Below are 56,832 nucleotides of genomic sequence, written 5' to 3' on the forward strand. Positions count from 1 at the left end.
TCATCAGCATTATTTATTATTATTTTTCGACTGACGCTCAGCATTTTATTAAAGCAAATCCTTTCTCTTTAAACAAAGTTTTGTTTGTACTGAGCTTTTATCTATGTATCTTATTTAAACGAATATTACTCATCAACAGCAAAGCATTGCTTGTTTTTTTATTCATCTAAACGGAAACAAAAATAGCTGTACTATTTGCGGCTTCTAGTTAAATGTTGCACTCAACCGCATTTGTTTGCATTTGTTTTTATTTTTAAAGGTTTAAATGGTTTTTATTTGTATTAAATGCACAACAGAGATCTGAGTCGAATTATAATTGCATGGAATGTGTTGTACATATAAATAATACATTGACTCTTTCTAATATCAATCCATTTGAATAATTTATAGTGAAATTCACAGCTTCTAAAAAGTTTTAATTTAATTAGTATTTATATCCGAGTTTTTTCTTCAGTTCCATTGAAAAGGATTTAAATGTTCGGTGGGGGAGTCTTGGAAACAGCATGCTGCTGACGGCTGACAGCCCGGTCCATGCGCTCGGGTGGGAGTGTAATAAATTTTCATGAGTTTCTAGTAGAAACAATAGATGGTATTTACTTTGTGATTTATTTGGTTAAGTGGTTGCCAGAACTGCCACCAGAGCAGCTCCGAAGCTATGTGTTATTTCTTGTTATTGTTTTGTTTCTGCATTTTTATTTGCTCTCCACTGCTAACCATATTCGTAGTTAAAAGTGGAGGAGGAGTGGGAGTAGCTCTGGCGGCTGCCATTATTATTCCTGCTGCACGCCTCGACGAGTCCTTGGAGCTAGCGAAGGGGCAAACATGTCAACATTTGCCGCAACACAGGGCATAAGCCTTGAACTTTCTTATCTTGCTCCGTACTCTATGTCTATGCTTGAGTGTATGTGAATAACAGTTTTTATTCATTTATACATAAAAATGTCTGTGGCTCGGTACACGGTCGGTACGGTCGACAAAATCGACTTTATTTGAAATTCATAAGTATCTATCATAGTTTATTATTCTATTATATTTAATGTAAATACATTTATATAATTTTCAATGTTGAAGAATATAAAGACGTATATATTTCATATAATATATATATACATATATTGTCTGGTTTTCCCTCAGCAAAATTGTAAACAAGATTTTCGAAAAATGTGTATGTATATTTATATAAGTATATACCTATTAAAATAACGTTACTTTCAACTTATTCAATATTTAGATGGAAATGATATGTGTTTTTGTTACTCACTGTCAGTGGATCCATCTCTTATCTATTCCTTGAATCTATAAAGGTTTAACGAAGTCCAAAGACGTGAAACAAAATATTACATATATTATTTTACAAGCCGTTTTATCAATTACTCAAAATATATTCGATACATATTTTAATCAAATTAAGATATAAACTTTGATTTTTGTATATATTTACGAAGTATGCTCACTTTCATTCCATAAGCTTTTCTTTTTTTAATTTCTCTGTCAGCAATGACCATTTGAGACTTGGAGCCCTGCACCTCACTTGTAATCTTGTTGGCAGCAAACGAAATAATCTTGGTAAATAAACATCATTTTCGATGAAGTGATAATATGAAAGCAAAGGACTCTCTTTAGCGAGCGCTTTCCGACCTCAGCATTGTAATCCGTGGCAACACTTTATGAGCATGCTTGTCTGCACTGAACGACACAGCGCGAGGCTTTGCTTGCTTAGGGTTCGCGTCCATTTTGCTGGGGGTCACGAACCCCTTTCTCCGCTTTGCGGAAACCCAATGAAATAATCAGAACAAGGATTAGACTGACCTCCATTTGCATAAAGTAATTCTGCGTTGCTCAGCAACATTTATAATAATATAATTCCCGCTGTCCACGCAGGCAATAAAAGGTGCAAACTAATTTAAATAAAGAAGAGCTGATACAGTGCTATATTTGTTAGGCACGAGATATTTTAATACAATATTTTAATTGATATACTTAATATATCTATATCATCTAATTTAGTTCCATTACTGCATGACTAAAATATAGAAATTTCCCTTTAGCTGAACTATCGATTTAAGTAACTCGTGGCAACTATTCAACTGCTTCCAGCTCGATTTCATAAGTCAATCGGTTAAATGTTCGGTATCGATATTTTTGAAAAGCCAGTGAAGTGCAAACAAATTACGAGGTATACACGCCGCAAGTTAATTTGTTGTAAACTCAGTTAGTTAGCGTGGCAAGGTCTCAATGTATTTGCAAACTTTTGCCAGCTACTCTGGGGAGAGCCCAAAGCTCCAGTAAAACATACAATTTGATGCTGCAAGTATAGCCGTTTCTGTTCTCATTAAATTACATTTGTTCGGCTCCTAAACAATGTTTGCGTTTTAATTAACGGACAAAAGTCCTCGGGGAAATGTTGTGTAAATGCTATCATGCTACATGTTTGTCGTTTGTTGGGAGCAAAAACGATTTCGTATTTGTTTCATTATGCCTTGTGAATACAATATATTCAGTCTGCTATTATGAACGTTTTTTGCCACTAGATTGAACGAGCTTGGAGGATGCTAGGACGATTATTTTTAAGCGCATTTCAAAGCAAGCATTCCCTTTGCATTACATGGCAAAGTTTTCTTGGCAGTGGAATGGCAGCACCGAGTCTTCTGCTGCAATGCAGACGCTCCCACACACACACACACACACACACACACACACACACACACACACACACACACACACACACACACACACACACACACACACACACACATACACACACACACACACACACACACACACACACACACACACACACACACACACACACACACACACACACACACACACACACACACACACACACACACACATACACACAATCAAGCACACCCCCTCTCAATCGTACACAGGCTTGTCTGGGGGCCATTGGCATATAAGTAGGAGCCGTTCGTGTCCATATGCGTGTCGGGAGGCCTCTTATAGTCTACATCTGCGTTATTGGCATCGTTTAACGAGCATTAAACGGTTTGCAAATATTTACGACTGTTACAATGCAGAACCTCTTTGGCATGCTGGAGTGGAGGCCACAAGAGCGCTGTCGGTGGTGCGAAGTGAATGGGTGGCTGCTCCGTGCTTGAGTGCATATCTTCTGGTTATTTGAGCAAATAATGGAGAGTGCGAGCTCCCATTTTAATTGCGCCATTGCACACCCGCACGCACGCCTCACACGCACTAAGGAACAATAGGCGAAAGTGGAAAGTGCATTTAATATTTCTCATTATGAATGGTGAGTAAGGAACTAGAATCCAATAAGCTTGGCATAACCATAAGCCGGGCTGAGCTCAGCTCGGCTGGGCTTAACTCCCAGCTGCATTCACAGCAAGTTAGAGCGGCATCAGAAGCCGTTCACATAATTTTAGGTAGTTGCAAATGGGCTTTTGTGCCAGCGTTCGTTGAAGTTATCTAATTGAATTCACGCACAGGAGTCGCTTCTGAGCATGCCTCGGGCGGGCCCTTCGCGGCAGTAAAGTGCAAAATTCAATTTAACTGCATATCTGTGAGCGGGTGCCCGCCCCACCTCACGGGGCGTACGTCCAAGTGATGAATGCACGGCATTAATCTGGCAGATACGAAATGACTTTCAGCTGTCTGTCCACCCAGACTGCAATGGCTGGGCGGGCTCGTCGGTACTCGTCAGCCAGTTAAAGCGACATGTGGCTCGGTTGACTTCAATGTTTGGCGAGGCTGTGCGTAGCTCGGCCCTTAAAGAGCTGCATAAATTGTCGCCGAGTGACTGGATTTTAGCAGCCAGAAATGTAAATCTCACGCGTATCTGTTGCATATGAAGAGCAGATTAGGTCTGGATTAAGTATTCTGATTGTGCTTTCTTTTGATTTCAGCTTCTACTTTGTTGTTTTTTGTTTTAGCTTATTTTTTGTTGTTGTTGTTGTTGTTTCTTTGGCAGACCGGCCCCAAATGATATTGGGCCGGAACTCTGTCGTCGCCAGCACCAGAAGCAGCAACAACTCCTAATGCAAATCCCAATTGCCAGCCAAGGCAGTCAAGCGATTGGTGTCAGCATCGTCCTGGCTACGCTTCGCCTTCTAAGTAAACAAAAACAAACCGCAAAGATTCGCATACAAATAGATTTGGCTGGCATTTTTGTTCCGTTTAGCTATTCGAGGGCGAGATTGGAGGGCTGGGCATGGTAGGCGTTGGAACAATAACAGGCGCTAGTGTATAATTAGATCGACTTTGTAATGGCGGCCAACATGGCGCTAAAAATGTCTGCCACAGCACTTTATCGCATCAGTCGGCCCCTTGGCCCGTTCCCGGGCTATGGTCCGGCAACAACCGCAGGACATAAGACGCCCCCATTTAACTTACTTGTTGTTTTGTTGTTTTTGCTGCCATCGTTTGGAGCGCTTTTGGTACTCGTGCGAATATAAATGCCAAAAGCAAGCTCAAGAAATTAATGTGGGCTGCGGCACGTTGTTGTTTTTGCTCGTGCAACTCGGTGCGTAGCATTGAGGCAGCTACGAAAGCTCCAGGACTACGACCAGGGCAGGCAAACATTTAAAGAAGCAGAGAGAGAGAGAGAGAGAGAGAGAGAGAGAGAGAGAGACAGAGACAGTGAGCGGCAGCAGCGCCTTAAAGCAACTCGAATAATTGAGGCAGCTTCGGTTGCCTCTAGCCAGATCCTGATGCATGGAACACAGGCAGCTGGCAGCTGGCAGCCTGCAGCCTGCAGACGACAGACGACAGATGGAGGACGCTAGATGGAGCTGGCAGTCGGCAGATGGTTGAATCAAAGCACAACTACAACTTGATCAAATTTTCACATTTAAATGCGCGCATTTTAATGCATTTAGCATTGGGAATGGATGGTGGAAGCTGGATCCTGTTGCAGTGCTAGCAACACCTTCAACGCCACCGCCAAAGCCACCATCACTACCACCACCACCAGTACCAGTACCAGTACCACCATCGCCATCATCAGCATCAGAGCCAGCGTCGGAACTGCATGCAGCTCATTTCCCGAGCGCACACGCTGTGCAAATATTGCACATCTGTTCTACGCCTTCACTCAGCAGCAGACTAACTGCACTGGCATTTGGGTGCATTAGCCAAGAGAAAGAGCGAGGAAGACCAGCGTGACAGAGAGAGAGGAGAGAGAGCGAGTAGGTACTGAGAGCGGAAGCGGATGCGAGTCCCACTCACGATAAGTGCCTTTTGTACATAAGAGCAGCCAGTCGCTGCGCCAGCATGGTGGAAAAGGAGACTGCACGGGCATCAGGAGTCAAATGTGAAATTAATTTCCAGCAATTGTTCGACACTGCGAACAGAAATCACAAAGAGCCGGGCAGGAGCCGCAGCAGCTGCGGGCAGGATGGAAACACTTGGCGGCGCAGCATGGCAAACAGCTTGCTCTGCAAAATGGTTCCTGGTAATTTGTCTCCACTCCGCCACTCTGATGTGGGCATCGTAGACGGCATGGGCGTGGCCCGGCGTGAAGTTTATTGCTATAGAAATAATGAACTGAAGGCTAAATAATTTATGAAGGCAATTGCCAAATGAAATTCGGTTCGATTCATGTAGATGTGATCCATGCACCAGGTTCTTTTTTATTTCATGCCCCCATTCATTCCCATACAGCGGGATTACCTATAAATTATTAAATTAAAAGTGGTTTTTCTTTTGCATTTTTTCGCTGTTAAATGTGCCTGGATATTTGGCTTTTTTGTTTCGCCTGAATGTAACATGAAATGCAACACAATGCAAAGCTCCCTTTTGGATGCGTTTCTTGCCACAACCTTATCGGAGGAGGACAAAGGACTCAACGTTGTCGCACAGACACTGCGACAGGCGACAGGCGACATCTACACACACACACATACATACACACACAGTTGCAGCGCAGTTAAGGAGACTGCAAAAAGCGGCTACCACTGAAGTGAAGTGAATTGCCACTTCTTGCCGCTGTGGCCCGGATGACGCTGGTAGTGCCCAACCCGAGCCGCCTGCACTTGGCCGGCTGCAAGTACTACAAACGACTGCAAATGAGAAGTTAGGTGGCGCGATAATACGCCGCAGTTGCGTAACAGTTGCCAGGAGCATTCACAGAGCTGCAGCTGGATAAGCACGACAGTCGACGTGTCGGAGTGTGCGTGGGCGAGGGCGAGGGCGGGGCAAGGGCGAGGGCGAGGGCTGGAGCCAGGAGGAGGGCTTTGTATCTGGTTTTTGTTGGCGTGCTGCATGTGCGGTTCGTGACTGCTGCATTTCTCACGCTGAGCCCTCGTATATCAGTTGTGCCATCTTTTTTTTTCATGCCCATTAACGCCTCACTAAGACTCGGCTGAAAAGGAAGCGCTAAAAGAGTTTTATGTGTTTAAGGAAATGCAGCGCCACATGCTTGGCGATGACAACTGCGCGACAAGGACAGCGAGGACGACAACGGCCCACGCCTGCGGCCGTAAGCGCTGCGGTAATCAGACGACTGGCGAACTTGGCCAAGTGGCGACAACGGCGACCGTCTGTTTTGTGCTTTTTATTTTTATGAGGCCCCAGCGCACCACAGCGCCCTGCTGCAGACTGACAAGCAGCACTGAATGCACATTTTGTGCCTTCGAGAAATATGGTTGCCCGCATTTTGAAAGCGTCTGCTTTGCTGCAACATTTTGTGTCGCCTTTGTATGTTGCAAACGCCCCATATCCCATATACCATACACCATACTCCACACAGCCCGCTCCCTCGCTTGCAAAACGCTTGACATCACGTCAAGAACCTAAAGCCTGTCACGGCCGCCTTTGATTCTTTTTAATACAATTCCGTTCAGTCTGCTACTCGCAAGTGTTGCTGCCGGCATATGGTAAGCTGCTTCTATGCCAAGAGCTTACAATTTGCACCTGCCTGAAATGCGTTGAAATGAATACTCCGCCATATATGTGTGTGTACACATATAATGCAGTCTAAGACTGTATGTGTTTTTTTTCCAAATCAATAATAGCCTGATGACAGCGCGTAATGCCTTAATCTTAAATTCATTTTCAGATTTCTGCACTTGACGCTTCTACGTGCTGTGTGATTGACAGCTGCAACGTCAATGCCAACACGCAGCATCTCAAACACATTATTTACAACCAGACTATCTCTGCTGGATGTGCCTTTATGAAGCCGCAACGTTGACAGCTGCAGCAAATGGGCTGCGGCTGCACCCACCACACTGCAGACTGATGGAGTAGGTGTTGCTGTTGGTGTTGCTGTTGGTGTTGCTGTTGGTGTTGCTGTTGGTGTTGGTGTTGGTGGTACACAGCGTCGCGGCGCTGGCTGCAATCATGCCAGTCACTTGCCATCAGCCATCAACCATCAGCCATCATCATTTGCAGGATTGCTGTTGCCTTTTTGATGAGCCTCAGCTGCAGTTGGCCCTATCGAAGTGGCAATCGGGTGCAACAGGAATCATCATAGAATAGCATTCACTTTCAGACCTTTGACTATGTGAAACTCATTTTCGCTGCAGATGCTTGTAAATAAGCCAATGCAAAGGCGAATGCAAATCCAAATTAATCTGTTGGGCCTGAAAAAGTCAGCTTTAAGGACTCGGCTGTGCGTTTACTGATTTGTGACTGTGTCGACTGTGCGTTTTCACAGCGCACACTGCTAATTTCCGACTCTGAGATACGCTGCCGGTGTCAGGCGGAGCTCAGCCAGGTGAGCGCAGTCGCCAGCCTTCAGGTGCCAGCGATGACACCTCGCCTCGGGTCGCTTAGTCGTCGCAGGTGCTCCGAATGCGATTTCTGCATAAGCAAGCGAATATTTTTAGCCGCTCTGAGCTGTGGCAACAATGCGCCTTTGCCCCTCGCCTCCCCCATTCCGTAGCATTCCTTGTTTGCGCGCTGTGCTCATCGGTGTGAAAACTTTAGTATGTAAATTACTATTTTTGTTCAGGCGAGTGGGCTGCTCAACTGGGTGGCTCTGAATGCGCCCCCAAAGCGAAAAAGAAACCACGCATTTTTCTGCACCAGGCACCATAAAATGCACAGATATTTTCTTAATTTATTTAAATTTTTGTTTGCCTTGAGGTAGCCACTCGACAGGGCTGCACAATCACACAATCACAGATCACCCGCCTCTCAGCTCGCCACGCTTGACAAGCGCAAATGGCCAGCACATTAGGCCAAATGACCACTCCATAACAAGGTGCTCGACCGTCAAGAGCCTGGACTGAAACGTGTATCTAAACACACAGTTCCAGAGCGCCACGCGTATAAACTGATGCATGAAAACATTTATATACTCCAAAAATATTATTATATATATTTGTATGCTTCAAAAATATTATTGTAAATATATTTCTCTCCGCATTCTGCTCTGCGCACTTTCGCAATATATAAAATCGATTTGTGGTGCACTTTTAGAGCTGCATTTAAATGAAATTTTTGATGCTTTACGACTATGCAGAGGCACGGGCAGAGCCAAAAATTAATTATGTCGCAACTCTAATTGAATTATTGCGTACACGGCACGTTGGTTTTAATGCCGTGCCACGCGCCCCATAAAAGGCATCGTGAAGTGCTCGGACATGGCGCCCGGCACCGAAAGTCATGGTTATTGATTTGATTTGTTGTTGCCGCTGCCGCTGCCGCTGCCCCCGTAGAGAGCGGCACGCACACCTTGATGAAATTTTTGTGAAACATCTCGTCATACTTTTTATGACAATTTTATATTCCTTTTTATTGGCATTGACATATTCCTTATCGCTAAGCAAATAAAACCGAATACCATTTCCGTCACCAGCATTTTTTATGCATCAGCGAAATTCGCTACGGATGTGGGCGAAAAATTTGTTGGAATTTCAGTTCTGGTCCGGGCTCAGCTTTGATTCCAAACAGAAACTTGTCTCTGACCGGAACATCATTTGCATTTGCGGGCATTCATGTGGATTTTTTCATTTTTAATCTATTTTCGAATGCTGTGTTAACAGAAAGTATAACATGTGATCAATTCTCTGGGCTTCTCTGCTATAATAAAAAATATATGGAGAAAAGGAGAATTTCATTAAAATAACGCAACATTGTAGAGATGGATAGAGGAACTGGATGAATGCGCGAATTGCATTGCCAATTTAATTTATTCGTCAAGAGTGACTGTGGCTGTGGCTGGTCATGTCGATGTGTTGGTGTTGGTGGGGACATCCTAGGCATGTGTTAAACACTACAGCAGCAGCCGAGTATGAGCCAATAAATGAATATATCTGACATTCGAAATATGCAAATACAGGACATCGTGTCTGCAATTGCTATATGCGTGTGTGTGTATATAGATAGCAGTGAATGTTGCTGACTCACGAATATACATTAAATATTTTCAATATATGCATATATATTGTGTACAATCTGGCATTTTTAAATGAGTTCCACGCCATTATATCGGACATAAGACTGCAGTGTGGTCGACTTATGCAGCGCTCACTGTATACCTATTAATATGTATAACGCTGAGCATATGAATATATTCACAGGCCATTGTTATGCTAAGCGAATATTGCGTATCTTAGAGAGTTTATTAAGCTTTAATGCACTTCAACCGCCCAGACTTCTAAATCCAGCCAAATGCCACAATTTTTGCACAAACATAAAGAAGAAAACCGAATATACGAGTAAGATTTTCAGCTTTTGCCATGAGTTGTGCTTGTGTTTTCTCGGCTCATGTGAAGCAGCTGCATATTTTATGTTTGCTGGCAACTTGGACAATGCAAGGCTTACTGCGTGTATAAATATGATATGCATCGCTCACTATTCTTATTCTAATTGACCAGAAATTAATAAAGCGAAACACTTGACATTAACTCACACTTTAGTTAACCTCTTATGTCACACTCTTTTACAGTTTTGCTTTTTAAATTATTAAATTTTTGCCTGCTGTGTATATATAAACAAAAGCACTCACACAAGTATATTGATGCACACACTCAATATACATATAAGTGTGTGTGTATGTATGTATTTATAAGTTTCTTGGCAAGCATTGCGCATCATCGCCACAGACCATCCATCAAATTGGTCCTTGCCGAAAAATCTTTGAAAAGTTTGCTCAGTGGGAGGCGTCCCTGGGCGATAGATGAGCTCTAATCAGCCAGGCCTTGGCCCGTCCATCATGCCAATGCAATGGCAGAGTGAGGAGGTCTGGGGCGGCTCCCGATAAAGTTGGACCACAGTTCCATGTTAATTTAATTTCATATTCCTGTAGATTTACCACAAATTTGTCACTTTATTGGGCTTTCAATGTACAGCGAACTCGTTTGAAAACTTCCAGGCGAGAAAAACTTTTCCGGTTACACATTATGGTGACATTCATTCGTGGAAGAACGATTGGATAACAGCCGCTGTAGTGGCCTGCAGGCTCTTTCCAGGAAGCACCATTAATGATTCAATGGCAAAAATGCCAGAAAATGTTCATTAAATTATTGTTTTGTTGTCATGGCTTGGCTCAACTGACAATTCAATTAGGTGACGTTCAAAAATATTGTTTCAAAGGAAATAATGGTCAAATATTTTGTAGGAATTGAGAAAATGTGCTGCGCAGTTACTGTTTACCATAAGAAATGTAGGGAAAGACAAACTTAATATATTTTATATGAAATATATATGACAATACAATGGTAATGAACTTATACATGTAAAATCGAATTATATATTAATATTGTGTCGCAATAGATATTCTAATTTGTGCTCGAAATGGCGTAGTTAAAATTTTCGCATTTCAATTAGCTAATTACACTCATGATTTACTTGGTAGAACGTAGAGCTTCTTAAATAACATTGAATCAATAATTAATTAATTCTTATTTGGCATATGAATGAATGCTATTAAATGAAGCCGATTAAATATTATCAATTGCCCCAGAGCATCCATAGAAATTATTGTTACTTAATGCTGAAGAGCAGCATGCTCTGATAAACTCTTATTTAACAGTTAATTTTACATAATAGGATTATCTATCAATTAGCAATTGGCTTCGACTATATCAACAAAAATGGAACAGAGCCAAGCAATTAACGATTTTTCATCATGCAACATATTGAACTGATAGAAATGGATAGAAGAAGCCAAACTCTATGTGTGAAAGGTATTTGCATGTATTCACAAATGCTTTACAACTTGGCATAGGCACTTATTTGTGTGCTATCAAAATGTATAATCCTCAAATGTGTAACATGTATTTGCTTCGAAAAACTCCGATTTTATTCAGCCATGTTGGCTTTAATCCCGTGAGGCTGCTCTGATATCTGTCAAACAGCCAAAAAGAATTTGTGCCTAATGAGTTGCAAATTCCGTTCTGAAACTGAAATACTTTTGGCAAGGGCATGCAAAGCCACTAGACAGCATCTATGTACATGAGTAAACTGCATGGAAACTCTCTCTCACACACACACATATATATACATATACACACACTGCTCGACTCAAACTTCTAGTCGTAGACAACATAACATAACCTCAATGTGCAGGCTCGTATAACGGGACAGCTAAGCAACAAATCAAAGTTTCATTTGCTGCATCAGCAAGTTTCTGTGCAAATTTCAGGATGCAAATTACATGTGGCATTCTGGCAACAAGAGATACGTGAGTACGCACGTGCAGCAGCAACTGCATGAAAATCTTAATTGCTTTGGCTTTGCCCAATGACGACAATGATTCCAATTCTCTTGGCTGGGGCTGCTGTAAGCCCGCCGGGATACTCGAGCGCCATCAATGCACTTGGAGTGCCGAGCAGAGACTGTGAATTTTGCTTGCTTGGATTATTTATCGTGCACAAACTCATATAATACTTAAGTGTGCTGTCTTCTGCCGAGCCGAGCTCGCTCATTTGACTGAAGCTCCCCTGGGAGTCGTATTGCTTGATTTTCAGGAGAGCTGTTCTGGCTACAAATGGGGAGCCATAAGGTGCTTAAGCATAATTTTGACCGCGTTGACCTTCACGACAGCCTACTGGCTGGCGCCGGGCCTAATGTGCGTACTCTGCAGTGCAGACATAAATGTGAGCGGAAAACCCAATAAAATGTAAACAAAAAACACTAATAAAAGCCAAATGATATGACCTCTTTCTTGGTCCAGAGCCGTACACTCGCTCGCCGTGTAGAGTATGAAATGAAACATTTTTTATTGTAGAATTTCAAAAGAGATTTTTACAGTTCTGCTCTGTCCTCGGCACGCTGATATCGAGTCCTTGATGCTGCTGCAACATGTAGTATACGCAATTTTGTGTTTATTGCCTTGTAGCGCTTTTATGCGTGTGTGTGAGTATGTGTGGGTGTGCGTATAAGAACGAACTGGCCAGATTATACCCTTCTACGTGGCCCTGATCGTTAGTCATAACTTGCTGAGCATTTGTTGCTTCCCGCCACGGGTGATGGCCCGTTGAGGTGCGTGCGAGGGGCGCAGCGACACGAAATCAATGCACATGAGGGCGCAAGCTGTGTATGTAGAGCTCGTGGCGCTCGTGGCGCGACTCAAGTAAATTCTATTTGGCTGCCAGCAGCACAAATTTGATTGATGAGTTTGACTGATTGCCGTCATGGCTGGGCCTTAGCTGCTGTCAGCTTTTGCGGTCAACCGATGATTAACTCAATCTGCTCTTGCTCATGGCTAATGTCGAGTGAATTGCCAACTGCAAGTCCCTGTCATGAGTCTGCCAGCGATAAGTTGTCAACTGGCAGTATGTTCATGAATAATGCACACATGTAAGACACACCCACAAAGAGAGAGAGAGAGACATACAACGTGAAGCATGCTCCGAGCAGTATTCGGCTGGCGGGTCACGATTGTGTTATTAATTATGCCAGAGATTGTGGTCAGTCATAGAACTTATTGTGTCATTTGAAGTAATTATCCAGGCTTAAGCAGTAGCCAGTATGTGGCCTGCGCGCCTGTGTGCGTCATAGCCAATCAGAAGCGAAAACGTGACATAACAAATTGATAAGCTCCTCCGGCGACAGCCACAGCCACAACTGATGATGGCCATTACATGATCCAGACGCAGCACATATGCTGTCAACATGTGCAGCTAATATGCTCGTATGGAGAAGTTTACGCAATTATTCCAGCAAACCAAATTACAAGCACATGTGGCAACTCGCCCCGACCTTGCCCCGCTCGCTCCACTGCGCTTCTGCGAAACTTGCATTCTACATTTTGTTAAAGCAGCAAATTGCATTTCGTCCATACGAGCAGCTCGGCTACATATATGCGCACGCATATGCCACATCAAGTTTGTGTAAATTGGCCTTCTTTGTGTTAACCATTGCATTCGCGGCTTTCCATTATTCCAGCACAATGCTTCGCTTTGATTTGACTACTTTGCGCATTGCCAAATTAAGCACTGGTAAACGTAGCCGAAGCACCGCTGCAACTGTACGCAGCTAGCAACTCAGTCCTACGCGATCCGGGCGAGCACTCGTCGTCACAAAACTTTTCTAATTGGCACTGGCAGCAAAAATCGAGTACTCCACGTCAAAGAGCTCGAAAACTAAGCCCAGCAGAGCTGACAGAGCTGAGCAGGACGTGTAGTCTGCGTAGCTCTAGAGCTGAGGAGCTAAGCTAAAAGAGATGAATGTGCTTAGGCCCCATGCAGCAAGAGCGCCTTTGACTCCGCCCACTCCAAATGAGAGCTCACTTTGATGGACGACAATATTTGTTTTTCTTTCATTGTGTCCGTCTTCGCCAAGAAAAAACACAATGCCTAAACAAAGTTATTCATTCAACAACAACGAGCAAGAAACTAAAAATGTAAAAAAAATAAAAATAAAAAGCAAAACAAAACAAAAAGAAAAATAAAATTAGAATTTTTTTTCAAATTGTCATAACTGAAGGCGGCTAGGATTTTTTTTTTCTTTATTTTTTTATTATATTAAATACTTTGTTAAACCCAATTTAAGTTCATGGCTAAATATTATATTTAGGACAAGTCACTTCATTCATTCATGACATAATCAATTATTCATAATTTTCCATTTTACTCCAAAACATACTAAAATATTCAGATTATCTTCCGCTTCAACACCTAAATTATGCATTTAGTCGTCTCTGCCGGCAACCGCAAGCAAACCAGAGAAGCCTCAAAAGCAGAATTTCAGCTTGAATGAAATTTAATGAAAACATTTTAATAATTATTCGCTTTTTAAACTCAAGCAATTCAAGTGGAGTGAATTTTACTTACGCAAGAATTTTGCAATAAAAAATAGTTCATAATTTTACCCTCGTCAAATGGGTCCATAAGCTGTTCGACCTTGGTAGAAGAGACATAATTGATCTCTTAGAGTTTAGACTCAGGCCCGACGTCGACAAATGAGATGCAAAATGTGTACTTGGCTGTCATTTGCATATCTCAAAAGGTTGACAAGAAACATATCTTTTGTGAGACGTCTTAGTATACATCAGACAAATGGAGACGGAAAAGTGGCAGACCTAACTGCTGCTAACTGCTGACTCGTTACTAAGTTACAAAAGAAGTTTTGCTGCGAGCGCCGGGCAGGCAAAGAAAAAAAATTAGATAAATTATTTGAACAGCATTCAATTTGTGGCAAAGGCCGCCGTCGCACATGAAATGCAAACACGAAACGTAAACAGAAAAATTTTCGGCTTTGCCTGTGTGAAAAGGCCAAATGCAAACGTTCTGGCCGGCTGGCAGTAAAAGAACGTCCAGAACTTTGGCTTTCAGCTCATATTTTATTCAGCTGGAACGAAGGACCACACAAGTGACTCCTTCGCCTGTGGCCCAGCTTTGGCTTTGGCTACATCCGCGAAATACCCGACTAACGAACTTCTGCAGCTGAGCTGAGCTCTTGCCATTTTGTGTCTTTTATTCTTTTTCGCTGTCAAGAATTTTTTACTCTGCTACGTTGAAAGTGAAAAAGTGATGGAAATAAAGTGCAAGTTTACAGGCCGTCATCTCTGAGAGGCTGTCTGTTTTATTTTTAATTTGCATATCCTTGGGAGTAGGCACACTAACCCAGCCATCAGCTTAAGCACATAAGCTGCGCTCTTAATTAACGTAAAAGCCCTTACAAATGTTTTAATTGTTATACTTTAAGTCGTATTAACTAGACATGTTTTTCAGCTATCTGCATATTTAAATGGCTACATGAAAACTAAGAAATAGAAATATGATATAACAAAATCGAAATCTATAAAACATTTAAATATGTTTTGACTTTTTGCAAGTCAGAATCAAAATGTTTTTGAGTTACATAAATTAAACATTCATGAGACGAATGCGTCTGTGTCGACGCTGAAAAGTATGCTTTAAAATAACTATATTCGCGTCAAATATGAAATATGTATTACAGTTTATTAGACTTTGCACTCTACAGCCTATCTATGTCACGGTGCTATCTTAATCGCCCAGGGAAGGTCACAATCGATTTAATGGTGCGGTCATGCGAAAATTGAAAAAAAAAAAAAAAAATCTTAACAATACTTCCGTGTATGCCAATCCCTGTTTACTTTCCGTCTCCTGCTCCTTCTTTTTTTTTTGCATTATCTAGAAGTTTGACAAAGGAAAGGAAATTATCATAAGTTTCGTAGCTCAAGGGGCGGTAGTCGCTTTAAAAGTACTTATGCAAACACAAAAAACACACACACACACAGTAACACACGCACGTGTGTGGGAAAGTATTTTATGAATTATCGATTTTCATTTATGAGCACATTTAAGGGCCCTATGTGAGATTGGGAGACAATAGCAACAAGAACTACAACTATGCGTTGACTTTTGCTGTTGACGTAATGAAATTCCTTAAAGGTATTTTGCCAGATTCTCTCTCTCCCTCCCCCTCTCAGTGGATGTGGCTGGATGTTCGGACAAGATATGCTTGACATTCGACAGTATGTTCGACGTCCAGCAGGGCACGCACAGTTGGACACACCATGAGAAGAGCTAAATGCTGATACAGAAATTAATGTAATTAACACAGAGTGTTGTAGGCACAAGTCGAGCTCGGCAGCACTCGACAGACACCCACTGCCACTTAAGGCTAAGTAGCTGATGACGTCGCCTAACGCCTATCAGCAGACATGCAACACATTTCACATTTCGTATTTCGCATTTCGCATTTTGAGGGATTTTCGCCCAATAGGAGCTGCAGCACATTGCGTTCTGCTGTGGGCAAAAATGCTGAGGTTGACATCACGCAACGGGCACAATCAGAGCACATGCAACCGAAAGTAATTACTGCGACATGTGGCACGCAGGTGGACCAAATGAAGTCAAACTGCTTCTAAACCTGACTAATGGAGTGTGGAACACAATGCGTGACGGTGCAAGTATCTTGATTGTCACAAATTAATTAATAATGCCTGTAACATTTACTTTAATTAGAGTGCGACAAGGAGTGTGGAATGGGTGTGGGTGTGCACACACTTCGAGTAGTTCGTGATGGACATGAAAGACCTATGTCAGCATTATAAATGACTTGAAGAGAGCTGCTAGCTACTCAAAGTATAACTTAATTGGTAAGCAAACAAATTGGACTCTAGTTACGCAGCAGCTATTTATGAGCAAATTTTAATTAACCAAAGTGTAAATACTAAGCTTTTGACTTGAATATTGTAACGTTTCAGATGTAATTGCTCTACAAGTTTAGAAAATTCTCGAATATATTTTTGTAGCAGTTAAGCCTCAACTTGATATTTATATTTAATTTTACAGGCATAAAATAGTTGCTGAATCGAATGCGGACTGTATGTAATAAACTCTTTTCATAGATTTGCGAAAGTACGCAAATAAATCCTCTTGGAAAAAAGTATTTATTTAATGCATTTTACCTCGTTTGCTGTTGGCTCGATAAAAAATAAGCCAGTAGTTAAAGTAAAGCCATCTTAAATTTGTATATTTGCAGGGCTCTCACAGCACTCGCCTGTACTTGCCAGCTGATTACCACCCAATGCCACTTTGCTGCTCCGGTGCGCCTGTTGTTGCCGTGTTTGTTGTTGTTGGCGAACAATAAATATTGATTACGATGGTGTTTGAAATTGTTGTGGGTTTATTTGGTTGAGATGGCTGGCTTAATGTTCCGTTGAAATTCTAATTTATAAACCAATTAGCAGCCAAAGCTCATAGAGCAGCCATAAATTTTCGCTGGCAACAAATTTAATCAAACAGCTCGCTGCTCGGCTGCCGTTGTCTTCTTCGCATAGTTCCTGGCTCTGGCACTTACATCCTTAGACTCCGGGGAGGCGTGGGCTTACTTCCAACTAAATATCATTCACGCTCCGTTAGTTCGAATCCTTGCAAAAATTAACTAATCGCACAAAACGTTCTCCACTCGGCAAAGCATTTGAATTGCCCGCTTAACACTGATTCGCATACTTAGTATGATTATCTGGGCCAATGTAATAATCTGAGCTCAATATTTTGGGAAACTTGCTCTGCGACGAAAGCTAATACCCCAATAGAATTGTCACGAAATGAGAGCAGCTAATTATCGTTAGTAAGCCCTTCACCAATGCCAAACAGGAATGAAACTTCAATGCTGATTTTCAGTTAGTATTTTATTTATGAACTATTAATTTATTTAAAATGAAACATACAAAAGGTACAATACATAATTGGAAAAAAATCAAGTTATAGCCAAATTATATTCACAGTTTTAATAGTAGTAGAAACTTTATTCTATGCTCTGGTTTCCACTAACAATTTCCATATTACTTATATAGCATTGTGTATTTGGGATGCCGTACCTAGGCGTACGATGCCAATCACACACATTGGGTCATTAATTATTATTAGGCCTGTATGTATGCATGTGTTTATATAATGATTTATTACTACGAAGATTTTTGTTTTTGTTTTGTTCTTTTACATTTATTATATATTACCAAGTGTCCCGAAATTTTACGCACTCGCGTTGACTTTCTATTCATGCTAATCATAATGCATTTAGCCGAGCCCGTTTTATAAATTTTGCCGTAACACGAATATTTTATGTACATTTAATTAATAACCTCTCTATTGTGAACATGTGTTAATTGTTATTTGGTAATTGAGTTACTCCAATACTATCTTATTCTATTCCGAACCACAGGCCCACACACCACAGAGGCCAAAAAGAACAATACCAACCAAAAACCCAATGCTAACAGTATTCCAGTTAGCAAAGTGAATTTTGTTGTTTTGCTTTTGTTTTCGCTTAAAGGTTTGATCCGTTTGGATGCAACTGTACTTTGGTTGTGGCCAGTCGTTCGTTCTATTTGTTTTTGTTTGCTTAATTTTGTTCAATTTTCCGGAATGCTGTCCTTATATATCTTATATACACTTTGGCTAATTGGGGGACGAGTGACTATTTTAGAACGTGAACCGTTTCGTATTTGGACTATAGATGTATACACATATATGTAAATATACTTATATGTATATATATTAGTAGTAGTAGTGGTATTTAGTACTGCTTATATACACGTTGATTGGATGCTCTCCAATTTATATAGACGTACTCACTTAGCTACTAATTAGGAAGGCACTTGACATTTAAAACAATAACGTCAACTTTAACAAAGAGATGAGAAACGACTAGAAACGACAAAAACTCAAAACAATTTTACATAAACATATCCATATGGCACACGTAGTAAGTGTTACACACATATATATATATAGATCTGCAAATGGAAAATACAGAAGTCAACGACTATGTATTTCTTAAAATATTGTCTGCAGTAGCATTTCCATTTCCCTTCACTTTCAGACACACTCGCACACAACTAAATATATATATACATTTTGCTAGTTAGGCACTGCTGTCAGACCATCCTCCTCCAAGGTAAGGACCTTGGCACGCAGGAGTAATTCATTAGCCCGCTGGCCAGAAGTTTCCCATGCCCCATAGGTGTAGCTATTCCTAGCCGGATATTAATTACGCTCATCCATTTGTAGCGCATTAATCCGAAATATACAGCACTGAATTATGCAGACAACAAAACCGAAATCGCTCATACGCCAAGTTGTACGGCGTGACTGAGTTATGATGCCGCCTCCTGCTACAAACCTATTCGCTGTGATAAGCCGCCCAATAAAGCGTTTATGAGGCTCATCGTTCTAAACAAAGCACATACACCCATGCACACACACTCATACGCAAGCACAAACACACACACAGTACAAAATATATATATCTCTCCTTTCTCTCTCGCCCTGTTTTTGGCTTGTTCAACACACATCCCGTTGTCGCATTCTCATAGGTGCGGACAATTATGAAGATTCCTTTTGGTACGGAAATGGGAATATCGTGAAATTTATGAGGGTGTGTGTGAGTACACACACGCATGCACACACATGCACGCAGATACACATAAATAGAAGTATGAACATATTTGGAGCTCGCTTCCTCTCCCAGCGCTGCGCACAAACAACCCATTAGTTGAGCCTTTGCAGGAGGACTTTGGGAGCTTTGCTGTTCCTTTCGCATCCTTGATGTATGTGTGCTGTAATATTTGCTGTGCTTGGGCTTGTTGGCGCTGTGTATTCATGGCATTTGTGTGCTTTTATTTATGCGTGCGTTTACATTATTGATAACATTAAATGAGCTTCAGGCAATTTGTTTTCATTTGTATGGTTGAACCGCATAATTTAATGATGTTGGCAATGGCGATGGCAATGCGAATGCCGCTGCCGATGCCAATGCCAATGCCAATACCAATACCATTACCAATGCGTATGTTTCTTGACTGCTCATATGAGCTTCAACTAACTAACATGTAATTAATTTTGGTGGCCATGGCAACGATTGGGTAATTAAAGTGTTGTGAAAAAAGCAATTAAGGAAGTGAAATCAAGTTGTACACAAAGTATTTACACGTGAATATCGAATCACGTACGTAGTTATATCATATATCATTCACTCAAGCACTCAACCACTCACACACTCACACACTGGAGAGCTCTGTGCAGACAAATACTTAACCTACAAATTGCGGTAGCCTAAATTTTCTATTTGATGGCGCCTACTGTGTACTGACCTAGGACTGTGCAAGTATGCGTAATCGTCCGCTCCACTCATTAGTAATTTACAGTTACAGTTACAGGAAGCTCGTCCATTTAAGTACATTTATGTATACATATATATTTTAAAAACAGATGCCAACTTTTGTTGTGGCGACTCCAAAAGCCATCTACTCCGTACACACCTGTTGTTGTTGTTGTTGTTGTTGTTTCCGACTCTGGGAGGAGGGCTCTGGGCTTAGGTCGTTCCCCTGTAGATTTGTATTGTCGTTTATGCTAGCAGCGGCCAAGGGTACTGTTGCCCCATTGTCGGCTTGTGGCTAGGGTCCGGATGCCGGCACATGAGCTGTGTCTGGATCGGGGGCCGCCAGGGACTCTGCTTGAGCACCTGGCCCACTCTGCCTAGTAGAGCTCTGGACGTTCAGGGAGGTCACGTTGATGGCCGTGGTATATACGTGAGGCTCGCAGTCCGCAGTGGTTGGTCATCCGTAATAGAATTGTGAGCTCACCGGTAAGCCAGTTGAAAGTGTACGTGGAGCTGTGCCGTCATATGATAGCTGCGGATGTAACATAGCCGCTGCGGCGGGCTTTGTGCGACGCAACGTTGACGTGCCAGCGGCTGGCAGATGACTTAATGTTGCCATCGCCAGAGGCGAGGTGGTCGGCGTCTGTTGTGTCTGTGGATGAGCCGGGGAGCCGCTAGCCAAGGAGGACGGTGGCGTCGGCGTGTTGGCCGGTCGCTGAACAACACCCATGCCCTCCGTATTTATGAGGTACCCTCCGCGAATGGTGGGCGCCGTTGTATACTGGGCCAGTGACGTTAGGGGCACCATAGTGTCTGCAAGCACACGAATCGAAAAGTTTACGAAGCGTGCCCCAACAAGCGAGCCCAACTAGCAGCGAGCTGAGACTAATGAAGATACTTACTAATGCCACTGCTGCCAGGCAAAGCGCCGCCAGGGCCATTCGCGCCAATTACAATGGCCGGTGCCAGGATGCCTGTCATGGGGCCCTGTGCTGAAGATGCGCTGCCCGCACTGCTGGTAGCCACATATGTGCTGGGCGCAATGCCTATGAGATCGGGTGACTGGCGCGCGCCTATTAACAGGGGATTGGGTATCAAAGCGGGGGCCGCGCAGGGTCCGCCAACGGAGGACAGCTGGCTGGGCGCTAGACTGGCATACAAGCTGCTGGCCGGCGCGTAAGTGATGTAGTTCTGCAGTGTTCAATGACAGATGATAGATGATAGATGGCATTGGCCAAGGGTTAGCGATGAGTAATGTTACCCACCTCGTTCTTTGACACGCTGGGCAATGGTATCGAAGTGGTAAGGTCAATGTCGGCGTCTATCTCGGAAATAGTGTCGTTAAAGCCGCTTGGAATGGTCGTTTCATCGCCCAGGCCTCCGCTCGTGCCCCCCTTGGTGGAGGAGTTCGAATGGGTGTCACTGGCCATGCGTCGCCTTTGCAGCAACAGGCGCGCTACCACAATCACAATGGAGCAGAGCACACCGACCAGCCCGACAATTAACAGATACAAATAGAGTCGCTGCTGGTCATCTGTGAAATGAGGAAATCTTTTAAGTTAACAAAGGCAGAAATTTAAATTCGACGAGCTCGACTTGAGCCAAGGATTTTCATAATAATAGCAACATAAGCCCGCTCCATTTCATTTTTAAATTTCTGTTGAATTTCATGTCGTCTTTGTTTGTGAATAAGATCTGGCAAGGCATTCGTAAAATATTTGCATGGCCCTTACAGACAGTGATTCCTTGTGGGATTACGCCTACATTGCGGACTGTTTTTCCAAAAGCCCCACCCAGACTCCGCCCCACATACAGACGGGGTCTGTGGACCGACTTGTGACTTGTATTTTCTATTACTGCCCAGTGTAACGCAATGGGACATTCGGGTCAAGTCGGAAGAGACTTACCCTCTAGACTTAAGTCGGCACTGTGTGTCATCACCGGATTGACGCCACTTCCATCCGCATCAGCGTCCAGCGAGCCGTTGGTTGCGGTGTGAATGCCCTCTGGATTGGAGTTGGCAGCGCGTCCGGCGCCGCCAGTTGCGTTGCCTCGTGATGTTTTGGTGGTATTGCTGTATAGTTTGGGTATGGCCTCCGACTCCTTGTAGATGAGCTCATCGTCGTACAGGTCGTTGATGTCGCCCTCGAAGTCCTCCGTTTCGTCAGCCTCCACCTCAGACTCGTTGCTCTCCTTTAACACTTGCTTCGGCACTAGGGAACAAAGACATAGAACAACCAAACGAGCAACATAAATCATGCGGCCAAGTCACCGGTAACGGAGGGTCGGACGCCAAGCACCGGGCATCAATCTTGTGCCACGACGCGCAGTAAGATGGGATGCGATGTGATGGGAGGCGATTCTACGTTACGCTACGCGATGCGCTGCGATGCGCTAACAAAGGCGTGCCCTAAATCATTCTGAGTGGCAGAGGCAAACGCCCCTTGATTTTTCCCACGACCTACTTACCGCATGTGTAAACAACCTTCAGATACATTCGCGAGTTTGGCTGGCACGGAGTCCCAAAGGTATTCGCATCCGCGGCCAGATTGCACCGCCTTCGGCCATGGCAAATTTGCATCACAGTCTCCGTGGCGAATGAGGCGAGGCATGCTATTAAAGGCCAGAGATAGAAAAAGTAGTTAGAGCGCGGGCAAGCCACGGATCAGGCTGTCTTGATTGATGCAATCCACAGCTCAAGCACTGCCAAGCCACCATCTCCCCAATACTCACTCTCCTCACGGACCCCTTGCGGCTGTGGACACTGAATGCTCTCATACTCAGTGCGTCCGAAGCTGGCGCTATAGACGGCGATGCGCGAGTACGGGTTGCATTCCAATTGTGCGACATCGTTGTGGCAGGCTACCTTGCTGCGGAATTCATCTGCAAAACGAAACGAAGACAACAGACTCCTCTATATTTATGAAGTATAGTGTGTAATTTTATTTAATCAGAAAAATTAATTCCTTTCTAAGGAACTGCGGTTCCCCGGGAATTCTATATCCAATGATTGAGATAATCAATGACTCGGATCTTTGTAATTGGAAGTCGCGAGCTCCGACAGTTCAGTCAGACAGTTCATGCTGGGCGCCTCATTACGGCACCGCCAACAATGCTGAATTCCAAATGTATATATGTATGTGCATATTCGATAATGAGACACAGCATTTGCTGAAACATGAAGCGCCCCAGTCCCAGTCCCCATTTGAGCTGGGGGAAACTTAATTTTGTACCGTCGATGTTTTTCAAGTTATACAAAGCACGTGCAAATGCGATTGGACTGGTACTGCCACAAGGCAATGCCGTCGATGGCAGAGTTCCTACCGGTTCGATACGCTTCCTTGCCCCGCGGTTGCTGGACACGCCCTGGGAGTGCAAAGCCCGCCAACTGCTGTTTAGTGCTAGTCAATGCCCGCCCGTGTGCCATCGCTCCATTCCACCTGACTGAATTTTTGGAACGCACAACAACTCCGTAAAATGGCTGTCTGGATGGTAGTGCCCCATGCCTCGTCTCAGTGTTCGTGTCCTTGTTCGTGTCCGTGTCCGTGTCCGTGCCTTTGCCTGTAATAGTATTTGTTTGGAAAAACATCGGCACTGTGTGCTTTCGGGTCATGCCCTAGGACGAGGACCTTTTACTGCACACACATACACACACACACATATATACACACATGGCTGGGCCCAGTCCCAGTCCAATCGAAAAGCCAAAGTCCGGATGCAGCCAACTCTCGTTCAACTCATTCGGCTGGACGTTTATGTGTCGATTCCGGCAGTCGAGATTGTTCAGCTCAGTTTGGCCTGTTGTTATGCTGTACTGTGGGACTGTTGGACTGCTGGACTGTTGGACTATGCGGAATTTGTTAGCCATTTTACGTGTGCCATTGTACGCCCAATAAATTCAACCAAATTAAACAAAACTTGCGCTGCAGCTGCTGACTGACTTACATGGACGACATTTGTAGGCGATCTCGACGATTTTCCGGCGCTTGGGGCAGGGGTCGCTGCTGATTGCATTGGAGCTGGCCGTGCTGCTGTGATAGCTGCTGGTGCCGGACGAGTCGCCCACTCCGCTGGCGCCCAGTCCGTAGAACTGCGGGGAGCCGTGGAACTTGCAGTGCTTCTTCTTCTGGCAGGCTTCCACAACCGTCTGCAGCAGTGAATACTGTAAGCGGAGAACAAAGGTGGGTGAGAACAGAACGAAAAATCAGTTGCAATTTAGTTTTCCAATTTTATTTCCTCCGTTATTTATTTTTCATTCGTTTATTTTGCTCTCCTTTTTTACTTGTCGTACTTGTCGCACTGGTGTGCAAACAGAAAGAGCTGAAAAGTGAACGAGTCCAGGAATTGGCCGGAAATTGTAAACTTTTACAAATTGAAATAAAATATTTGCATTAAACATGTAATTGAAGTGTTTCCACTTGTGTTTGACTTTTTCGCTCTCTAAATATATTATGATTTTAAGATTGAAGTCGATAAGGGGCGGTGCCATCGATGGAAAAGTGCAATCAGCTGATGCAATGTATGTAAAGTTCCCTTCCCATTACAGACTGTAAGCGAGTTGCTCTACTTTCAATGAATAGCCCAGGCACTATATGGACCTTCATTATGTTTGACACCACACTAGATTGAAGATACTGAAACACGGTTGATCCATTTGTTATGACCATTATGTGCAAACAAGTTGTTGTCCATCATCTGCATGGCATCTATTCAATCAACAGCTGCATTGTCTCCTGACTATTAGCAATTTTTTCATCGTTCTATTTAGCGTTTCAGCCAGCTGACAGGCATGTCCAGTGTCAGGCCAGCACAAAAAAATCGCCACGTCTAGCTGCGTATAGCGCACAACTGGTGCCTGGTAATCCGTAGCGTGAATGTAAACTGTTTATTTTGAAGTTATTTTTCACTATCTTGTGTTGACAGCGCCGAGAGGATGATGAGCATGGGCGGACAGGCGGACAGGCGGACAGACGGCCAGGCAGACGGATGGATGGAGAGGCGAATAGATGGGCCCTACAACGGCAGACTGACAGCAGGTTTAGATTTGCTTGGCAGCCTCAGTCGCTGGGCGAGTCGTCACAAAATTTAATAACAACGACAGCGACAGTGACAACACCCTGAGGACCGGATGTGACAGAGAGTGAGCGAGGGAGAGATACTAAAACAGCGAACGATGAACAACAAAAACAGCTCTTTGAACAATGGCTGGAAAATGGAGACAAAAACGATGCGAGAAATTATTTGCTGTGGTAGCCATTTTTAGCGCCATGTTGGCGCTGCTGCTGCTGCTGCTGCTGCTGAGGCTGCTGAGGCTGCTGCTGCTGCTGCTGCTGATCAAAAAGTTTTGGGCTTGCTGGGTCGACCCGGCCCAGCCTAATGATGCCCCATGGGACGTGAAGGCATCTTGGCCAGCACAGCGGGCTGGCCGACAGGCCAGACAGCGCATTGACTTTGCCTGACACAAAGGCAACTTTTGGCCTTCGTCAATGTTTTTCGTAGCATTTCTCAGCGGTTCGTCTGCTACTCATTTCGTTGCTCCCACTGTCAGATGTAACAGAAGAACATTAAAAACGGAATCAAATGAAATGAAATGAAATGAAATGAATCCAACTGTCTGTCTCGTATTGTTTTCTATGTTGTTGAGTTTGCTTGAAATTTAAATTCATTTTGGGTTCAAAGGATGCCTTCAATTATTGGAGAAGCCAACTGAATTGCTTAATGAATTGGAAGCGTTATTCGGAATGTGGACAAACGAATTTCCTTATCCCGTTTCTGCTTAAAAAGAAGAAAGCAAGTGGAATTTAAAACGGCATTCAGTTAACTGTTCAACGTTAGCTAAATGAATTTCAACATGGCGATGAATTCCGCCTTCTGAACGACTCAAGTACTCTCAGCTCGATGATATTCTTTGTAATTCTATCTCAATTGCAGTTATACTTTTTTTCATACATTTTAGATTCAAGTGCTTACAATTTAGCTCACTTAAGAAACCATTCTCCGTTTTTTATAGACAAGTGAAACTTGCCTTCGAAGGCCCTTCAATTGTTGCCCTGTTTGGAATTAACTTCTCTTGCTAAGGTCTGTCTCTGGCTTTGTCGGCACTTACCTGAAGAGCATTTGGCCACATGCAGTTCTCGGAAGAGCTCTCGCTCTTTTGAGCATCGTCTGCCGATGACTCGGTAATCGGTCCATTCGGTCCGCTAGTGCTACTTGGAGCTTCCATAGCAATGGCGTAGCCGTTGCTTACGTAGCGATTCGCGGGCACCTTTTGTGTGGTGGATCCGAAGATGGAGCCACGCAGCAAGTGCTTGGCCTTGCCACGTATTTCGGGCTTCACGGTGCCAGTGACGGGGCACAGCTCCTCAATGCTGTAGCCATCTGAACAAGGGGAGGTTGAATAAAGCACGAAATGGCAGACGTGTTAAGAATAAATGACCCGGGGATGGCCCACCGGAGAGAGGCCCCCAGGCAAGCAGACAGAGAGCAAGCGCAACACTTACCTTTCGCCACAAACTTGTTGTACTGTGCAAATTCAATTGAAATGCTGGTGCCGCGCGGGCACGCAATTACCACCTGATCCGTATCACAGGCCGCCTTCTGATATGTGCGCAGTGTGGCCGATAAAAGAGCTGTTGGCGATACGTGGCGTGCGGAGCGGGCGGTTGTTAAACAGCGAAGTTTCCATTGCCATTAAGCGGGTCACATGAAAAGCAGGAGATGAAAAATAGCATGAAAATAATTGATTGCGCCTATAATTAATTAAAATTTAATTAATCTATTATACACATATCGCACTACTCTGCCAGCACTGATAAAGCTATTCAATTAAATGAAGTCAACTCGCTTTAAACTGATCGCAGAATGCAATTTATTATGAAATTCCACAAAGAGCGCGACCGCAGAGCTCTATACATATTAAATAGCAGACTAAATTAAAACAGACAGCGGAACTCGGCATTTTTCACGAGTTGCACGGGCAGCTAACTAGAGTCCATGCTGCGAAAAAACACCTGAGCTAACAGCACTCGGCCCTGGTGTCCTGACGCCTGCAAAGGAAAACAGCTCAAGCAGGAGACAGGAGCCGGGAGACAGGAGCCCGGAGCCTTCAAGTAGCTGAAGCAATGTTCTAGGCGTGGCTAGCGCTTGGCGTTAAAATGTGTTTCCGCACTTCAGGCGGGCGCCAAGTGCACATTTTTAGCGCTCTAGAATTCCTCTGCTTCCTCAAGGGAGCTGCATGCCAAATTATACGAAATTCTTGGTAAATATTTTGCTCGCTTCGCTTCGGTTGTTTATACTCTTGCCTAAAGCAACAACCTCATTTTAGATTTTAGATGAGCTACAATAAGTCTATATGTGTGGTCAGTAAACTGCTGCACATACATCAGTATATATGTACATGTATCTAATATAAAGCAACTTGATGTAGGTCATGTAAGTGGCGCTTAGCTTTCAATTAAATTGCTGCAATAAATCAATTTCCGACAATTTGCCATAATGTTTCAACTACCTAAATGAAATCGACAATTTATCAGCTGAGCAATTTAAATACCAAAACTTTAGTGTGTATAAATCAGTATTTATATATATATATATATATATATATATATATATATATATATATATGGTTAACGGGGGCGTTGTCTAGTTGGGTCTCGGACATGAAATATAATTTAGCCGTTACCGTTCATTGCTCGCTGGGGCATTTCGCCTCTAATGAGTTTGGGGCGCTGCGCGTGCGAATTGGTTTTGTTTTTGATGACTGCCCATGGCGGGGGCGTGACGACCAGCACGGGGAAGTGGGGATGCGAGCAAGACACTGAGATTGGGGTTATTGCAGTCCAATGCGAATAGCCGACCAACCAACTACTACCAACAGTCCGCTGTCGACTGTCCTCTGCCGACTGCCGACTGCCGACTGATTTATATTGCGAGCCATAAATTATATTTAAATGGCGCGTTCTCGCTTCTGGCAACATGAGCCGAGCCTACCGCAGCTTGTAATTATTTCTAGATAGAGTATATAGTGTCTACACATATATATATATATATATATATATATATGTAATAAATACGCTGGCTGGCCCTTGACCAAATCGCCAAATGGCAGCGCACCGCCCCGTGACAATAAATTTCGTGTCCACAGCTTGACCGCCCCATCGCCTATCGCACGGATGCAAGTGGGCCACGTTAGTGGGCCAGTTAGATAATGCCGTTTAGTGGAATAGAGAGCTCTTCTCGGTTTAGCTCTCCTAATCTTTGCCATGTGCACAAAATTTAATAATTTTTAGATTATTCACATGCGCATTGCCATTGGAATCGCCGGCAGCACTTGCTGTTCATATCTCTGATATTGTACACTTGTGCCAGCTGGCGGTACATTAATTTAATTGTTATGGCTTTACAGCTGGTGTTCTGCTCTAGGGGGAACTTTCAAACGGTTCCGCTAGTCCTTGCCTCAATGTGTTGGCCGTTGCCGGTCGGAAGCGAAAGTCTCTGAAGTTTTTATTGGTGCCATTTGACTTCGGCAATCGAATCACTTTGGCATGGAGCGAATCCAAAAAGAAAAAAAAAAATGAAGCAGAATGAAAAAGCTTCCTTTTGCGCTCGGCCATAAAATTCAGCCTCTCCCCCTTCGAAATACCATGACCAGCAGTGTTGAAAACTTTACCTTTTAAAGTGAAAGTATTTTCAGCGGGTTGCTCAAATTGAAAATACAATAATAAAAAAGCGAGAGTCCTTTTGACCTTGCGGTACGCCCCCGGAACAGTCATTCAATACATATGTATATATATTTTATATATAATGTATATTGTATACTCTGGTCTCCATTTGCAGACCAGTAGTTGCTGGATGATGGCGCATTTTTTGGGGAAACTTTTTATTTGATTCGAAATTGAAAGCGCTCCAGACAGATGCCGGTAGCTGCTGCGCTTAAGGCCCGCCCGACGTTTTACGAGCCGCCCGGACGGAGTGAAGTGACGGAAAACTGTCGGCCATGAAAAGTGTGCTCCAAGCCTCGAGAACATTACTTTCCCAACTTGGTGGAGTAGACATGTGTGTGCGAGTGTGTCACGCATGTGTGTGGCTGTGCGCCTGTTTTCCGCATCTGAACCGCAACGTTTTACAAACATATGAATAATTTAAATATATATGTATGCATATATGTAAATGTATATATGGTGAACCCTCTCAGTGCGGCTCAGCAGTACAATCCTGCTTGCCTCAAAGAAGATAAAGATTGAATATTTATATACGTGTTTTATATATGTATGAGATTATGTCAGCACATCGAATCAAATGTATTATGCAGTATTCTTAAAGCAAATGCAGCCACCAGCCAGCAGAAGCAAGTAGTTCAAGCATTGTCTTTGACATTTTTTTCAAGCTATTATGGGGGCAAGAAAATAATCTATGCTTGGTTTTAAATGTGCTTCATCGACTAATGTATTATTGACAGAGCCAACTGGGTCGTCAACCGGTTGGCCTACATACGACATCAAACGAAAAATGGAAAAAATAAGAGTAAATAGTTTAGGTCTCTTGTGACTAATGATGCTAGGCCCAAGCTACTTTTTATACTATGGACATACTTTACCCTTGTCCCCAAAAGGGTTACAAAAAAATTTAAAATAGAAACTGCAAGAAGAAAATACTACTGTGACTTATAGAGAATTATATACGCACACATATAATCGAGTAAAAAGGAGAGAATTCATTTTGATTTATAGTGGCTTATATACATACATATACATATTTATACGTATTCGAGTGAATCTGCATCAGTAAATACTATTTTATAAGTGTATTCAGTTGATTGACTCGAACGTTTTCTCATATTTATTGAGTTGAGCTGTTGAATTGAAAATTTGCTCCTTTAGAGACATTTCGCCTTCTGCGCTAGTGGAACAAATGATTGCTCAGTAATTCGCAAAGCATATTTACTATGCAATGATTGATTCTGCTTCACATTTCTGAAATTTAGTGATCCAGCCTGGCTTGAGATGAGATATATGTTTGCTCACACGAGGACCTTATCGACTCCATGTGCAGCGCCTTGCACAATTCGTTTCACATTCGAAAATTTCCAAATATCCGTGGAGCTGCTACTTGTGCGACGTCAGCCAACAGGCATCAGCATCTGGCATCTGATATCAGGCATCAGGCGTCAGCATCAGCCGTCAGGCATGCTGCTAGCTCCACTTTAGTTGTCTCGTCTATTTGCTGTAAGCTGCTGAAATCCATTCACCCTGGACTAGCAGTGTCAACAGCCAAGTCGCTGCTTTGGGACAGCCAAAGCGCGATTGAATGGTCTCGAAGCCGATGGGATTCGATGCAGAGCAAAAAAAAAGAAAAAGAGGAGAAAAAGCAAGCAACTGTCATCGGGAGTTGTCGAGTCAATGGGGCAGAAGAAATTGATTTGTTTTGATTTATTCCCATGTACTTGGAAGCATCAGCTTCCACCAGGGTTCCAGATCTAGCTCTGGCTCTGGCTCTTGCTCTGACTCGGGCACGAGCTCGACTCGGGCTCGGGCTCATCTGTCCGGGCAACGCAGTAGCTGGCTTTAACGCTGCCCTTGTCCTGTTTGTCTCCTTCTGATGCTCATGCAAAACTCGTCTTGGGACTGTGTCTAGTTCGCCCTGCTCGCTGCGAGAGCGTCTGAGCTTGTAACTTCTATATTTTATTGTCCCATTTGACTTGCTTATTAAATGGGAATGTGCCACTGCCACCGCTGTCAAACAAAGCCCGGGGGCAGCGTTGGGATGGCGACATTCTTGTCGTGCGGTCCCGAACCAATAAAACTTGATATGTATCTGGTATAGCTGGCGCCCAGTCAGTTCTGTGTGCTGAACAAATAAATCTAATTAAATGAAATTTAATATCGCTCATTCATATTTGGAGGGGCCAAATAATGTCGATTGCGCAGCAGTTTCGGGCCATCAGAGCCTAAATGAGCCCAATAACAAAATCTATCCGGAAGAGTATTAAATCTTAAATAGCCAAAATATGATCCCCAAATCCTAATAATAATGAAATGATTTTCACTTTCTGCTCCCCAGTGCAATTGTTGACTGTGGAATTACATCAGGTCCAAGTCTGATGCTAGTTAATTCACAGATCAGCGGAAATAAGTTGTTCATTAAAAATGTGAGCAGCAGCACAAGGAGAACAGACGTAATGAAGAAAACAGACAAACGTGAAAGGGAGTAAGGTAAATTGTAAAATGTAGACATCATATTTTCTCTTTTTCGCTGACGCTGGCATTGTTTTCGGCCCTGGTTTTGGTTTGGGGTTTGGGGTTCGAGTTTGGTTTTGTAGTGGACCCCAGTCTAATCCTGAGGAAACAAAAGTTTATGACATTTTACGAGCTTTTTTAATACTTTGTGAAAAGTTTGCACATCTCCATCCGTCCGCCGCTTATCCATCTTTAAGCTCTGCAGCTCGCCGGAAACAAAAACAGAATTTATGAACCTGTTTTGTCATATATGGATGGCTGAGCGGCTGAAAGCCGGGCCATGTGCAGCTGGACAGCATGGCAGCCATGAGGACAAGCACATACACATACATATACATATACATATACATATACACTGATGCATACATATATAAATATATATGAATATATGAATGTGTGTAGTACGTATTTAACTCACTTTAGACATTCTTGTCAACCCCGAATACAACAGATTGCACTCACGGAATGAACAGAACGCGTGCTTTGTGGACGCTGTGCGTCAAGTTATAAAGTAAATTTATATAAAAAACATTTTTTCTTTTCATTTTTTTTCGACACAGCGACAAGTGATGTGCCGTGGAGCTGTGCGTGGGTAAGGGAGGGGGGTTTCCAAAATTTCCCGGGACAGACATTACTTTGCGTAATTGAGAGCATAAATTTGATGAGCTCGCGCTGAGAGTTTTGCTTTATCTGATGAGCAATGAAATATTTGCTCATACGACGCATTCGTATGCACATTAGATAAAGCCGGGCGCCGGGACGAGCATAGAATTACCTTCGTAGAGCCGGCACTTTTAAGTCCGCAAATATGTAAGACAGCCGAAATCTAGAGGATATACTCTACATACAGTATATACACGCTAGCGAGAATTTACATTCAGCTGGCATGTGCTTAGCCAGTATGTAAATGAATAGATTTAAGGACCTTAGGGAAACGACAGTTATATTTGTGGCGTGCAGGAGAAGCGAGCACTAAGCAGGACAGCAAATGGCGACATGTTTTCCTTATCCCCAGAGTTGGTTCGCATTTGTGAAATTTTATTAACATACTTAACAGCATAGATATATTTGTATGTATATGTGTGTGTATTTGTGCGGATGTGGGCGTGTAATGAGATGCTATTTGCTGTTCTAATTCAGCATTTCGCTCACGTTATCCTCATCCAATTTACTTGTTGTATCAATGATAAGTGGGCAAATCGCGTAAGGATACTTAATTAACATATGATTTGATTTGAGTGGAGCTTTTGGCTCTGGCCAGATGTCGCTTACCCAGGGGATCGATGCGAAATATGATTTCGCCTTCGGCGCTGGCCGCACTCAGGGCGCACAGAAAGGATAGCATTAAACACTTGGCCTGCATATAATCCATTATCCTGCGAGCTGAGCCTGGGCTCCAGGTGCCGCCGGCTGGCTGGGCTTGGCTTTGGCTGCTATGCGACGGGAGTTAACCGGCTCCCACTTCCGGCATCACACACGCTCCTGCCCCTTGGCCAGGCTGCACACACACGAACTGTCGCACTGCTGATAGTGGAGCGCTGCACGTATCGAACTTTGCATGGACTTTTCCCAGCGGTTGTGCCAATCGGCAGTTGCACAAAATTTGTTTTATTGATTTTCTGTTTGTTGTTTTTCGTTTTTCTTCTCTTCTCTTCTTTTTTTTTTTTTGTATTTTTATTTCTTTCACCGTTTTGCACTGGGGGACATTTGAATTCGATTTGCCTTGCCGTCGGCTTTATCCTGTTTGCTGCTCTGCTTCTTCTTCACTGCAGAGGGGTTTCGTTTGGATGCGTCCTTTCGTCTGATTTGTTGGCACTTTGTTTTCACATTTGTTGCTTGCGTTGCAGGAAGTGCGCGAATTTCACAATTTTTCAGCTACTGCTGATGCTGCTGCTGCTGCTGCTGTTGGGCCACAAAAAACGATTTCGCATTTATTATCAATTCAGAACGTGAAGCGCTCGCAGCCCGCGAATGTAGATCAATAAAATACACACAGAGCCCAGCCAGCGCGTTCGATTGCCATGTGTGTAATCAAATTGAATGAGCTGAACCACTCAACCACCCGAAAAACCACTGCCAGCGGCAACGATCCTGCAGGGGAATACGTTGTTGTTGCCACTTTCTCCAATGACAACACGATATGACCACGCCCACGCAATACAATGCTGCACATCAAAATGTGACAGCGTCACTGTTAATGTCTGCGTGTGTGTATGTGGTTGTGTGTGTCTCGTTTATACATATGCAAATCTGTGTCAACAATGAAAAAAATCGAATCGTCAATTGTCACGCGGCTGCTGGCGGCGTCAACTGCACTTTTTGCACATTAAATTTTCATTTGGTTTCTTTGGGGCTCACAATTTGCCAGGGGGCCACTTCCGTGAAACAAAAGCCACATTGATTGCTTGCACAAGCACCACCCCCACCCCCCGCGAGCAGCCAGTGACAGAGACAAGCAGCCGGCAACCATATGCCAATCGCTGTGACATTAACGGAGCGCTTAAAAACAGTTATCCGCGCGCTCTGCAATTACAAAAGGCCCCTTGGCCAGAGTAATCCGATTGCTCTCCACGTGGCCTGCGTACGTCCATCTGGCATATCATTTGTGGTGCATCCATCAAGCCGCACGTCCGCCTCCTTCGATTGCTGGCAATTGTGCTGCAGCGGAGCTTTAATTAAAATAGTTTCACATACATAGATGCGAACAGCAGAGATAACATTTGCCCAGAGCCATCACAATTCGTTGACTTGATCGCAGTATTTAAAGTTGAATCCAAATTTGAATTTGGCTTAATTTCATTTGGATGCTCCTAATGCAGTGCTTAATAAATGTCTGTCATGTGTGTCAAGTGGTTGGCAAGTGCTCGCAGCTGCTTCACCCCCTAACGCCTTCTGCCAAGTACTTGCAATTAAAATAGTCATACACACTCACACAGACTAACACTCACACACAGACACGCTCACTCATAGAGAAGTTGATAAACAAATTCTGTCAAGTGTCGCTTGCTTTTCATTTAGCAACTGTATCACAAGGACACAACAAATTGTAAACTTCATCAATTTTGAACAATCCTAAAAGGGTTTCTAATAACAACACGCACACAGACACACACACATGTCATATACACTCATTAGTGAAGGACATTTAGTTGACGGCATGACAGCTTTGCCGGCAGGCCGTAGCAATTATGGTTCGGACTCGTCTGCAGCTATGGCAACTGACAAAGTGTTGGCAGCTTTATTGCCCGGGTCCAAATCAGAATCCTTGACTGGCAATGGATGAGTCGATGGGCAGCAACTGTTTTTGGCATTCGTTAAGTATTCAGTGATTCAATTATCATATTTAGACAGTAGCCAAGACGAATGTAGCAGTCGCTGGGGCACATGGGGCAGCAGTTGGAGCTAGCTGCGCACTCGACGTTTGATTAATGATGCGAGCCAAAGCCAAAGTTTTTCTGCTCTACTTCAAAGTTGCTGCGCGTGCCAGAGAGTGTATGCACGTGTGTGTGTGTGTGTGTGGGTGTGTGTGTGTGTGCGTGTGCGTGTGCGTGGGCGTCTGTCTAAACTGCACACGGGCACAGTCGCATTACACATGTACATGTATCTGTGTCACAATTTTTCCACTGTCATTTAGCACAATAGGAAATGAGGCCGTGGCGGGATTGTGGTCCGTGGCCCAGTGGCGCGTCCGTGTGGTCGTTGAAATGGCTTTATTTCAGCCAAAACGGGCGACAAAATTGAAATAAAGCGACGTAAACGACGCAAAACTAACACACACACACACAGTGAGAGTGAGAGGGAGAGAGACTGGGACATGTCACGTGGGAGTCGAATCGCTAACCAGACTGGGACCTAGGCGCACCGGCTTAACGCTTGCTAATCATGGCCAAGTGCGGAAGCTGGCAATTTTTGGTTAATCTCGCATATTTGAGCTAAGTGTGGGTGGCGCCTGCTCCTGGTTGTTGGTGCTGGTTGGTGGTTGCTGGCTGGCTGAAACTCCCTGTGTGCATTTTAGCTGCTCCGCCTCGTTGAGTTTTAAGCAGTCTTTTTTTTAAATATTTATTTTATTATATTTTTTTTTTTTTCTATTTTAATGCTCATTCAAATTTTTTTCAGCTGGCCGCAAAAATGCGAAAACACGCGCACTCAAAGGAATAGCTCACATTTGGCCACGTTAAAAGCACGTGCAAATTTTGGCTTTTGCCACGAGGATGCGCACGCCACGCCCACCGCCTACCGCCAACCGCCTGCCCCTATTACTGCGGGCGACGTAACGACGAGACGTAGCTGAAGACAAGCACGGAATAAGGCAGCTCTGGCCCAGTAGCAGTTGCACAATTCACGCGCGTAACACGTCTGTTGAGTTTGGCTGTCGGCGAAGAACTGACAACGGCATCGGCATCGGCATCGTGGCCGCATCGGCCTCGCCATGCAGAATCCCCGAAGCCCGACGAGCAGCTTCGTTGCCGACAGCGACAGGAGCCGAACGACGGCCACAGGGAAAATCTCTCTTTGAGGCAGGTCGCGATGCCGAAGACAACTTGCACAGCATGCAAAGAGAGTCTGGGGCACTAGACTCTGACGATGGTCATGGTGAGTGCGACTGACGAACTACCATATCTGGGTCAGTGTGCCCTTACTCACACTCACACACACACACACAGAGAACTACAGCACAGCTAGTGTGTTTGCCAAGAGCCGCGCCGCCAAGAATTTTTGGTCTGCGAGCGCCGCATTTAATCGAATGTAACGTTTACAGTCAACTTAACACATTGATTTAGCCTATCGTAGGTAAATTAGTGGCCAACTGCCAGGCGGCTGCTCTCTAAATCGTTTTGCACCGATGTATGTGTGAGCATCAGTGGGTGGATGTGTGTGGGTTAGGCTACGGCTGTGTTATGGTTGTGCGTGCGGCTAGGTGATTATGCCTGCCGCTCAGATTGGGCTCATAATTCGCTGCGGAATCGTTTTTATCACTTGCACCAGAGACACAGACACACACACACACTTATGTGTATATGATATGTATATAATGTGTGTGTATGTGCGTATGTATCTGTGCATGCCGTGTGCGTGCAGCTTTTGATTGAACAAGGAAACGTCAAGGCGAGACACAACGACTTGTTGCTGGCGCTTATATCATGCGAAGGTGAAGGCAATGGATATATCTATATCCACCCAAATATAAACCATACCTGTATGTATGTGTAAGTGCACTCATACAGACTTAAAAGGCTTTAAAAGTATTATGCTGAGCATTAGGCATTGAAAAGATGAGGCTTAAAGCCTTAGCATAAAAGAGGGTTTTCGCTGTGAATAAGCATTAAATTTACTACAAATATATATATATATACATATGTACATGTATCAAGATTGCTCAATTTCTCTCCCTCTCGTGATGCAAATAATTGTTATGTATATTATCTTCTATATAATATTACAAGCATATTTTGAATATTTTTTATTTACTGCACAAATCTATTCCATGACACTGATAACTATGGTTAAAGTAGCTTATTTATTTTCCGAATCAAAAGAGCTTTTGGTATTCATCATGGCCTAAACACCTTCTCTTATTTGCCAATCTTTCCTCCCTGCGCTTTTCATCTGCTCTGCTCTTTCAGGCTTGCATATTTAAATACTAATATTAAGTGCAAGTTTGTTTTGCCATTTAGCCAATGTTAGACAAATCTTTTATTTGGCGATAAAAGAGATTTGCTTAATGCAGCTGCAGGCCAAAGGCAACTGCAAGTGCAACTGCAGCAGAGCAAATAATTGCAAACAAATAGGTGTTTGGTTCATACTATTTGTTGTTTTTAGTGCATATATAAATAGGCATAAGAGAGTGTGTGTCTGTATGTGTGTGCACATATAGCCAAACACCTGACTAATTTATTGGGTCAACAAACATTGGCCACATTAACAATGTTACACTTTCTGTTTGCCTTTGTGGCTCTGCTACCAATGAAATATTCACGTTTGCTGCTCAAATATCAAATATTAAATTATGCATAAAAATATATTTAGCATTGAGTAAATATAGTTAGCTGCAGAGATATTTAAAGAGTGGCAACAGTCACAGAGTGCGTTTTGTTTTTTGAGTTTGGCTACGCTTGAAATGAAAATGTGAAAGGGAAATGAAAATGAAAAGGAAAATGAAAACGCAGTTGAATAAAGCGTGCACATTTTATAATATTTTGTTTTGATGGATCGCTCGCCATGCAACGCAGCAGACCGCCATATACTACGTCCTTTGTTCGTGCTCTCTGTGCTGCCAGCTCTTTTGACAGCCATTTCGTGTCCCCTAGATAAATGCAGAGCCAACAGCAGCAGCAGGAGCAGATGCAGGAGTCGTAGCAGCAGCAGGAGTCGCAGCAGCGACAACATATTAACACAACTTTTGTTGGGACTGTCGTTGCTCGAATAAAGCAACCTCTCCCGGAAGAATGCTGTGAAATTTGATGTTTTAAGTATGCTCAATATATTAGAAAAGTCACTTTTACAGACTACAATTTATGTTGGAGAGCAGAAAAATAGATTGCAATAAGTCCCATCGGCAGCAGTCCACAATAGTTGAGTAGTGAGAACCATATAGCTTTTGATTGCAAGCTCCCTTTCGATGCAAAAAAATGGACTTGTTCAAATAGTCTATAAGTAGATGCAGCCAGATTCATTTGTTCCCTTTGCATGAGAATTCGAGCTTTGCTCACCTTCTAGATTCTCAGGAATTCCATTTCATTTTCCGCAATTTTTTTTTTTTTTTTTTTTTTTTGCCTCTGCTTCTCTTTCATTATGAAGTTTTTCTCTTTTCTGTTACCCTCATTTTCTTTTTCATTTTTCTTAATTCTCTTTCTTTCGTTTTTTTTTTTTTTTTATTTATTCTTATTTTTAATTTATCTATTTATTCTAATTTATTGTCCTAATTTTTTTAGTTTTATCTTTTTCTTTCTCTTTCTTATTCATTCTACCTCTCTCTCTCTCTCTCTACAACTCTCTCTACTGACTCTCTCTCTCTCTCTCTCCTTCTTTGTTTATCTATCTCTTTATTTCTTCTTATCCATTTTTCTCCCTCTCTCTCTCCTTCTCCCTTTCCCTGACCCTCCCTCTCTCTCTCTCTCTCTCTCTCTCTCTCTGCACTCTCTTTCACAGTCTTCACTCACTGTAAGTTTCGTTCTTTTTCTCTGTATATCTCCGCCTGTTTATAATGTGTCCTGTTCATAATAAAAGCATATATCATTTTCTTTCCCATTGTTGAAGCAGACAAAAGAAACGCACATCAATTTCAACTAAAATTTGAATGGGACTCTAAAGTACTGTCTAGACTCCCTAATCTGCGTCCTCGGCGATTCGCACAGCTCAGTTAACTCCACTGAACTCAACTGAACTGAGCACGTAATATCCCTACGTATAAGAGGGAGAACATATCTGCTATAAGATCTAATAATATATAACCCAGATTCTGCAGGCGAAATGCTTAATATTGGAAGTTTCATATTCTGCGGAATACATTATAATTCACCATCGACCTAAGGCATGCCATGGCAGGCTGTCTGGCTTGAAAATATTGTTAATTTTCAACACGTGCTGCCCGAATAGACTGTGTGTGGGGCCTCGCACATTAACATTCGAGTGGCAGAGGCTAACAGTTGACCGAGAAGCGCCATGGGAAATGCGCCATTCGCCATGGGCGGGCAGCTGAAATCGGCTACAGCTAAAATCGCTTTGGAATGCGCTGCGGTCGGCCGCAAATGCGACGGAGCTTCGTATCTGGCAGGCAGCGACTGCCACGCATATTTGAGCCCTTGCAGGTGTATGCCAGTGAGTTGGCTGTCTAATTCTGATTATCTGAATGATGCACAGCCAACGGCTGGCACTCGAAATGCTCGCTGCCTGTCATAACAGCGCAATCCAGGCAACCACATCATCTGCCCTTGTTGCTCGCTTAGCCGCAGGTCGCATCTAATTAAGGCCGAAAATTGCTCTTCCTTCGTGTATTTCAACAGCAGCTGGAAATTTACATACTACTAGGAATATCATCAATTTTGCAATATATCAATAGAGGGAATGTATCAATTGAATAGGGAAACCTATGCAGTACAGTGTTAAAAGAGAGCGCATAAAAATAATAAAACAATTTGTAGTGCTGAATAAGTTACAAACAATTCGTATTACCAATCATAGAATCCACTCCACATCCAAAACAACATTAACAGAATCTACTGCTTGTCCCAAGAATAACAGAGCTGTTAATGCTCGTGTGGAGTATCTGTCGTTGAGTGTGGAGTACGCTCTACAAATTGGTTGTTGAACTGAATAACATAAGTTATACACTTGCACCAGCTTGTGTACAATAGTGGGAAGAGATTGTATTTTTTAATTTTGTTACATTTTACAGCACTTGGCTAACAACTTATATTCATATAACATATAACACATAAAAAATATATATAACATATAACATTAAAAGGTATATAAAATAAGTTGTGTGTCCTTGCTAAATGTTCTACGCGGCAATTGTTATACTCCATATAACGCAGTGGCATATGTATGCTATTGTGTCAGTAGGGGTTGGAGGACATGCTAACATAGTACAAAACTATGACATTGACATGTAGTGTTCTACTGTGGTAGCTAAGTGCTCTACCTGCGAACTGGAATACATTCTGAGAGGAAATGAAAAATGTGTGTTAGAGTATTTATAGAGGTTGATTGCCGTGCTATCATAATACGAAAGTTTGCTACGTAAACAAATAATAGACGGCCATTGCTAAGTGTTCTACTGTATGCTGTTATACTGTGTGTAGTTATGACAACTCGAAGATTAGGTCATTATGACAAATATTGAGTTTTGTTATACGTTTCACAACTGTTATAAGAGTTCTAAATTAATGTTATATAAACTAAAGCCATAACATATGTATATCGTCATTAGTTTCTTTCACAACCAATGGAAGTTGTAAACTCTTATATTTATAGTCAATTCTTTATGCTGCACTACAGTAGAATTCAGTTCGGTTTCAAGCAGTATATAAATGTTCCAAAACTTAAGCAACCATTTGCTTTTCAGGACCCAAAATTTTAAAAGTGGATTATAAAGTATTCTTAATTATATCTTAAACTCTGCCTTAAACTCTGAAAATGTCGAAACTTAACTTATTTGCGCAACATCGTTGTGATGGGGGAATTATGGTTAAGATTTATTGTTGCAGTTACTCAGTGACTTATTTACCTACATACGAACTGTTAGGGCAGACCACCTCGGGGATAACGCCCATGAAGTGAAGCATCCATCCACACTGTTTTTGGCTCTTCGACAACTCCTGAGCTCGAGAAGTTATTATTGCAGCGAGGCGGAAAATTGCTTCTTTCTCCGCGCGCGAAATGTTTACATGCTTGTGGAGCGGGTGGTGTTGGTGCGGGTGTGGGAAGTGGCGTGAAGAGCGTGGGCTGGGGCATTAGGTGTGGGCGTACTCGCACACCCACGCATACTTGCACCAGTTGAATTTACCTGACGGAAGAGTAGGCGCCCGCATTGTGCGCAAGCTTTGGTGCCTGATTGCTGCTAATGAGCGTCAAATTGAAATTCCTGCTTTGGGCGCGGTTTTCCTACTAAGTCGAGAGTACCAAGAGGTATCATCGATTTCACACCAACGAACACACACACACACACACAACTCGCCTTTTGTGCACTGAGAGTGAGTGAGTGCTAGAGAGTGTTGCTGCTCTGCAGGCTAGTAAATAAAATTTGGCGAAGAGCCATCATAATCCAGTCGGCTGCTTGCCAATGGCTGCTTAAAATTCCACTTGCAGCTCATTTTGATCCGCCGCGCGCTCCCCCCACCCCCTGGATTAGTCTCGTGTGTCGTGTCTCGTGTCCATTAGAATGCGAGACAGAGCTACTGCAAGCCGGATGCCTGGAGCCACCAGCACTCACACTCACACTTACACTCCGCTATACATGTGAGTGGGTATCAATGCGATTAGCACTGGAACAAACACTCACTCACACACATTGCTGATGTTGTGATAAATGGGGAAAAAACAAAAAAACTTTTGCTGTGCAGTGTCCTGTTTGGAGGCTTCCGTGCGTTGACTGCCCGTTTAACCGGAATGTAAGTGCCAGCAGGCAAAGCTCTAGTTTTTTATGCATGTAGCGAAAGTTTGTGTGTGCGTCAATGACGGCGACAGGATGTGTCAAACAGGACTCACCAAGTCAGCGACGGTGCGAGCCAAGAAACTTTTCACACACGCCGAAGGGCGGTTGACAGATGCAACGAATCCAGGAGACAGACACGACAGATAAGGTAAATTAATTGAAAACTCTGTGAATTCCCCAGCGAATCGAATATGCCCAAAAACATATGAATTTAATATTTAATACATATAGAAAAACAAACCGAGCATTGCCCAGGCGACCCCGCATGATTCATGGCAAAGCGACTGTCAGAACGCCCTGTAATTGCAGCCAGAGCGGCATTTGTTTATTTTTACAATAATATAGGTCGCCTTTCATTTGAAACTAATATTTTAATGTTGCATAGAAATGACAATAAAATTAAGAAGCGTGTTGCGGCTAGAAAGAACAGCAACAAAACGTATCCAAATATACATTTTGAGAGGCCGTTGACAGCGAGTCGACGCCAGAGGGGGAAAACACGCACTGAAATGTGCTTAAAAATAGATTTCCTAGTGGAGCATTAACGTCAGACCCATTGCCTCTAATCGCTGTCTCAGAAGTGCAACAGGTGTGAGGGCTTAGAGCAGTGCGTGGGGCTAGCTACAACAGATAGATACAAATCCACCCGAGCGTCTCGTAAGCCACCACATTTGCATATATGTATGTGTGCACAATAATAACAATAATGCATTATGCGCATTGAAGATTCAGATTACGTTGGATTGCAACGCGAATTAGGCATTCATATTGCAGCTACCGCCTGCCATTGCAAATTGCACGAATCGCCATTGATTGCGCACTTGGCTGGCAACAGCAGCGGCATCCGCATTGGATGTCAGCCTAATTATGGCATAGCGGCGTCGTGCTATGCGATTAAGGAACAACGATGGTTTGACAGCGCGCGAGGAATCAAAAGCCGTTTGGGCCAAACGTTTTCAGCGCATTCAAACAGATGATCCGCCATGGAAATCACTGGCAATGTACTGGCGTGGCAGCTGTTTGAGGAACGCTTAAAATGTTTTGTGCCCAGCACCGTCGAGTGCCTGCCTAATTATCACATCACAGCGATATATACTTAATGAAGTACGGTCGCATACAAAGGCCACTTAGCTGGGCGCTGGGACACGTGTCACAGCCGCAGGCAACGTCGGTAGCCCGACATGCGGAGCACGTTTGGGTATGCCAAATAAATTTTCAAATTTTTCATTAGCGTGAAAAGCATCAACAGCAACAAAAACAAAAGCAACAGCCGAACAGGAACAGCAACATCACAAAGAAATCAACTTTATGTTGCGCCTGCTTTTGAACTTGGATAATTAACGTGACTTCCAAGGCAACAAACAGAACAAGCGACATTGATGGACGCTCTGACAGGAGCTTTGCATGCTGGCATATGCCACATATTCCGGGAATAGGCCCACACGCGGCTGAAAGCAGATTGCAACAATCGTAACCTGCAACGGAGTTTGCTGAAACTTGAGCAACTTTTGAGAATCGGCTCCCTTTACTGCTGTGACACTAAGTCTATTCCACAATAACTGACAATAATGCATACGAGTTTTTCTTATAATTACGTTAATGTCTTCCCTTATAGACTCTTATAATTGACCTCCTATCGTGTTTCCATCAGTTGGAGCTCTAGCTATCTTCCCTTACTATTATACTTACTTAGTCCTACTACTATACTACCATATTTAGTCCACAGTAACCAACTTTACTTTGTCATCAACCTGCAATCGAATATTGATGTACTTTAATTAAATTTAATTGAAAATAGCTCAAATAAAGCTGAGCACAAACTAAAAGTAGTATTTGTCATCGTATTATTCTGAAGAGTTTTTAATTATTGCCTTATTCTCAGGCGTATTTGTGACGCACCATGGTACATTAGAACCAGAGCCATTGAAAAGGATCTATAGGTTCCAAAGGTGGGCGATGTCCTACAACTATATTCGGCAAGATATTTTAAACGGCTTGACAGCCATACAAATTTGCCAGCCAGACGGCTAACTGCCATCCGAGGAAAAGACGCCTCAAAAAGTGACACCCAATAGATCTTCCCAAAAGGATGATTTTTTGATGTAAAACTAGGTTTTTTACAGAAAGAAAAAATTATTGCCTTGTCATACGCAGCATTAATTTAGTTGAGTTTTCCGAGTTTCCTATGCGGTTAGAAGCAATTTCTGATCGATTTCAAAAGACAACTAATTTCGGAAATAAACAACTTTAAAAACCACAATTTTGGTCGCTTAGCTACAACTTGACTTGCATTAACCACAACTTTCAGGGAATTGGGCACAAATGAGAAATGCCTCAAAGGCTCTCGACAGACCGAACTCAAATTTCATTTGCCTTTTTGGTTAGTGCGTACTGCATGCGAATTCCCACACACGCGCCCATCTACAGCCACGCCCACATACACTTGGAGCCGCAGTTCTGAGGCATTTTTGGCTTGGCATCACTCTGAGTCTGTCTGCCTGCGTATCTTTCTCCCTCTCTCTCTCTCTCTTTCTCTCTCTGTCTGTTGTCTCTCTTCTTTTTTTTTTTTATTGCCGCGAATATTGCCGCTCATAACTTTTTAATACGGACGTTTGCCCTTTAGAAACAAGTGCCGCACTGACGCTTGACAAAAACTTCTTTTCGCATTGCCAAACGGATCCCCGACCGCGCATAAATACACTAGCACACACACATACTTACATGTACCTACATACATACATACATATACACAGACATGTATGTGTGCCATGGGCAAGCATATTTATACGCAGGATTCATGCGATTCTCTCTTTGCATGCTTATTCAAATGTACGCACTTTGTTTTGCATGCGCGACAGTGTGAGTGTGAGTCAGTGCGTGTGCGTGTGCGTGTGCAATTGCTACCGTGTCGATGCCACGGGGCTTATCTTGCGTAAATGCCACCACAAGCAGCAATCAAAATCGCATTTATTCCAGCAATTGCGAGTGTCACGTTCATTATTTTATATTAAATTTGACCCAGCCAAGCTGCCATTAGAGCGCACACACGCATTAACTTAAGTGTTAGTACTTATTACACGCACACACACACATCATATTTGCATACACAGACACAGAGAGAGAATGAGATAGAATGACAGAGAGTGAAAGAGTCACATAATTGTATTTAAATTAATGCTGCGAGCCTTAGCAATAATATCAAATCGTTGGCGATAATAATTCGACTGCACAGATGTAATAATTGTTGATAAAAACCAAATTCCGTATCCTTATCAATTTATATAATTGTCATTTGTATGAAATGCCATCAAATACACAACATAAGTGAATGAATAATTAGATTCATAAGCAAGATGAATTCATTACAATAAATATTGAGCAGGTTGAGTCGATTGCTGATTATGTCAGCAGTTCCATTTTCTCCTACTTCCTTGAAATGCAGTCACATTGCTCGAAATGTGCTTGGCATACATATTGAACTCACACAACTGCCGGCTCCTTCCCCCACCCCTCCATGGATTATTTGAGGTTTCCTTGACAGCTTCGTTGAAGTAAAAAATCAAATTCCGTTAAACAAATTCACAGACTTATGAACAGATGCCACAGCGTCCGTTACCACGAGTAATTTCTGACATTTGCATATTACGATTATCTGGCAAGAGGTCCTGCGCCTGTTGCTCTAGGCGAGCATATGACTTTTCTTTTGTTCCGGGGAGCGTTACAGTGCCTACTGCCATTAACAGAAACAAAGGGAGGCCACAGCACACGCTGCACGTACGTGTCAGAAAACGCTTTGGATGCCATCAATCTCCAGGCAGGCACAACAACGACAGATGACAATCAGCGAGCAGTGAGGTGAAATGTGGCGACTAAACAGGCAAACAGGGAAACGGGGGAACGGAAAAACGGAAAAAACATCAAGGCAACTTCTCCAATTGATTATCGCATCAAGTTGTTGGCATGTTAGCGGAAAAGACCCGAACTTTCTCCCCGATGACATGTGATGCAACATAAGTCCGAGCTTCGAGCAGCGCCCTTCCCATGGGAGTCCCCTTTTATGGCGCTTCACATAAAACTGCTCTGTTGTGTTATATGAAAAATCAGAAAAACAGAAAAGAGAGAAAAAAAAAAAACAAATAATGCGTAGAGATTGCTTGCCTAGCAGATCTCTTGTAAGCAGGATTTCGCTAGCATAAAACAACATTTTATTTTTTATTTCGAAATGTGTAAAACTACATATTTACAACAACATATATATCCTTTTTATGAATATGTTTAAATGAAAACTAATATATGCACATAACATTGCATTGAACAGAAACAAAAACAGGACAAAACCTGATACACGAAAGGATCTGACCTGACTCAGAAAACCTAATTAAGACGTCTCCAACAAAGCCAAGCTTGTCCAAAAACTAATGAGAATTTAATCATAAATATTAGCATAGCAAAAAAAATTTTTTTTTATATTTTGAACTGTCTAATTTTTGTACAAATTATAAACAAGAACGTTGCAGTCGGGCGTTACCGACTATGGAATACTCATTCACATCCCAGCAGCAATTTACTAGTTAAGTTTCGCTCTAATACTGTAGAAAATGCGATGCCACGCCCCCTGTGGGCGGACATATCATATACATGTATATCCGATAAAGCTTTTTGGTCTTGGGTGATCAGCCTGAATATATATACAATCTCTGGCATCAACAGTGTCCAAAATATAGCAGAATTTAAAATCACTATATAGAATTTAAAAAATCAATATATATGTTTCACGATTTGCCACGCCCCTAATGGGTGTAGACATAAAATTTTGTCATTAGACTTTAAAGAATCATAACATTAGCAGACGTGCAAAATTTCAGCTTCAATAGCGCCGAAATAGATTGCGTTCATACGGACGGACGGATAGACGGACAGACAGACGGACAGGCAGACGGACAGCAAGACGGACATTGCACAAAACCAATATACTAATTTACTTTCATGAATGAGTATAAAAATAATGACAGTTGAATTATAAATATTTTTACATAAATATTTTCTTTTTGTATTCGCATAAACTATATTGTCCTTTAAAGTAAAGTCATAAGTTTCATCAATAATATAAAAAAAAATCATATCTCCTTAGACCGTTTTACAGGGTATCGCCAAGAGAGCTAATCGCCAACTAAATGATAGAGTGCAATCTGAGCGCCGTTAAGAGTAATAAAAAGAAACCCAAACCGCTTAGATGCGTTCACTTGGAATGCAATTAAAATATAAAGTCCCGATGCTGGCAGATTGTTCAGATGAGCGTACTATCTGTGTGGTAAACAATGCTCCAAGAGAAGGACCAAAAAAGGGGGCGTGGGCGCAGTGATGGGTATTTTAGAGTGTAAAGTTTTCACATTTTTCATCGACTTAAGCGAGTGAATGTAAATAGAAAGTCGGGACAGGCCTTAATGAACTCGCCGCACAGGACTCAAGCAAATCAACGGCACAGAAAAATGTCAAATAACAACTCAAATAAATAACAGATAAGAGACATAAGCGCGACTGTGAAACAAAGGACACACTGAAGGAGGCTGCACGAGCTTTGTTCCCGTTGTTGTTGATTTCATTTTGGCATCCTCGCTTCGAGAACGCACTGATGTGAGCCGAGCTGTAAATAAGAAAAACGATAAAGCCACTTACCCAATTTCTCGCCGCACAGAACATAGTCAAAGGACTGCGTCAATATCAAGGACAGTAGTGCGAGTCCTAGGCGCAGGCATCCGCAGCGAGACCGAGTACGGGTCTGACTGGGTCGTGGCTCCATCTTCATCTCCATCTCCATCTCCGTCTCCATCTCCATTTCTATCTCTATCGCCATCTCGCCGCCCTCGCCGTTTGGGGCGTGGCTAGGAGCAGTTAGGAATGCGACGCCCTTAGTTAGACAAAGGATTTCCCTATTAAGTTAGATGCTCTTTGCAAGTCCCACGCACAATTCGTTTGCGCAATTCGACAGCCGACAACAGCCGCCGCCGCTCATCTGCAATTAGAGTGGAGCCGCGACGTTTTGGGACTGTGGGGCCTTTGCTCTGTCCAATGCTTAAATAGACTTCTTTCCGCTTCGATTCACGCTTTCAGCCAACAGCTGCATCAGAGCATATGGTAATAGACCCGACTAAAGGCACCAGTTCAATTGACTGAATGTGCCAGAGCTGCTAGATTCGTCCTTCTGCCTGGCCGCCTTCAAATTGTTAAGTAAATATTGCATAAATAGACCAGTGTCCCTTTGTTATTTTCCCTCACTCGGCTTATATTTAATTCAATACTCCTTGGGTCAATTATAGACGTTGCGTTGGCTGTGACTCTCATTGCAGTCTAAATCTGAAAAATGACATAAAATGCTTTAACTGTCTAGACTTCATTATTTTCTCAAATTTAACTTTCGTTTATATAGTAATTTTTATGGATTGAGAAAAGTTTTGATATGAACTAGAATTTCGGGCAAATCTTTTGTCAATTTATCATAATAATTTGATATATATTTTTTATTCAAGAGCTTACCATTGCTTGGTTTATTTATGTAATCCAATGTGAGCTGTGAATTGCCCGTCAATGTAAGCTAATATCTCGAGGCAGTCGAGGCCTGGACGTATTCAATCAAAGTCACAGCTAAGCTCGTTTCTCTTGTCCAATTTCATGACAATTTGGCTTTGCATTTATTTTTGGCCAGGCCGTAGTATCACTATTTAGATTTCGCACAATTTCGCATTTCGTCATTTGGCTTATAGAACTTTCTCAGAATTGTTCGAAATCTGTTTTCTATCGAGCACAGGCACAAACAAATGAATATTTATACACTTGTATTTATGATTATTTATCACTTAAGTAGCCTTTGCTGTTGTTTGCTTGGCTGAATCTATTTGTAATGGAGCCCGGAGGACCCTTTTGGCTGGGTTCCGTTAACAACACATTTCACTCGAGGACATTAATTCGGTGAGTCGCCGACAAGGGGGAATAGCTGCGATTCAAATTTGGTTCTCACTGATTTGCCATCGACCCCTTCAATCGCAATTTGCGGAAAATTATGGCCAAACAATTTTCACAATTTCATCCACATATTTGCAAATTGGTAGAAAAACAAAACCATTTCGCACACAAGCTTCATTGCGGCCAACAAAATAAGTTGAGTCACGACAAGATTGCTTTAATTTTCTCAAACTTGTAGTATTTTCCTAATTCTTGTAGTTTGACTTTTGCTTGAACTTTTCGCATTTAATTTTCACTAGGCTCACTTTCACTTTCTCTTTGGCCTTTTGCTTGATATTTTCTTTCACTTTAAGCATTTGATGATTGATTGATTTATTCCATTTTAATTCCAAAAATCTTTTCCAAAATTGTACTTGCACTTATTCAATTCACTTTCACGGCAACGGAAACGTGCCACTAGCTGCGTTGGGAACACGTAAAACTTGGGAACCGCCAGGCTCGGCGGGGTCTTTTGGTCGCTTGCGTCCGAATGACTGAGATTTGCTCTGACTGTGGTGCGAAACGAGGCAGGACTGAAACCAAGCACTTGGCATAGAAACGAGCCAAGTACTTGAACGATGCACGATACACGAGCCAAGATAAGGATGCTTTCCGAATGTTCGTGCAGAGATTGCGAGATGCGAGATGCTGAGGTACTTCAACAAATTTAAGAGCACTGCCAACAGACAGCCAAAGCTTTCGCCCGTGCAGCGTTCGCGCTCTAGTCTCACTGCTCTAACAGCACTCGCCCAGCTGCCTGTGCGTGCGAGCAGTACAACTAGCCATGCCCAGTGAGAGCACAGCAGGCTGCAAGAGCTTTCCATCTCGACTCCAAGGCAAGATGGGACACACGCAGCAGTCGTCAATGAACAATGACATCGAATTAACAGAACTAGCCAAATATGGCATTCAAATTTCTTAAATTTAAACTAAACAAAGCATTCACGAAATTTAAACGAGGCCTATGTATATAAGTATACTATGTATTTAGATTAAAAGGGATTAAATGGGCTTTGTTTAATGAAATTATTAATTTATGAACAATAAGCCAATTAGTTGGATGAACATTACAAGCATCCTTCTTTAAACACTCCTCATCCCTCCTCTCAGCTGCTCAAAGTCCCACTCATATCATTATAAATCAGCAGCGAGATGCTGATTGAGTCTTAAAGTGATTTAAGTCATTAAGCGTCTAAATTTTTATTGGTCACAGCCATGGCAGGCAGCCAGCGTAACTTTGTGGGATAACTTTGAGGTTTACGTTGCCCTGTACCTTGTTTATCTAAACGTATCTATTTGCTTAATGTCTGTTTAACAGCATAAATGACATTGACGCGCTGCCAAGTCCCTAACAAGGCTAACTACCCAGAAGTTTGTCCGTGTCTGAATATTGCCTGTTCTGTATTATAAACGTTATCAGCAGCAATGCCGTTATGATAGAATATCTCATTTAACGCAGTCGACCTTGAAGCATATCCTCTTATGGTTTTCCCCATTGCCAAGCCACCTGCGAGCGGCTCATCGTTGAGCTCTTTAAATATGTAAATTGCGTGTGGACTCAAAAAACAATTAGGGAATCGAATAGACAACTCGAGGAAGGAGTTGCGCCTGAAATTTCATAAACATTAATGCATTCAGAAAAGTTAGAAAGGAGAATGGAGTTGAATAAGTTAAGATGCATTAGATAAGTTTTCGCTCTGACACATACCCAAACTTCTTCTAATTGATTAGTTTACTGCGCAATAATTTTTGTGGCCAAATAGCTTTATTGAGCTTGGAATTACTTGACAATAAAAACCCAATCAATTGGTCAGCCCTCAAGTGTTCAACTATTTACGAATATTTCAGCTATTCACTGAAGGGAACAAACAACCGAAAAGAAGAATATTCAGAAATTCCACATAAATCGGTTGTTTGATTGTGTCCTTGTCAGCAGCAGGAGCTGGAGCTGGAGCATTAGCAGGAGCAGGAGCTCCTGCCAAGTTGCATAATGAAATTCATGGTGCACTCTGGGGACTGGTCTTAAACTCTAAAGTGTTGGGGCTCGCCATTGGACGAACGGCGGCGCACAAAACCCATTAAATAGTTTCTTAACAAAATAAGGACAGTTGAGCTGCCGCAACCCAAAAACTTGAAGTCGAAAACCTTCTCGGGGCACATTGTTGGGCTGCATGTGTTGACACCTAATAAAGGACGGCGGAAACTTTGTGATATTTTGTGATTGTTTCTCGTTAAATAAAAATACCGTTGGCAATATTTCTGCGGCTGTTTCGCTTTTGGTTTACTCTATTAATCCCTTGTTGGCATTTAACCAAATGTTTGCCGCTTTGCATACTCTCAGCTCTGCGTATTCATTGTGATGGCCGCAATTTACAAAATTGAATTTCGTCTCTACACTGACAGCAGGATACAAGGGACTTTAATGTGGGTCTATACATATGTATGTGTATATATGTTTAGTACGTCGCATGTCATAAAACACAGATTGCCGACAGCAATTCTAGATTTTGACTAACAGAAAGTACACAGTGAGGCTGAACACAAATATGTAAGTAAATTGTACATTGATTAAACCGCTAGGCTATTAGTCAAAGCTATAAGCTCTGATTAAATTATCTAAAGAAATTATAGGAATATATGTGCGACTACACATTAAAGCAGTAACTTAACCTAGTTTTTTAAATATAAACATTCATTTACATATCCTCTTATATCCTTCGCGCGTCCGTCTATCTGTCTGTGTGTCTGCTTACCTGTCCATTTATATGCTGATCAGAAAGTAAATGAAAAATCCTAAGAACTACCCACATTAATTTTATATACTGTTACATTGTATACAACTAACAGTTCAAGTTGACAAGTTCTAAGCATACTTATTATTGATGAAAATTTATATCCTTATGACCCGATAAGCATAAGCATTATCTTTTTCATTTAATAGTCTACACAAAATTAAATAGAATTGCTCATATCAAAGACCAGAGTCTTATGCTTTAGTATATACACATAATTTTATCTCATATTCATGCTCTATAAGCTTCATAAAATCATGCATCTAAAATCGACTATCCCATGTTATTTATCTACATATATATGTATGTAGCAATGTATATATGTATATTTTATAAATATATAAAACTACACTGGGTCAGCAACCAGTATAATACATAGTAAAAAAAAAAGGAAAACATTTTATTTGTTGTCAATTGGCATTTTTATTTGACTGATTTCATCTCGAATAAACGATTTGGGCTATAATTGTGAGCTCATTTGTCAGGAAATTATGGAATTTGTCATAAAGCGATTGAAGCAGCTGTTGTCGGAGCAGAGAAGGCGAAGGGCAGCTTGTCAAGTTTTGAAAGCTCATTGAAGAGTCATCGTGGAAGCAAGGCTGACGTTCCTTTCGTAACCGTGGCAATTCAATTTGCACGGCTTATAGGCATTTGGGCGAACAATGCCGTCATATGGATGGAAGGTGGCACTGAATACCAGCCATCGTTCTCGACATGCCGACACATTCACATTCATTTGGTAAATGTAAATGAGTCTCCAATTGTCTCTGGCAATCAACATCAGCAACAACAACAACAACGATAACAGCAATGTTGAAGGTCGCGATAACCACGACACCCATCCAGTAATTGTCAGTTTTATTTCGCTTTGTCATTTTAACGAAGTTCCAGCATCTTTTGGAGCTCAAACGGCCGTAAAGCCGATGTCGTGTATCACAATGGCCTTTTGTGTTCTTACACTCGGGCAAATTAATAAAACAAAGTGCTGTTAAACAGTCATGAGCCCAAAAATATTTTAAACGGTATTCAAATATTAATATAAATATGTATATTATTTTCTCTTTGTGTATATATTGTATTAGAAATGGACTTATGCTTCATTTGAGCTTAGCACTTGTAGTGAATTTTTACAATAAAAATCTAGCAAATCCTTTCAAATTAGTCTCATTGATTCAAGTCTTTAAATCTGAAGCTTTAACTAAAGTGGCGAATGGTTAGAAACGATTTGTTGGTAGGAGCTGCGCTTAAAATACATTCACACTGCTGCACCTTTTCCTGCCCAGCAAAGCGGCAGAGCGGCAAACGTCGAAGCTTATACGTAAGTAAAGGACCCGCCCATTACTGCGCAAAGGTTTAACCATCTACATCTAGAGCTCATAGCTCATAGCTGGTACCTGCTAGCTGCTAGCTGGCCAAGCCCATGTAGCATATGCAAAAGCCCGTGTGTGCACACATTACCGTAGATGGTTGGCCACCTCTTGGTGTCGTTGTTTCTTTTGGAGTTGTCTAGACTACCGAATCACGGGGGCAACTGTCCTTTCACACATGTGCGGATACAGAGCTTGGGTGATGCATGCGCCAGCACGCAAACAATACATATGCTGGTTATCCTTTGAACTGCACTTTGCCTGACGCAGTTGCTCATTTCTTCGGCCAACGTCAGCCGTGTCAGACCTACCTACCAACGCGGAGCGTCTCCTTTCAACCAGCGCTTTCGTGAACATTTCCTTACACAGTGCCAGTGATTTTTGTGCGTGTGTTACAAGAAGTGAATTGAATTATGGCTCTTATCTTATTATGGCTGTTGAGTGAATTCATGCTGGCTCAAGCGATTCAGAACATTTTCAGCCCACAAAACCACGGTGAGTTCTTTACGCTGTGAGAGTCATAGCAGTTGAATTAAAAAAAAATAAATAAATAAAAAACAATTTCGTACTTAGTGAATTTAAAAACAAAGCACATAATTAGAATGTAAAAGTTATTATATTTAATATCAGGTAACAAAACCAGAGATCTTTTACTTGTGTTTGCTACAATTCAGAAGTATTTAATATCGTACGATTTCATATTTGTGACTATTACTATTCAAAATACATAAACTGAATTTACGAAATGTATGCATATAACATATAGTACCTATAATATGTATAAGAACAATATAAATAAATAATATTTGCTAAAACATTCTATATGTGCTGTTAGTTAGTTGTAGAATCTTCAACATTTACGCAAGGATAATAACAAAATTCTTTTCATTCCTTAATGGGCTTCATTTGAGCTCAAATTTTCTAAGACACTTCAAAATAAATATGAATATACAATATATTCTATATGTTAAGAATAACAACTAATTTAATTGTTTTTAAAAATTCTTTACTTAACTTTAGTGTTAAATTTCATATAAAAAATTCAAATATAATTGAAAAAATCTTTATAATATATTAATCATTTCCTTATGAACAAAAAGTTAATAAAAATTAATCATTTCCTTATGAACAAAAAGTTTCGGTTGCAGCCTTTACTTAAATAGAGAATCCTTGCAAGCTGCTACACCCTGTCGCAAAAGTTTTGCAAGCTCAAATATCAACCACTTTCATGATAAGCTTTTAAGCTCGACTGGGTGCGTTGTCCAACTTCAACTTTTGCAGTGTTGTGAAAAGGATGTTGCTGTCGTATTTAACTTTTCTAGTAAGCTTTTATTGAAACTCCATTTATCCTAGAATATTACAGAAAATATTGCGAAGAAAGTTATTTATTAAGCTATTATTTTATGGTTACTAAATAGATAACAAAATTAACGGACAATGATAATGAAGTAAATTTGTTATTCATATTTTGTATTATATTCATGGCGCCTTTAAAATTGAAATGCGAGAAGACATAGAAATACGAAACACGACTTCGCGTCCGCCTGCCCAGTGTCAGCCACATCAAACATTGTCCACAGTCGCCGACTCTGAAAGTTTTTCATAGGAAGTAAAAATATATGGGTATATCTATGTATATGTATACATATTTAACACATATGTGTAGAGTCGTCCCGACTCATTTGAAGCGGCATTCGCTATTTCCCCCAGAATTGAGTCAGTTTCACTTTAAATTCTGTGAGCGCTTCGTTTTCAAATTATTCAAACTCATGAGGCGCACGGGAAGGGCGACCGAGTGTCATAAAAACAAATATTTCGGGTAGCTCTCGACGAGGGCAGCGACCATCTATGACAATCTACTTACAAGTCACATAAAATCAATCAGAATTGTGAAGCGCAGCGGATGCACATGTGTGTGTGTGTGTGTGCATGTGCATATGTATTCGAGATGATAGCGCCTTATAGAGAGGGAGAGGGAGAGAGTGTGTGGGGAATGCCTGGAGCAATTAGTGACGCTCGATATAAGTAAACAGATGTTAATTTCATGGCCATTCGTAAATCAAGCTCAGACACTCTACCAGCAGTAGAGTAAGAGCATACAGCAAGTCGAACAAGCAACCATTCAAGTGGATTTTACATGCTCCTATTGAGTACCATAAAATCAACACATTGAACACCTAAGGAATTTCAAATACTCGAAACACTCACATGCGGTTGAAGGAGAAACTTGAGCTGTAGTCTGCCAAGGTTCGAATTCAATAAGAATTTAGTGCATTGAGCTAACCATTAAATATAGCTTATTTCTGATTACTTCAATTACAAAAGATATTGACGCATTGCACAAGTTTTGCACGACCGATGATTTATTATTAATTATTTTCTCGAAATTCCACAAAATGCCCACAATGCACACAAAGCTGTCATACTCGGGTAACAATAACATATAGAGGGAGAGTAGGGCAAATTGTAATAGTAGTGGAAATTATAATTAGGTTAAATAAATAACAATTATATAATCATTTAAGTCGCTTTAACGTGTGGGCTACTGAAATGTGTCACTTTTCGGGACAATTTTCAAATGTTATGCAAATTACATTCTGCAAACCAGACACTTTCACACACACACACACACACACACAAACACCCACACACAATCACGCAACGACAAGGACTTAAAGGTAGACATGTAAATGGATTATTATAACAGTCGATGAACAGGGATCAACTGACACACTTAATGGGAATCACTCTTTGCTGTTCGAATTGCGCCACTTTAAGTTGCAAAACTTTATCAACAGCGTTTTCCCTGTGCTCCGCCCTGCCAAAATACTTGAATAAAGAGCTGTTGCTGGCATTGCTGGCAGACAAGAGAAGAAACAACATCTCCATTGATGTCAGTCGGCTGACTGGCTGGCTGGCTGGCTGGTTAACTGGCTATCGTGCTGTATGGTTGATCCTATTGCCTGCTTGCTGGCGAGTGTCCCTTTGCCGGTTGTCGGATATTCAACTAAGTAAATTATGCAAATTCTTATGGCCGAAATGCCTACTTGGCATTTTACGTTTGAAATGCCGCCCGAGCCCGAGCGTCAAGTAAAGCGAAACGAACCAGAAATCGGACGCAGACTTTTGGGCAACAGACAGTTGTCAAGGACGATATGCGGATGGCAGGGATCGAAGGGCTCGAGGGGCGGTCGAACATTCACAGACACTTTTGAGTGGCAGCCACACGCTGATTGCTGTAAACGATCCAACTAATATATTCAAAAGTTGCCATTTATGCATGCAAACATATTCGTATGCACATGAACAGGAGCCATTTGCCGTTTGGACAAGTTCATTTATGGCGACGTTGATAAAAAGTAAACAAGGCCCCAATTTTGTAAAGCACTTGACAGATGTTTGATTGTGCTGCTGCCCAAATTATATATTACACCAGCAGCAGCAGCAGCAACAACAACAACAGCAACAACAGCAACAACATCAAACATGATACAATATCGCTTGTCGTCTGCATTCATATATACTATAATAGATGTAGCCCAACCGCCTCACAGCTATAGAGCGACTCTCTCGGGGGGATGGCAATCTGAAAACAGTCTCAGTTGGCCAACTACATATGAATACAACGAATCTGGCTCACTCCCAGAGCTCAGATACACACACACACATGTATTGTCTGTATACATAGTACATGCATTTCCCATACCCATTACCCATTGACACTCCCCCGGGTCCATCGCAGTCCGTGTTTGGTATACGCACCGAGCTTTACCGGGCCTCAAAATCCACATAAGCAAGATCTGTAGGCCGCTTACGGCGAGCAGTAGAGGCAGAGGCAGGGCGCCATGTGTGGTAGTTAAATTGAATTGAGAGCTTTGTTATCGCACTGACAGAATTATGATGCGATAATGCTCCTAATGACCTGTTTTCGTTGTCAACTTCGTTTAAAAATAAACTAAAACTGTGAAATTTAATTAAGGTGTCGTGCGGCAGGCAAAAGGCGCAAAATCATTTTGGTCAAGCGATAAATTCAATTTAACACCCATTTTGTTTGAAACACACAAAAATAGCTCGCAATCAGTTCGCACCCTAGGGCGCACACACACACATACGCAAGCATATCCGCACGCACTCTCCCTCAGCTCGGCCCATTTACCACAAATCCCACCCACAATCAAGCCAACATAAACGTTAGCACTTTCACGTGTGCTTCACTGCCAGGGGTTGCAACCACTTATGCTTAAACAATCCTGCGGCCGTTTTTATTGTAGCATGTA

At 42.3% G+C, this 56,832-nt stretch overlaps 1 protein-coding gene and 1 long non-coding RNA gene across 4 annotated transcripts; both read right to left on the reverse strand.

Moving 5' to 3' along the window:
- Positions 1–17,518: 17,518 nt before the first annotated feature.
- LOC6573099 lies at positions 17,519–48,922 on the reverse strand. 3 transcript variants are annotated; one of them, XM_044007294.1, is made up of 11 exons: positions 47,932–48,922; positions 47,074–47,751; positions 26,508–26,636; positions 26,114–26,385; positions 23,953–24,169; positions 22,741–22,890; positions 22,477–22,620; positions 21,915–22,220; positions 21,273–21,541; positions 20,910–21,198; positions 17,519–20,820 (listed from the first exon to the last, which is right to left on the reverse strand). In XM_044007294.1, exons 2-11 carry the CDS (start codon positions 47,249–47,251, stop codon positions 20,465–20,467), a joined length of 2,310 nt encoding a protein of 769 aa, XP_043863229.1. In that variant the 5' UTR covers positions 47,252–47,751; positions 47,932–48,922; the 3' UTR covers positions 17,519–20,464. The 3 variants fall into 3 exon arrangements, with proteins under 3 accessions (XP_043863229.1, XP_043863231.1, XP_043863230.1); XM_044007296.1 differs by lacking the exons at positions 47,074–47,751; positions 47,932–48,922 and adding exons at positions 32,514–33,143; positions 35,405–35,630; XM_044007295.1 differs by lacking the exons at positions 47,074–47,751; positions 47,932–48,922 and adding an exon at positions 32,514–35,630.
- Positions 48,923–52,213: 3,291 nt separating this feature from the next.
- LOC122756806 lies at positions 52,214–53,214 on the reverse strand. Its single transcript, XR_006356652.1, has 2 exons — positions 53,125–53,214; positions 52,214–53,064 (listed from the first exon to the last, which is right to left on the reverse strand). It is a non-coding gene; the product is annotated as an uncharacterized LOC122756806 (long non-coding RNA).
- Positions 53,215–56,832: the final 3,618 nt, after the last annotated feature.

The sequence above is a fragment of the Drosophila mojavensis genome, unplaced genomic scaffold, assembly GCF_018153725.1.
Source record: "Drosophila mojavensis isolate 15081-1352.22 unplaced genomic scaffold, ASM1815372v1 contig_16, whole genome shotgun sequence".
NCBI classification, from domain to species: Eukaryota; Metazoa; Arthropoda; class Insecta; order Diptera; family Drosophilidae; genus Drosophila; species Drosophila mojavensis.

Bases quoted from the DNA above. Each gene is read 5' to 3' on its own strand.
- LOC6573099 (XM_044007294.1), bottom strand. From the start codon at position 47,251: ATGGCGATAGAGATAGAAATGGAGATGGAGACGGAGATGGAGATGGAG. The intron at 26,637-47,073 runs GTAAGTGGCTTT...TATCGCCAACAG, and splicing joins TCTGTGCGGCGAGAAATTGG to CTCTTTTATCGGCCACACTG. The intron at 21,199-21,272 runs GTGGGTAACATT...TGAACACTGCAG, and splicing joins CCAGCGTGTCAAAGAACGAG to AACTACATCACTTACGCGCC.